General features: G+C 40.1%; 4 protein-coding genes and 2 long non-coding RNA genes across 7 annotated transcripts; 3 read left to right on the top strand and 3 right to left on the bottom strand.

Moving 5' to 3' along the window:
• Positions 1-22,279: 22,279 nt before the first annotated feature.
• Positions 22,280-23,886, top strand: LOC106089265 (peroxiredoxin-2). The gene is made up of 4 exons (XM_013255082.2): positions 22,280-22,447; positions 22,612-22,684; positions 22,769-22,910; positions 23,300-23,886. The coding sequence occupies exons 1-4, from the start codon at positions 22,415-22,417 to the stop codon at positions 23,760-23,762; spliced, it is 711 nt and encodes a 236-aa protein (XP_013110536.2). The 5' UTR covers positions 22,280-22,414; the 3' UTR covers positions 23,763-23,886.
• Positions 23,887-31,167: 7,281 nt separating this feature from the next.
• On the bottom strand, positions 31,168-45,329 carry LOC106089268 (splicing factor 1). The gene is made up of 6 exons (XM_013255086.2): positions 45,019-45,329; positions 41,693-42,252; positions 41,493-41,624; positions 40,583-40,658; positions 33,052-33,204; positions 31,168-32,988 (listed from the first exon to the last, which is right to left on the bottom strand). The coding sequence occupies exons 1-6, from the start codon at positions 45,228-45,230 to the stop codon at positions 31,812-31,814; spliced, it is 2,310 nt and encodes a 769-aa protein (XP_013110540.2). The 5' UTR covers positions 45,231-45,329; the 3' UTR covers positions 31,168-31,811.
• Positions 45,330-45,610: 281 nt separating this feature from the next.
• On the top strand, positions 45,611-50,440 carry LOC131994916 (uncharacterized). The gene is made up of 2 exons (XM_059362068.1): positions 45,611-46,524; positions 48,863-50,440. Exon 2 carries the CDS (start codon positions 48,866-48,868, stop codon positions 50,438-50,440), a length of 1,575 nt encoding a protein of 524 aa, XP_059218051.1. The 5' UTR covers positions 45,611-46,524; positions 48,863-48,865.
• LOC131994919 (uncharacterized) lies at positions 46,125-48,582 on the bottom strand. Its single transcript, XR_009396955.1, has 2 exons — positions 48,237-48,582; positions 46,125-46,815 (listed from the first exon to the last, which is right to left on the bottom strand). It is a non-coding gene; the product is annotated as an uncharacterized LOC131994919 (long non-coding RNA).
• A 3,821-nt stretch (positions 50,441-54,261) lies between the features above and the next one.
• On the bottom strand, positions 54,262-56,361 carry LOC131994918 (uncharacterized). The gene is made up of 4 exons (XR_009396954.1): positions 55,924-56,361; positions 55,829-55,871; positions 54,557-54,595; positions 54,262-54,490 (listed from the first exon to the last, which is right to left on the bottom strand). It is a non-coding gene; the product is annotated as an uncharacterized LOC131994918 (long non-coding RNA).
• Positions 56,362-62,372: 6,011 nt separating this feature from the next.
• On the top strand, positions 62,373-65,217 carry LOC106089269 (equilibrative nucleoside transporter 1). 2 transcript variants are annotated; one of them, XM_013255087.2, is made up of 2 exons: positions 62,373-62,562; positions 62,626-65,217. In XM_013255087.2, the coding sequence occupies exon 2, from the start codon at positions 62,887-62,889 to the stop codon at positions 64,261-64,263; it is 1,377 nt and encodes a 458-aa protein (XP_013110541.1). In that variant the 5' UTR covers positions 62,373-62,562; positions 62,626-62,886; the 3' UTR covers positions 64,264-65,217. The 2 variants fall into 2 exon arrangements, with proteins under 2 accessions (XP_013110541.1, XP_013110542.1); XM_013255088.2 differs by having other exon boundaries at positions 62,623-65,217.
• The last annotated feature ends 6,872 nt before the right edge of the window (positions 65,218-72,089 follow it).

Raw genomic sequence — 72,089 nt, 5'->3', positions numbered from 1 at the left:
CCAATATCGGTACCATTTGTTACTTTCTGTGCAAATGGAACTAGAGGTTTCAAATTTAGGATGTAGGTAAAGCTTAGAAATATATGATGCCCGACAAAATGAATTTTTTTCACAATTCTTAAATTTTGATACCAAAATTGGTAATATTTGGTAGATTCTTTGCAGATGGAGTTAGAGATCCGAAATTTGGGATGTAGGTACAACTAAGAAATAAATGATGGGTGACTAAATGATCTATTCAAAATTCGTACTTTTTGGTACCAAAATTGGTCCTATTTTGTACTTTTTGTTCAACTAATAAATAAATGATGGATGACTTAATGATCTCTATTCACCATTCGCACATTTTGTTGCCATTGTTGGTACCATTTGGTACTTTCTTCATATATGAAGCTAAAGGCCTCAAATTTAGTATGTAGATACAACTAAGATATATATGATAGGTGACTAAATGGTCTTTTAAAAATTCATATATTTCGGTACCAAAACTGATACCATTTGGTACTTTCTTTGCAGAGGACTAAAATTTGGCATGCAGGTACAAGAAGTAAATACATAATGGGTGACTAAATAATCCATTCCAAATTCATACATTTTGGTACCAAAAAGTGCAAAATAGGTACTAAAACATTACAAAATTATACTTTCTTTGCAAATTGAGCTCAAGTGCTCAAAATTGCGATTCATTTGTATCTTGACAATATATATTGGACGACTTAATAATTTTTCCGATGTATTGTTAATCTTGGTACTTTCTTTACAGAAGGGTACCAATTTCTGAAATTTTATACCTAATTATTGCTAAACTTCATAATCTTATGAACTGAGTGGATTTCTAGGCCTTTGAAAGTCCTACACTAAAAAGGGAGTAGCGTAGCGGACCACCGGGATGCTAGTTTTTTATAAAAATAAAATTTGCGTATGATTTTTCTTAAGAAGAATAATTCGTAATTTTGTGTTATAAAAGATTTTTTTTATTTATTTATCCATATATATTTCATATATGCTTCCACATATATATATTTATATACACAAGTATTGAACGTTCCATTTGTATTATGCCACAGTTTTTGCTTTTGCTACTGTTACCATAGCAACCGTTTGCAACATAAACTGATGCCGTAAAGTGCAATTTAAAAAGCGGTTTTGGCCATTTATAATAATTGCTTTTATTTAAATGTTAATGGCTCCACTCGGTAAGTATCCAATTGCACGGCATTGAAGCAGACAACAAAAGCAATGCACACACTCGTTCATTTACATATCAATGGTTATCGATATAAGGATATACAAAAATACATATATGCTGTGGAAAACATAAGAGTATTTATGCAAAGGCAGTGGGATAAACTAGCGAGCAGCCAGAATAGAAAGATACTCAAATTTAAAATAAATATAGTAAAAACTTCAAAATTATGTGCAAGACTAAAACTAGATAAAACTTTTAACTATTATTATACCCTTCACCACTGCTGTGGCACAGGGTATTATAACTTGGAGAATTAGTTTGTAACACCCAAAAGAAAGAGAGATAGACCCATTGATAAGTGTACCGATCAACTGAGAATCACTTTCTGATTCGATTAAGCTATGTCCGTCTGTCTGTCCGTCTGACTGTCCGTCTGTCTGTCCCTATGTCTGTCCGTCTGTCTGTCTGCCCGTCTGTCCGTATGTCTGCCTGTCTGTCTGTCTGTCTGTCCGTCTGTCTGTCCGTCTGTCTGTCCGTATGTCTGTCCGTCCGACTGTCTGTCCGTCTGTCTGTCCATCTGTCTGGCCGTCTGTCTGCCCGTCTGTCTGTCCGTATGTCTGTCCGTCCGTCTGTCTGTCCGTCCGTCCGTCTGTCCGTATGTCTGTCCGTCCGTCTGTCTGTCCGTCCGTCCGTCTGTCTGCCCGTCTGTCTTTCCATCCGTCTGTCTGTCCATCCGTCTGACTGTCCGTCTGTCTCTTCGTTTGTCTGTCTGTCCGTCTGTCTGTCCGTCTATCTGCCCGTCTGTCTGTCCGTCTGTCTGTCCGTCTGTCTGTCTGTCCATCTGTCTGTCCGTCTGTCTGTCTGTCCGTCTGTCTGTCCGTATGTCTGTCTGTCCGTCTTTCTGTCCGTCTTTCTTTCCGTCTGTCTGTCCGTCTGACAATATTAATTTGTGTACAAACTACAGGTCGCAATTTTCATCCGATCGTCTTCAAATTTGGCAAAGGCAAGTTTTCTGCCTAGAGACGAAGGCTATTTAAAGTGAAAAATATCGGTTCAGATTTGGATATAGCTACCATATACATGTTCGTCCGATTTGCAGTAATACAGCAATAAAACGGTCATTTGTTAACCGATTCTTGAAATTTATTACGAAGAATTGTCTCTTGACTCTCGACATTACTGGCGAATTTTATGGAAATCGGTTCACATTCAGATATAGCTCATATGTATATATATATATATATATATAAAAAAAAAAAAAATATATATATATATATATATATATATATACCATGCTAACTTGACTAACAGTTTAACAATATAAGTGCCTTTATCTGAATCCCATTTGATCTTTATTCATCTACGAATTTAAGTTTGGATGTTAGGTGTACTCCATTCTTAAAATACTTCATTTCAGCCCGATATTCCCATGATGTCTGATTTAGTGGTGTTTTCGGGGGAGAGGTGGTCCCCCAGATACTTGGCCCTTAAAAAATATCAGCATCGTGCTCTTCTCTCAAATAACATTTATTTAAACCCCATATTGCCATTGGCTTGGCCCCACATGGCCCCAAAATAGGTTATCAAAATCGTTTTCTAATCTCAAATACCTTTCATTTGAGCCACATATTGGCATGGTCGAAAAAATTTTTCCCTTTGGGGGTGTTTTGGGACAGGGGTGATGCCCTAAATACATGGTCCTACATTTGGATATCAAATTCGTATTCAACTCCAAAATACCTTTATTTGAGCCCCATATTGCGATGGTCACTAAAAAATTGCTGTTTGTGGGGTATTTTGGGAAAGGGTTAGACCCCCAAAAAATTGGTCCCGAAAATGGGTATCAATTCTTCCTCTACCCTCAATACCTTTCATTTCAGCTTCACATTGACATGATCGCTAAATATTCCCGATTTAAGGGTGGTTGGGGATTGGGGTGGTCCCCCAAACACTAAGCCCGGAAAATATATCAGCATCGTGCTCTTTTTTCATTTATCTATATGTCATTTATTTGAACCCCATATTGCCATTGCCCTCAAAATTGGTTATCAAATTCGTTTTTTAAACTCATTTAAACTCTTAATTGCAGAAGTCAGCAAATATGTCCGGTTTGGGGTATTAGCCCTAAAAACTATGAATATTTAGTTCCACTCTCTTTAAGACTCAAATTGTCTTGGTGAGCAAATACGTCTTATTTGGAGATTGTTATGGTGGTGGGACATCCGCTAGACAGTTGGCCTCTAACGATGATATCAGATACGTGGTCTACTCCCACATACTTTTAATTTGAGGCCCATATTTCCATAGTCGGCAAACATGACCGGCTTGGGGGTGTTTCGGGGGATGGGCGGCCACTCAGTGAGTTGACCTTGAAAATATATAACGGATTCGTGTTCCACTCTAAAAACCCTATTATTTGAGCCTCATATTGCAATAGTCAGCGAACTATTGCTGATATCCAATTGGTCCGACAATTGGATATCAGATACGTTTTCTTTTCCTAAATACCCTTCATTTGAGTCCCATATTGTCGTGATTGGTCTAAATATATGTTTGGTATGTTTTAGGGTGGGGCAGCCACCCTAGGTACCCCATGCGAAAATGTAGTACCCCCTTTGCCACCACTCTTTCATTTTTCCTTATGCATCAAACAATTACGTGTACTATCATCATAAAAAATTATCTATTGCACTTTAAAACATTAACAATCTTTTGTTTTTTGTTACATTTTGGTTAGAGATTGATGGCATGACAGAAAAAATTAAAATTCCATGACGTTGCACAAAATACTCCAAAGAAATCAAGCGAAAAGGAAACTCCATTGAAATGGATGCTTTTCCAAATGAATCGATGAATGTGTTTCTATATATGTGAAACTCTTTTTATACCCTTCACCATAGGATGGGGGTATACTCATTTCGTCATGCCGTTTTTAATACATCGAAATTTTGATCTGAGACCCAACAAAGTATATATATTCTTGATCGTCTTGACATTCTTATTTGATTTAGCCATGCGCTTCCGTCTGCCCGTCGGAAGCACGCTAAGAGTCGTAGGAGTAAAGCTAGTTACCTGAAATTTCGCTTTAATACTTCTTATTTGTGTAGGTCGATTGGGATTGTAAATGGGCCAAATCGGTCTATGTTTTGTTATAGCTGCCAAAAAAAACCGATATCGTATCTGAACTTCTTGAGCCGCTAGAGGGCTTATTATACTATTTGGCTGAAATTTTGCATGAAATGTTTTGGATTGACCATCAACGACTGTAACAAGTATGGCCCAAATCGGTTAATGAAGTTGTTGTAGCAGTTTATTGTGTTCTATCGTTCGTCTGCTTGATTCTGTTGATTAACCAGATCCAGGAACTCTGCGGCTAAGATGGGATGCTAAAAGGGAGGGTTCGGAGGGATCTGGGTCTGAGTCTTGTGGGTCTGGCTGGGCTGTTAAACAAGTGACGTGTGTCATGTGGTCCCTGGTCACAATCGGAAAACATACATCTTGGACGTCGGCATCCATCTGGCTGGGCTGTTAAATAAGTGACGTGTGTCATGTGGTCCCTGGTCACAATCGGAAAACAAACATCTTGCACGTCGGTATCCATAATTGCTCTGTGGGAATTAAGGCGGCTGCATCTGCCGGAACATAATTAAGCCAGAACTACTCTGGTATGACGTGGGAGCTCAATTTCTTCAGGTGCAATGCGAGGCGATTGTTCTCCAAGAACAACATTCACCCGGTAGCTATTTACCGCATCTGCTACGGTGTCTGCATGAATGTTATCCAGACGCGCTTGATATGCCGTTCTAGAGGTTCTCTCTTGTAACGCTAACCCCACGCCCTAGATCATGTAGACCTTAAGGCTTCTGGGCGGTCGATACCCATCCACAAGATTATGATTTGGTTGGTCTATGCGATAAGAGCCCAAAAGGTATTCCCTAGATAGCCAGTAGTTACTTTTTCGCACTGGTAGGATCTTTGTCTCCTGATGAAGGTGGTCGATATGAGAACTGAAGTGCGGCATTCTGACAGATCCAAATATTATTGCATTGCGTAGCTTACCGCAGACCGGCCAATTGTCTTGTACGTGGTCAACAAGGTATCTTTGTCAGCACCCCAAGTGCTGCCGGCTAGAGACTTGATGACTTAGTTCCTGCTTTTGACCTTATCGCAAATCGCTGTGGGGATAAAGTGTTAGAGCCGTCAAATGTGACGCCAAGTATTTTGGGACACTTAAAGGTCGGAATCATTTCTCCATCGACTATGACTTTCAGCTCAGTATTCACCTCACGCGTATTCGTAGTGAACAATGTGCCTGAAGATTTGGTGGCTGATATCTTCAGATCACTTGCAGCGAAATATGAGGCAAGTTCGTTGATGTCGACGTTCAACCTATAGCAGATGTCAACAATGAGTCGGGGGCCTGATGCCATGACCGTACAATTGTCCGCATATGATTCTATTGGTGAAATGGAGCATAGGTAGAGATTTTGACTTTTTGAGCCCTAGAGGGCGCAATTCTCATCCGATCTCGGATCTTGACTTCTTGAGCCGCTAGAGGGCGCACTAATTATTCCATTTGGCTAAAAGTGTTTTGGAGTAACGATCAACAATTGTGTCAAGTATGGCTCAAATCGGTTCATAACCTGATATAGCTCCCATATAAACCGATTTCGGATCTTGAATACTCTCTAGATTCAAGATCCGCCCTCTAGAGGGCGTAATTCTTATCCGATTTGGCTGAAATTTTGCACGAAGTGTTTTAATTTGACTTCCAACAACTGTGACAAGAATGGTTCAAATCGGTTCATAACCTGATATAGTTCCCATATAAACCGATCTTGGATCTTGGCTTCTTGAGCCGCTTGAGGGCGTACTAATTATTCCATTTGGTTGAAATTTTGCACGAAATGTTTTGGTTTCACCATCACCAACTGTCCCAAGTATGGTCTAAATCGGTTCATAACCTGATATAGCTCCCATATAAACCGATTTCGGTTCTTGACTTATTGAGCTTCTAGGGGGCGCAATAATTATCCGAGCTCGGATCTCGACTACTTGAGCCGCTTAAGGACACACTTATTATTCTATTTGGGTGAAATTGTTCATCAAGTGTTTCGGTTTGACTATCAACAACTCAGCCTAGAATGGCTTAAATCGGTTCACAATCTGATATAGCTCCAATATAAACCGATATCCCGATTATACTTCTTGAGTCTCTAGACGGAGCGATTCTCATCCGATTTGGCTCAAATTTTGCACAACGATATCTTGTAAGACCTTTGTCATAGGTGTTAAATACAGTCTGAATCGATCCATAATCCTATGTGTCTCGTTATGATACCAAAGCTATACTGACCTCCTTCTTACTTCTCACGATCTAGATCCCCCCATAGGATTTTCGTCGTCCTACCGACCGTTTCGCTGTTCCACAATGTTGCATGGGCATTCGTCGCCCACTCCCTTAACTCGGACTGCGTCGACCCGAAAGGCTTGGGGTTAAGCAAATCGTCTGCTCTTTCATTCCCCCTTACTCCGTTGTGTCCCGGCACCCAAACGATGCGAATTTTGCCATTCTCAGAGAAGGCGTTTATCCCCTTCTTACACTGCAAGACTGTTTGTGACCTTAGGTTATGTTAGGTTGAAAAGAGGGTGCAGCCAGTAATCGGCTTCGGTTTGTGACCTTACCGTCCTGGTTGTTATTGCCCTTATGGCAATTTTACTGTCCGTAAAGATGTTCACACTCGACGTCCTCGCGTTAGCACTACACCACCTCACACATTCCGTGATCGCCCGTATCTCCGCCTGAGGGACCTTATTATGGTCAGGCAGTCTAACTAAGGCCCACTCTGTCCTCTAGCTTTGATTCATGCGTGTAACATGATTTTCCAGATGGCAGGGTTCCCACTATACAAGAGTGTGCCGCTGGCAGCAGTGCCTCGTACTCGACCTCAAGGTTCATCTCAGATACCGATCTCCCAATTTCATATCTTGAGCCTCTAGAGGGCGCAATTCTTAACCGATTTGGCTGAAATTTCGCACAATGAATTCCATTTTAGTCTCCAACAGCCAAACCAGGTATGGCCCCAATCGAATCATAACTCGGTATAACTGAAATAGCAAAGCAATTCCTATCCATTATCCTTTGTTTGTCTTTAAAGAAATATCGACCAAAGACAAATGCGATCCATGGCGAAGGGTATCTAAGATTCGGTCCGACCGAATTTGGCACGCTTTTACTTGTTTTCCTTCAGGGTTTTGTCGCCATTGACTGACTGGTCCACGTTAGCACTTACGAAAAATGCTTAGACTAGAAATAAAAAGACATCGTCAAAAGGATTCACTTCCAACAACGTTATTTCTTCCTTGCCAACCCCACCGACTTGTATATTGAAGTAACAGAAAAAGATGAAAGAAGCTAGCAGCAGCAGCAGCAGCAGGTGTAGGAAAATCGACATTTAAAAAGGAAAGAAACCATTACAGAAATTACTTTTTTGTTGTTGCTTGAATGGTGGGAGAGTAAGTTAAGCAAATCGCACACACGTTTGCTTCACTACATATAGCCATCATCGTTTTGTCATGGATGAATTAAAATGGGAAATTGCATTCCCATAGTTGGGGGCCCAAGAGAAGTTAATGCAAGGAATAGTGATAAAATGACCAATGACCAATTTTTTTCCACCAACAAACAAAAAGAAAAAGAAGATGAGTAAAATGTTGCTCTTAAAAGTACGCCCTTTTTAAGAGCAGCATTTTATGTAGAAAAGTTTCCGCAGGCTTAAGGACCCACAAATGTCTCCTTATCATTAGGCTGCAGATAACCTTCGTTGAAGAACTGCAATATGTTATGATCTGGCAAGTATTAGAAACCAGGAGGTCTTGCTAAACTGTGCTCTATAATATCCCCTGTTTCCTTACTACTCTATACCCTTACTAGACCCCTCGCATTTTCCCGCTTAGTTTAAAGCTATGCATTACTCTTTAACATCTATCGAATCCCATATGCCATGTATGTGCACATGGAATTCTGTAGATGTTAAGATTTTCGCAAAGTTCATCTCATAAGAAGAATAGCGATTGGTCTTTGAGCATGAATGTCGGAAGGTGTAACAATTTACTTTGATTTTATTGAAATCCCAACCCCAAAAAAACATCCAAATGTTCTGGGAAATAATCAAACTTCAAAGAAAAAAGTCTCCTTGTTGCAAATCAAAAAAAAATGGTTTTAAGAAAATGTTTTCTCCAATGGTCATGTCTTTATAAGGGAAGAAAAGTTACCCCATAAGATAAGAATTTGTCGATTCATAAAACAAGTAACATGTGTTTCTATGGCCGGGTCACTCATAGAAAAAATTAAATTCGGAACATTAATTTATCATGGGGATAAACCTCACTATTAACAAATTTGGTTTTTACGTCCTCTTTTAAGGTAATTTAAAAGATTTGGCCATATTACGCAGTAATCAGCAATGATAAGTTCGACCTGGCCGAATCTTATATACCCTCCACCATGGATCGCATTTGTCGAGTTCTTTTCCCGACATCTCTTCTTAGGCAAAAAAAGGATATAAGAAAAGATTTGCTCTGCTATTAGAGCGATATCAAGACATGGTCCGGTTTGGACCACAATTAAATTATATGTTGGAGACCTGTGTAAAATGTCAGCCAATTCGAAGTAAAACAGAGAGATCGATTTATATGGGAGCTGTATCGGGCTATAGACCGATTCAGACTATAATAAACACGTATATTGATGGACATGAGAGAATCCGTCGTACAAAATTTCAGGCAAATCGGATAATTGCGACCTCTAGAGGCTCAAGAAGTCAAGATCCCAGATCGGTTTATATGACAGCTATATCAGGTTATGAACCGATTTTAACCTTATTTGACACTGTTGTTGAAAGTAAGAATAAAACACGTCTTGCAAAATTTCAGCCATATCGGATAGGAATTGCGCCCTCTAGATTTGAATCATACCGGGCACAGTTGTTGGATATCATAACAAAACACGTCGTGCAAAATTTCATTCCAATCGGATAAGAATTGCGCCCTCTAGAGGCTCAAGAAGTCAAGACCCAAGATCGGTTTATATGGCAGCTATATCAAAACATGGACCGATATGGCCCATTAACAATCCCAACCAACCTACACTACTAAGAAGGATTTTGTGCAAAATTTCAAGCGGCCACCACCTTTCGTCATAAACCGGTGAAAAATGCAAAATGTATGCCCCCATAGCAGCTATATCGAAATATGGTCCGATTTAAACCTAGTTAAATACGGACATTGCGTGGTCTAATAAGTACAAGTCATTGTTCAATTTTGTAGAACAGAATATTTTGGTAGCCGTATACAAATATAGACCGATCGGAACCATATACGACACGGATGTCGAAAAGCCTAACATAAGTCACTGTGTCAAATTTCAGCGAAATCAGATTATAAATGTGCCTTTTATGGGGCCAAGACTTTATGGCAGCTATATCCAAATCTGGACCGATCTGAGCCAACTTGTCAAAGAGCCTAACACAATTCACTGTCCCAAATTTCGAGAGATCGGTCTATATGGCAGTTATATCCAAACCGGAACCGATCTGGGCCAAATTGAAGAGGGATGTCAAAGAGCCTAACACAAATTACTCTCCCAAATTTCGGCGAAATCGGACAAAAAATGCGACTTTTATAGGCCCAAAACCTTAAATCAAGAGATTGGTCTATATGGCAGCTATATCCAAACCTGAACCGATCTGGGCCAAATTGTAGAAGGATGTCGAAGGGCCTAAAACAACTCACTGTTCCAAATTTCAGCGAAATCGGGCAATAAATGCGCCTTTTATAGGCCCAAAACCTTATATCGAGATATCGGTCTATATGACAGCTATATTCAAATCTGGATAGATCTTGGTCAAATTGAAAAGGGATGTCGAAGGGCCTAACACGTCACACTGTCCCAAATTTCGGCGAAATCGGACAATAAATGCGCCTCTTATAGGCTCAAAACCTTAAATCGAGAGATCGAGCCTATATGGTATATCTATATCCAAATCTGGACCGATCTCGACTAAATTGAAGAAGGATGTTGAAGGGCCTAACACAACTCACTGTCCCAAATTTTTGCAAAATAGGACAAAAAATGCGCAAAAAAAATGTTATGGATCCAAAACCTTAAATCAAAATGTCGGTCAATATGGCAGCTATATCCAAATCTGGACCGGTCGGGGCCAAATTGAAAGAGGATGTCGACTGGACTAACACAACTCACTGTCCCAAAATTTCGGCAAAATCGGATAAGAAATGCACCTTTTATGGGAACAAGACCTCAAATCGAGAGATCGGTTCATATAGGACCTATATCCAAATCTGGACGGATCGGTCCAGGGCCTAACACAAATTACTCTCCCAAATTTCGGCGAAATCGGACAATAAATGCACCTTTTATGGGAACAAGACCTAAAATCAAAAGTTCGGTCTATATGACAGCTATATCCAAATCTGGACCGATCTGGCCTGAATTGAAGAAGGATGTCGAAGGGCCTAAAACAACTCACAGTCCCAAATTTTGACAAAATCGGACAATAACTGCGCCTTTTATGGGCGCAAGACCTTAAACCGAGAGATTGGTCTATATGGCAACTATATCCAAATCTGAACCGATCTGAGCCAAATTCCTAAAAGATGTCAAGGGGCCTAACGCACTGTCCCAAATTTTGGCAAAATCGGATAATAAATGCTCCTTTTATAGGCCTAAGGCCCTAAATCGTCGGATCAGTCTATATGGGGGCTATATCAAGATATAGTCCGATAATGCCCATGTTCGATCTTAACCTGCTTTTGGACAAAAAAAGAATCTGTACAAAGTTTCAGCTCAATATATCTATTTTTAAAGACTGTAGGGTGATTTCAACAGACAGACGGACATTGCTAGATCGTCTTACATGCTGATCAAGAATATATATACTTTATAGGGTCGGAAATGGATATTTCGATGTGTTACAAACGGAATGACAAAATGAATATACAACCATCCTTCGTTGGTGGGTACAAAAAGTGCAAGCATATTCCAGTCCCCAAACTGCTAGACAATTTTTAATCAGATAGTCAAAAATTTTTAAATGTAATTCCCGAAATTTGCTATGATATACAAGTCTCAAAACTGTCTCCAAAATCTGCTACATTATATAGGCTCCCAAGCTGAATGACGATTTTTGATCAGGTAGACAATGAGTTTGCCCTAACAAGTCCCTAAAATCTGCCCCCAAGTTGCTTGACGATTTTCTATCAAAAAGTTTAAACAAACAAGTCCCAAATCTGCTATGAAATACAAGGCCCCAAACTGTATTATGATATTCGATGGGTTTAAAATTTCAAACCAACATGCCTACAAAATCTATCTGCGTCAAAAAGTTTGCACAAACAAGTTCTCAAAATCGACTATGATATACAAGTCCCCAAACTGTGTGATGATCAAAAACAAGTCCCCAAAATCTGTTACATTATACAGGTCCCCAAACTGCATGACAATTTTTGTTCAGGATGTCATAAATTTGAATGGAAGTTCCTAAAATAGGCTTCCATATACAAGTCTTCACACTGTATGATGTTATTCGATCAGAAACAAAAAAATCCCCAAAATCTGCTACAATATACAAATCCCTAAACTGCATGATGATTTTCGATAAAGAAGTGAAACTGCAAGACAATTTTCTATCAGAAAAACAAAAAGCTATAAAAATCAAGTTCCCAAAATTTGCTATCATATACAAGTCTCCAAACTGTATTATGATTTTCATTAAGGAGTACAAAAGTTTGCATTAACAAGTCTCTAAAACGGTTATTGGTCAGGTTGACAAAAAATCCCAAAATCTGCTACAATTTAGAGGCCCCTGGAGAAGCTGCTGGAAAATTTTCGATCAAACATTTGAATAAGCAAGTTCCCAAACTATATGATGAGCAATAATTCACGATTATACACAAAGAAGTCCACAAAATCTGCTACAATATAAAGGTTTGGGACCTGCATGCATGACAGTTTTTGTTGGGGATGTCATCAATTTGGAAGAAACAAGACACCAAAATATGCTGCTCCATATAAGTCTCCAAACTGTATGATCATATTCGATCAGAAACAAAAAGTCCCCAAAATGTGCTACAATCTACAAGTCCCCAAACTGCGTGGTGATATTCGATAAATAAGTCATACTGCAAGACAATTTTCTATCAGAAAGTCAAAAAGCTATGAAAATCTAGTTCCCAAACTTTGCTATGATATACAAGTCCCCAAACTGTTTTATGATTTTGGATTATAGAGGCCCCCAAGCTGAGTGTCGGTTTTGCACCAGCAAGTCCCCAAAATCTGCAACAATATAAAAGCCCCAAGCTTTTAGACGATTTTCGATCAAAAAGTTTGAACAAACAAGTTCCCAAATCTGCTACGATATACACGTCCCCAAACTGTATTATGATATTTGAGTTAGTCAAAAATTGAAACCAACATGCCTTGAAAATCTACTATAACAAGCGGTCAAACTTCATGTTCATTTACCATTTGTGTGTCAAAAAGTCTACACAAACAATTCCTCAAAATCTGCTATGATATATTGTACAAGTCCCCAAACTGTATAATGACCAAGAATTTAAAAATTTACACAAGCATGTCCCCAAAATGTGCTACATTATACAGGTCCCCAAACTGCATGACAATTTCTGTTCGGGGAGTCATACATTTGGAAAAAAGAAGTTCCCAAACTGCTTGATGATTTGCGATAAAAAAGTCAAACGGTTTGCGAAGGCCACGGTAGCACAAAGGTTTGCATGCGCACCTATGACGCTGAAAGCTTAGGCTCAAATCCTTGTGGGAACATTAGAAGAAATTTTCAGTGGTGGTTATCCCCACCTAGTGCTGGCGTCATTTGTGAGGTATTGTGAGCCGTCTAAAACTTCTATAATAAGTGGTAACTCTCTGCGGTACACCGTTCGGAATCGCCAATAAAGGGGAGATCCCTTATCGCTAAGATTTAGTTTGAGGCGGTGTTTTGTTGTTAAACATAATGGTAAGTTTAGTCTCCTCTCAATCCCAAAGCAGGTTTAAAGAACAGCATTACAGATTTGCATAAATATCCAACGAACAGTAGGCCAATCCTGTTAATGCTTTCAATCGGAGTTTAGGATACTTCTAACTACAACGACCATGCGCGTACACCAAACAAATCATGAAACCATGCCTACATCAAGTTATAGTCCGATTCGGACCATAAATGAATGCTGAACATTATAGAAGTCATTGTGTAATATTTAAGTTCATTCGGATAAGAATTGACCTTGTAGGGGCTCAAGAAGCAAAATCGGAAGATAGGTTAGACACGTATGTTGAAGGACATGAGAGAAGCTGTTCTACAAAATTTCAGCCAAATCGGATGAGAATTGCGCCCTCTAGACGCTAAAGAAGTCAAGACCCCAGATCGGTTAATATGGCAGCTATATCAGGTTCTATGCCGATTTACGCCATACTTTACACACAGTTTTTGGAAGTTATAACAAAACAAATCATGCAAAATTTCAGACAAATCGGATGAGAATTGCGTGCTTTATTGGCCCAAGAAGTCAAGATCCAAGATCGGTATATATGTCAGCTATACCAGATTATGAACCGATTTGAATCATACTTAGCACAGTTGTTGGAAGTTATACTAAAACACTTTCTGCAAAATTTCAGTTAAATCGGAAGAGAATTGCGCCCTCTAGAGGCTCAAGAAGTCAAGACCCAAGATCGGTTTATATGGCAGCTATATCAAAATATGGACCGATTTGAACCATAATTAGCGCAGTTGTTGGAAGTGATGCCAAAATAGCACGTGCAAAATTTAAGTCAAATCGGACGAGAATTGCGCCCTCTAGAGGCTCAAGAAGTCAAGACCCGAGATCGGTTTATATTGTAGCTATGCCAGATTATGAACCGATTTGAATCATACTTAGCAGAGTTTTTGGAAGCAATACCAAAACACTACGTGCAAAATTTCAGTTAAATCGGAAGAGAATTGCGGCCTCTAGAAACTCAAGAAGTCAAGACCCAAGATCGGTTTATATGGCAGCTATATCAAAACGTGGACCGATTTGGCCCATTTACAATACCAACCGACCTACACTAATACGAAGTATTTTTGCAAAATTTCAAGCGGCTAGCTTTACTCCTAAGAAAATTAGCGTGCTTTCGATGGTCAGAAGGACGGACGGACAGATGAACGGACGGACAGATGGACGGACGGACAGATGGACGGACAGACAGATGGACGGACGGACAGATGGACGGACAGACAGATGGACGGACGGATAGATGGACGGACGGACAGATGGACGGACGGACAGATGGACAGACGGACGGACGGACATGGCTTGATCGACTTAAAATAACATGACGATCAAGAATATATATACTTTATGGGGTCTTAGACGCATATTTTGAGGTGTTACAAACAGAATGACGAAATTAGTATACCCCCTCCTATGGTGGAGGGTATAATAAGACAGACGGACGGACGGGTGGACATGGCTAGATCGACATAAAATGTCATGACGATCAAGAATATATATACTTTTTGGGGTCTGAGACGAATATTTCGAGGAGTTACAAACAGAATGATGAAATTAGTATACCCCCATCCTATGGTGGAGGGTATAAAAAGATGGTGGTAACGATAATGCTGCCCATCACCACTTCATACGCCATTGTCTTCGTAAGAGGCATTACCTTTCGCTGCAACCATCCAACAAAATAGCGAAGTTAAAATAGATATTGCCATTCTTGAGCACACACAAAAGAGAAGACAAAACCACCATTGTTTCACAGTAGTGAGTGGAGAATGCTTAAATGTTAATACAGCCAACAAAGCAGGCATGTGGAACGAGGCTTCGATGAATGCATAAAGGTGCTTAGATTTTGCATATTTAGGCGTATTTGTAACAATGATTTTTGCAAAACTTTAAACAAACAAACAACGCCAAATTGCGTGTAAATATTTTGGGCCAACGAAAACAAAACAAACCAAAAAGGTGGAATTTGTTCGAAATCTCTCTATCTATTGGTCCTTCAACGTCCTGGAGGATGGCAAAATGCAACAAATGATTTGAAATCCCTGAGCTATTACAGTAATTCCGTTGTTATTTTTTGGCTCATGTCAAAGCCAATGGATAATGAGGAGATAACCACTGTTTGCTAGTTTTGTAAGTACTCTCTTGGAACGGTTGACGGTCACGACATTCTTAGGACAATGAGTAACGAATCTGCGCCTAAAACAGAGAATCTATAATATCATGGCGAAACAAAGTAAATTATAACACTAACTGAGTGACTCGTGTCACTCTCAAACATCTGTTTGTCCTTAATGAAATCAGCTGATTTTGACATAAGAGCGAACGAAAACCGCTCATTCTCAGTGAAAAAAACTTAGCGGGACAGGCAGTAAGTTTCGATATCTTCCTATTTCACATGATCTTTTCAGTGTAACCTGCGTGAACCAAAAAGCGTATTTCTCGTTAGAGCATCTACTGTCTTACAAAATTACCTAGCCTAAGGACCCATAGTGGAATAGAAAACAAGAAAAAAAATTGAAAAGTTCGTCAGTGCTAAACTTTGGATACCTACCACCATAGATAAATTAACCATCCTCTTTTATAACAACTCCCCTAACACATTCGTAGAAATATGCAATTGAGCGCTGGTTTTGATCATATTTGATTCAGGTCCCGAAAACTCTAAAACAAGTCACAACAAATTCGCTTTTTAGGGGATTAAGACCTAACATTGGAAGATCGGTCTACATGACAGATTTATCTAAATATAGTCTGATCTGGGCAATATGCTGGTCGGATGACGGCAGGCTTAATACAAGTCATTGTGTCAACTTCTAGCAAAAACGGGTAATAAATGCAGATTTTATGGTCTTAAGACTCTTAATCGGTAGATCGGTCTATATGACAACTTTATCTAAATATAGTCCCATCTGAACCATAATTGCGTCGGATTTCGGGAGGCTTAAAATAACTCACCATTTCATATTTTATCGAAATTGGATAATAATTGCGGCTTTTATGGATCTGCCCTCTATCGGCAGATCGGTCTATATGGCAGCTATATCTAAATATTGTCCGATCTGGAACATATTTAGGTGTGATGATGGAAGGCTTAAAAAAACTCACTGTTTCAAATTCCATCGAAATTAGATAATAATTGCGGATTTAATGGGCTTAAGACCCTAAATCAGCAGATCGGCTATATCTACAATAAATATGGTTCGATCTTAACCATATTTTAGTCGGATGTCGGGAGGCTTAAAACAACTCACTGTGTCTAATTTCATCGAAATTGGATAATAAATGCGTCTGTTACGGGCTTAAGAACCTAAACCGGTATATCGGTCTATATGGCAGCTATAAGTGTAGAAAGGCCTCTGGAGCTGAGCACCCTCCAGAAAAGTTGATCTAGCCATGTCCGTTCGTCTGTCGAAATCACGATAGGGGTCGAACGCGTAAAGCAAGTCGCTTGAAATTTTGCACAGATGCTTTCTATTGATGTAGGTTTTTGGGGATTGCAAATGGGCCATATAGATTCAGATTTGAATACAGCTCCCTTATGAACCGATCTCCCGATTTCATTTCTTCAGCCCCTGGTAGCGGCAATTTTTGTCCGATTTGGCTCAAATTTTCCAGATAGTGTTCTGTTATGACTTCCAACAACCGTTCCGTTCCGAGTACGGTTTAAATAGGTCCATAACCTGATATAGCTCCCATAGAAACCGATCTCCCGACTTGACTTCTTGAGCCCCTGGAAACCATAATTATTGTTCAATTTGGCTAAAATTCTGCAGATAGTATTCTTTTATGACTTCCAACAACAGTACTGAATACGGCTCAAATAGGTCTATAACCAGATATAGCTCCCGTATAAATCGATCTCCCGAGTTGACTTCTTGAGTCGCTGCAATCTTCAATTTTCATCCGATTTGGCTGAAATTTTGCACATAGTGTTCTGCTTTGACTTCCAACAACTGTGCTAAGTACGGTGCAAATCGGTCAATAACCTGATATAGCTCCCATATAAACCGATCTCTCGATTTGACGTCTTGAGCCCCTGGAAGCCACAATTTTTTTTCAAATTGGCTAAAATTTTGCTTATAGTATTCTTTTATGACTTCTTACAACGTGCTGAATATGGTTCAAATAGGTCTATAACCTGATATAGCTCCCATATAAACCGATCTCCCGATTTGACTTCTTGAGGCCCTGGAAGCCTCAATTTTCATCCGATTTAGCTGAAACTTTGCACATGGTGTTCCGTAATGAGTTTCAAAAACTGTGCTAAGTACAGTGCAAATCGGTCAATAACCTGATATAGCTCCCATATAAACCCATCTCCCGATTTGACTTCTTAAACCCCTGGAAGCCGCTATTTTTATCCGATTTCGTAAAATTTCGCAGATAGTATTCTGTTATGACTTCCAATATCTGTGCCAAGTGCGGTCCAAATCGGTCTATATGTCCGATCTGGCAACAGATTCTAGCTGACTGTGTGTGGTCTTCACAAAATGATTGAGAAGGTACAGGTTACCGCAGCAGTGCTTATCCCGAAAGCGAGCATGATCGCCTTGAAGAAGGTCTAAATTCCATACTCTACCTAATATCTTTAGTCTCTCCTGAGATTGAATGAGTTGTAAACCTGCCATTCCACGAAGATTGGATACGCTTCAATTTTGTGAAAAAAGTGATCAGGCTGAACCTACTCCATCTAGCCCAGAAACCCCTTCAAACATGAATTGGTCGAAGATGGTACAGCGGGGGAAAAGTCTTCTAGGATTTCCTATGAATAGGGCTAGCGTCTTGTAGACGCAGGTTCAGAGAACATGTCGTCTTGGCATAGGCGGAGCGATGAGGACCACGCCCACTAGGGCACTGATATCCGACCCATTGACATACAGATTAAGTGTGAGACTGCTACTGCGTCTATTAGACTTAAGGCGATGGTTGAATGGATTGAGGATGGGAGCAGCTCATACCATCTCGGTATAATCAAGGCGACGATAGGAAACCTGGATAGAAGGGAAGAGGTTTCCGATTGGATACCTAAGATGAACATTGAGGTCGAGTGCGAGGCACTGCTACCACACAGTGTGCTGCTGCGGCACAGTCTTGGATTGACGGAACCCTAGTATTGCCATCTGGAAGATCATGTCAATGGATGGATCAAAGCTAGAGGAAAGAGTGGGCCTGGGGGTCTACACTCAGAACCCAAGGACTAAGATCTGTTTTAGACTGCCTGACCATAATACGGTCCTGCAGGCGGAGATCCGGGCGATCACGGAATGCGTGAAGTGGTGCGGTGCTAACGCGATAACGTCGAGTGTGAATATTTTTACGGACAGTAAAATTGCCACAAGGGCAATAAGAACCAGGACGGTAAGGTCAGGAACAGAGAAGGAGATTAACGCCTTCTCTGAGGATGGCAAAATCTGCATCGTTTGAGTGCCGGGCCATAACGGAGTAAGACGGAATGAAAGGGCAGATGATTTGGCGGTTAAGGCCAGAGGACTGTCGTCAATAAACTTGGCTAACCCAAAGCCTTTCGGGTCGACGCAGTCCGAGTTAAGGGTGTGGGCTACAAATGCGCATGCAACACTGTGGAACAGCGAAACAGTTTGTAGGACGGCGAAAATCGCATAAGGGGATACAAATCGTGAGAAGAAGAGGCTATTACCGAAAAGAAGTAAGAAGGAGTCAGTATAGCCATTGGTATCATGATGGGACAATTAAGACTACGAGCGTTAGGTTAGGTTAGGTAAGAGTGACAGTTCTTTACAGACTCACTTAGACAATTTTAAGTCCATTGTGATACCACAGTAGCGACAGACCAAGTCTTGTGGCGGGAATCGAACCCACGACCCCTGCACTGGTAATCCAAGCACGCTACCAACTCGGCTACCGGGGCGCCCTACGAGTTCACTTATGTGAAAACGGTACAGCAAGTGATAGCATGTGTAGGGCATGCGGGGAAAATGATGAGTCGTTGGAACATTTCCTATATCATTGCCCGGCTTTCGCGTCTACCAGATACCGGGACTAAGGTGGGGACACTATACCAGACATGAATCTACTTAGGGTAGTGGCGTGGAAAACAATTAAGGATTTTGTAAGTAGAACGGAATTCCTAACTTAGATTTTCTTTTTCGAGGTTACTTTTTTTTGAATTTAGAGCTCATAATAAGCCGATTACTGGCTCAGGTGTATGACCCTAGTGGCATGGGGCGTATTAATATCTGCCCCCTCTTTTCAACCTAACCTAACCTAAGGGTCCTGGACGCGATTTCGGTTGGACTTTCACATTATACGTAGACAGTCAAACGGTGTTGAAGACTCTGGCGTCAGGTCATATGAAAACGAGACTTGTTAGAAAATGCAAACAGCATCTTTGGGCCATGAGAAATGCTATCAGGATTGGCTGAGAACTCGGCCCAATTAGGCAATTGCCGAGCTAGCCAGGAATAAATCGCTGATGCGTGTATCATGCTACAGGTTTAGTGATCCACCCATTGTTTGAACTCCTTGGCTGGTTAGACACCTTCTGCGATGACCGCGCATATGGAGCGTGGGTTAATGCTGTAATTTACAGGGTGAGCCAAAACCCAGTAGCCAAGTTTTTACGGAACTGTATGGTACTCATACTGATGCTGAGGAAGCTGCTGATAAAAGTCCCCACAGATCATTTTCATTTGCAACATCAGGTCACCCTGGCACTGCGAAAGGCGATCTTAAGTTTATTTGGCATGGTTTGTGATGATGAGAAGATATTGAAAACAGATAGGGGCCCTTTGTGTCAATGCATGAATAATACGCAGGTTATGGGTGGGCACCACTTTCCGTGTCTGGAACCTTTTCAGGCACATGCTAACCTCTGAGCTATGGCGGCCTTCTCATTCTACAGTACTTAGAACCCCGAATGTCTGACTGAAAGAAACTCTTACAGCTGAGGGTACTTTTCGGGTCCCTCTGGCTGCCATTTTTCACCAGTTTTTAGATAATAAAGCCATCTTTCAAAAGTCTTAAATAATGCCAAGATCGAAACTTTGGCTTTTCCTGGACTTTGATTTAAATATTCAAAGGTTGTTAAGGAACATGCTCGTTATTAGTCTGTCAAATTGCTTCATAGCAAAATTGGCAATGCCTTTTAAGCCATTCAACCTTTGCATTTCACATGACTCGACCTCCCAACCTATGGAACCAATACTCTACAATGGCGCCTAATTTATGTAAATTTCAGCCATTATGTTTCGGCATTTTCTCCTCCGTTTCCCCCCAAAAAAAGAAAATGCCAAAACATACAACAAACAAAACTTTTGGCATCATTAAGTGCGTTCATAAGCGAATGTTAATTTCGAACGAGCGTTTGGAGAAAAAGTACAAAAGTCTAGGCCACAAAATGGATGTAAGCCAACCAACCATCCACACCGACCACCCACCACTAACACCGTCGGCAAACAGGACCCAACCAAAGGGAAAAACTGGCAAAAGAACGTACCAATGAATAAATGTCTGCATGAAAAATGGCTCATAATCGCAAACAAGGGAATTGTCTAATTGCCTTTAAGTAAAGTGCTTTCTCTGCTCCAGCCCAAAATGTTGTATAATTAGAGGCCAAATGGAGACTCTTAACAATTTGAACAGCTTGGCCTAAATTTATGGGGAAAAATCAAACCCTATATCAAAGACACCCCAAATGAAAGTTGTTTGATGCATGTGAAGATAGGGAAAGGAGGAAAAATGAAAATTTAAATTTTCTATGAATATTTAAATTTTCTATGAAAATTTCAATTTTCTATGAAAATTTCAATTTTCTATGAAAATTTTAATTTTCTATGAAAATTTTAATTTTCTATGAAAATTTCAATTTTCTATGAAAATTTCAATTTTCTATGAAAATTTCAATTTTCTATGAAAATTTCAATTTTCTATGAAAATTTCAATTTTCTATGAAAATTTCAATTTTCTATGAAAATTTCAATTTTCTATGAAAATTTCAATTTTCTATGAAAATTTCAATTTTCTATGAAAATTTCAATTTTCTATGAAAATTTCAATTTTCTATGAAAATTTCAATTTTCTATGAAAATTTCAATTTTCTATGAAAATTTCAATTTTCTATGAAAATTTCAATTTTCTATGAAAATTTCAATTTTCTATGAAAATTTCAATTTTCTATGAAAATTTCAATTTTCTATGAAAATTTCAATTTTCTATGAAAATTTCAATTTTCTATGAAAATTTCAATTTTCTATGAAAATTTCAATTTTCTATGAAAATTTCAATTTTCTATGAAAATTTCAATTTTCTATGAAAATTTCAATTTTCTATGAAAATTTCAATTTTCTATGAAAATTTCAATTTTCTATGAAAATTTCAATTTTCTATGAAAATTTCAATTTTTCTATGAAAATTTCAATTTTCTATGAAAATTTCAATTTTCTATGAAAATTTCAATTTTCTATGAAAATTTCAATTTTCTATGATAATTTCAATTTTCTATGAAAATTTCAATTTTCTATGAAAATTTCAATTTTCTATGAAAATTTCAATTTTCTATGAAAATTCTATGAAAATTTCAATTTTCTATGAAAATTCTATGAAAATTTCAATTTTCTATGAAAATTTCAATTTTCTATGAAAATTTCAATTTTCTATGAAAATTTCAATTTTCTATGAAAATTTAAATTTTCTATGAAAATTTCAATATTCTATAAAAATTTCAATTTTCTATGAAAATTTCAATTTTCTATGAAAATTTCAATTTTCTATGAAAATTTCAATTTTCCATGAATCTTGCCAAAATTTAATGAAAATGCCAATTTCCAATGCAAATTTCATGAAGTTTTCATAATTTTCTTTTAAATTTTGAGTTTAACGGTATAAGTTAACGTCTATCCTCTTCCCAATTAGTATTGACAGGACTGCTCTCATATTTCCCATATATCGATAACTTGTTATCGGTTTCAAACGATAAACTTCAATGTGTGGACCCCCCTTAATCAAAGCAATGGTAGTTTCATGTTGTTGTTATTGCAAAACTATTGTAGAGAGCCGGCCCATCAACCTATTGATATTTATTCGACTCGGGGTTATTGGTTTGTTCATCAAAGGTAGTTCCGTGTATTGAGAGACAACCATCCGTCGAAGCACCAAAGCATCATGTCATTTTTAGCTAAGACCTTATTAAAATCTGTAAGTATATGCTAAGTGAAAAATATGTTGCACACTCAATGTGGCGTGTTGGTGTCAATTGCCTTTTGGGGTCCCTTCAATGAAACCCATCCGATATTTTGCTTGCAATTACGTAATTGTTAATAGTTTAATAAATAATTACTGAATTATATGAATTTCGTTAGCTTCCTCAGGTGGGCAGACAATTGACCAAACATAACAATTCGAGTGCTGTCTTCAGACGCCTGCTACATCAAAGTAAGTTTTATTTGTTATGAGTGAAAAGATAAGAACATAGAGCGCATGGAGATTAAATTTGTTTTCCTTTGTGTCTTATTTTAGGTTCCCCTTTGCTGGCAGTCAAAGTTCAACAACCGGCTCCAGATTTCAAAGGCATTGCCGTTCATGGCAATGACTTTAAAGATGTGCAATTGTCCGATTTCGCGGGCAAATATTTAGTTTTATTCTTCTATCCCTTGGATTTGTAAGTTATCAACATTATGAACAAAGTGTATTTTATGGGGATCAGCCACGGAACGACTATGAGCAAATGTAACAACCAAAAATTCATACAGAAATGTAACTATACTTTGGCTAGTTCTTCCAGAGAGAGGGTCCTCGCACCTAAGAAGCTTTGTGGCTACAACAATAACAACTATACTTAGGTTCAGAACCAAAATCTTAAAGCTGTATTTGATTTGCCCTAAAAAGTGCTCTTGAGAGCTCGCCCAAACCATTGACTTGACTATGCTAATGATTCGTTTCCATATTAACATCTTTGTTTCCAAAAATTTCCGTTGGCTCCCCATAAAATGCAGTTTGATTATCCTTTTCTCATCAATTTAACCTTTTCATTTTTCCCTTTATTTTCAGCACTTTTGTTTGTCCCACAGAAATCATTGCATTTAGTGATCGCATAAAAGAATTCAAAGATTTAAATGCTGAAGTTTTAGGTGTCTCCGTGGATTCGCATTTCTCTCATTTGGTTTGGTCCAATATGGATCGTAAAAATGGCGGCTTGGGTGGTTTAAAATATCCCCTACTTGCTGATATTACCAAAAAGATCAGTTCCGATTACGGTGTGTTATTGGAGAACGAAGGCATATCCTTGCGTGGCACATTCATCATTGATCCCAATGGTGTTGTACGTCAATATTCCATTAACGATTTACCCGTCGGCCGTTCTGTTGATGAAGTTTTGCGACTAATCAAAGCATTCCAATTTGTGGAAAAGCATGGTGAAGTATGTCCTGCCAATTGGAATCCTGAATCGAATCCAGATACTATTAAGCCTGATGTCGAACAATCCAAAGATTACTTCAACAAGCATGGTTAAGGAACAGACCAAGCAAGTAAGGAAGCTGCTTCCAAGAAGTCAATGCGACCAACTACCCTAAAGGTATATTTTTCCTTACCTATTTTGTTTTTGAATAAAATTCGATTCTAATTTTTCTACTGTATTGATGTTGAATTGATGATAAACCCTTCGAAAACTAATAAAGAAGACATGATGAGTATTTACTGTTAAAAAAGATGAGCATTTTGATTGAATGGGGAAGGAGATAGAGGAATACTAACTGTTGTCACATAAAAAAAAAACTCAATTGGAAAACTAAGCTATTTGTGGCTTCACATGAAGTGGCATGCATTGAGAATTGTTTTGCCGAAGTCAGAAATCGTTGCCAGTTAGCCGTAATTTAGCCCACCTGTGTTCCAACCAGCGATAACGAAATCGACGGCCTCAGAACTCGTCAAACCTTAGCTTAGGGTGATAACAAAGAGATTCACAATCCCATGGCAGCCGGTTGTACATACCGGATTGACCCGACGAAGTTCTTCATCGGCAAAAACTGCCGCCTCAGTATACACACACTGCTACAACAACAACAAAAAAATGCAAATTTTCCCATGAAAATTCAATTAAGCAACAGGGGCAAACTTCTCACATATCAATGAGTGTTGTCTGATTCAATAAGGGGCCTCCTCGGCCTCGGCCTAGCGAGTCCGAACGGCGTCACGTAGTGCGACATCTCTTTGGGCAGAAGTTTTTAAACGGCAAAGAACCTGACAAATGTCGCCTCGGCACGGGATAGCTGTGAGCACCACAGAGGCTGGAACATTGAGGTCCAACCTCTTTGTGTTGTTTATTGCTGTCATGAGAAACTTAGCTGCAAACTACCGGGCACAGGTTGCGGATAGTGGAATGCTCCATACGGAGTAGCTGCAACGGCAGTCGCGGACAATCAGCGGTATCGTGCGGAGAGTCTCAGTGAGAGGCCGAGTGGCACCGGCTTTTGCACAAATACTTATCCGTAACCTCTCCTTCTTAATAACCGGGCACATTTTCTCGTATCAGTCACTGTTAGGTTAGGTTAGGTAAGAGTGGCAGTCCTTTACAGACTCACTTACATAGACACAATAGACTTAAAACTATTGTGACAATAGACTTAAAACTATTGTGACACCACAGTAGCGACAGACCAAGGCTTTTGGAGGGAATCGAACCCACGACCCCTGCACTGGTAATCTAAACACGCTACCAACTCGGCTACCGGGGCGCCCATCAGTCACTGTTACGTCGACAAAAGTGACTGAGGTCCTGTCATCCGCTTTTAGAGGTTTGAAAATGATTTAACAGTAGAACATAGCTTACCGATACTGGCGCCTATAATGCTTCAAGTGCTCTATCTACAAATTCAAATTAGAGCAGCGAATATCACCTCGTTCGTTTGCAAGTACCACTTCCTTGGTCGGGGAGATGTTCCACACTTGGAGTAAAAGCGAGTGGATGCTTAATTAATTAATGCATTAATGATGTCCCAGACCGGTCGGCCAATCGCCCATGTATAGTCGGCCAAAGATTTGAGGACGTTTTTATTGTTACTTGCCTTAAAGCATAGTGTAGTAGTGGGTAATCACCAGAATTTTTATGTGTTTAACTTTCCAGACACCCAGGCATTCCTGTTTTGGCACGATCTTGTACTGAGTCATTTTGGGTTATCCCGCTTGTTTTCTGCTGCTTCTGTTTGTGGTGTTGCTACGGCATGGTGCTTGCATCATCCCACTAGTTGATCAGTCCGGAACAGTTTGGAGTTCAACTGGAGCCACTGGAACTTCGGTTCCAGCCAGAATATGGTGAGGCCACAGTTGGGGGCAACGTGGTGGCAGTGGTTTAGGCCTAAAATTGCAGGAAGGGCATTTCGATGCATGTAATCAACCGGATGTCATGACCCATAGATAGGAAGGAGTTTTAAATGGTGCTCCGCTCCTAACCAAGGGAGAGATAACGTCCAACCAACGTGGGATCAAATTGGTACTCATGGTGGCTTCAATCATATATGAGGGCGTTGGTAAACTCATTATATTCACCTGGGGTTAAGAGCCCTGCAGGAGTGAACCAACACCATTATCCAGTTACAATTGCATCGAACACGTCTATGACCTCATTCGTCTAGTTGTTGTTGTATTAGTGTGTTGTGTTCTATCTTTCGTCTACTTGATTCTGTTGATTATCCAGATCCAGGAACTCTACGACTAAGATGGAGTGCGTCCAGGGGGATCTGGGTCTGAGACGAGTAGTTCTTGCTGGACATTTAAACAGGTGACTTGTGTCGTGTAGTCCCTGGTCACAATCGGAACATACATTCTGCAGGTTGGCATCAATCCTTTCTCTGTATAAATGAGGCGGCTTATCTGCCAGATCGTAATTGAGCCAGAACTACACTGGTTTGCCGGTGAAAGTCAATTTCTTCAGGTGCAATGGGATGCAGTCGTTCTCCTAGGACCACATTTACCCGGCATCTATTCACCCCATCGGCTACCGTGTTGTTGTTGTAGCAATGTGTTATACACTGAGGCGGATGAGGATGGAGTTCTTCATCGGCGCCCTTGCTGATGAAGAACTCCATCGGGTCAATCCGGTAAGTACAACCGGCTGCAATCGGATTGATGTTGTTGCGGCAGTCCTTACCGATGGAGCACTTCATCGGGCCAATCTGTTGCGCACAACCGGCTGCCATGGGATTTACTCGTTTCGATCGAAATTTGCTACCATTTTATACAGCGTTGCCAGCATCAAAAAGCGAATTAGAATCAAAACAAATAGAAAAATTTAGTCGGCGGCAGTGAATAAAAATAAATACTTCTTAGTTATGTAAATCTAAATGCAAAAATTACTTTAAATTGTGCTGTATTTAGTGGATCTTTCTCTTAGGAAGACAATCAACGCGTTCATGGCCGAATGGAGTAAATTTCTTGCAACACTTCGACATAGGGTAAGTGCTCATAAGTTCGGCATGTACCAGTAGTCGGCACTTTTGTTTGTTAAACTCAAATTACTATAAATATGTAAAACTTTACATTTAAAAAAATGGTCAATCAACGTCAATAATATTCTTGGCTTTCCTTGTAAGCAAAAATATTTGAGCTGAGTTTACAGACTACAGGGTTTAAGTTCGGTTGCAATAGCTATATCTGCTTATAGACCGATTTGGACCGTACTTGGCACAATTGTTGAGAGTCATATCAGAACACTATGTGTAAAATTCGATCCAAATCAAACAAAAATTGCGGCTTCAAGGGGCTCAAGAAGACAAATCGGGAGATCGGTATATATAGAAGCTATATCAGGTTATAAACCGATTTGAGAAGTACTTGGCACAGTTAATTGAAGTCATAACATTACAAAATTTCAGCCAAATCGGAAAAAATTGCGGCTTCCAGGGGCTCAAGAAATCAAATCGGGAGATCGGCTTATATGGAAGCTATATCAGGTTATAAACCGATTTGAACCGTACATGGCACAGCTATTAGAAGTCATAACATTACAAAATTTCAGCCAAATAGGAAAAAAATTTCGGCTTCCAGGTGCTCTAGAAGTCAAATCGGGACATCAGTATTAAGTATCTTTGCAAAGTTTTAAGCGGCTGGCTTTACGCGTTCGACAGAGGGGCCCATGTCCGTCCATCTAGATTGCCTCAGGATGTCGAGATGATCAAGACTTGATCTTCGTTGGCATTGAGTGCCAGTTGGAAAAGGCTTCTTCCGCGCTCTAGATAAATCGAATTGGCAGATCGCTTTACAGTGAAGATATATATATCAAAATATTCTCTGGTATATCCTGTGTTCAAAATTAACCTGCCTATGGACAAAAAAACGTCTGTATTACGTTGGTGGTATCCTTGGGGCCGAAGTTATTTTGTCCTATGATTCTCAACGCCAGGATTCTAAAAATTTAAAATTAAGAAATTCAGCCTTTTAAAATTAAGAAATTTAGCTGAATCTGAGTATAGATACCTTTCCCACCCATAGTCAGGTTAAGTTCGATAAGAGTCCCATTTTCGAACATGTTGTTGTTGTTGTCGCAGCAGTTTGTTGTGTTCTATCTTTCGTCTGCTTGATTCTGTGGAGTGTCAAGACCCAGAAACTCTGCGACTAAGATGGGGTGCGTCCATAGGGATCTGGGTCGAACATGTTGTAGTTGTAGTTTCGTCAAGCTCCTGTAGCAAGCTCGTTCCGGTCCAAAGGACCCATCGCCGCGGAACAAGTTGACCATTGGCTATTTAAAAGCGCCAATAACTCGCCTCATCATATCGAGTATCATAGTATTTGTGCAAGGGCCAGTGCCGCCCGACCACTCACTGAGACTCTCCGCTCTATAGCGCTGATTGTCCGCGACTGCCTATGCAGCTACTCCGTATGGAGCATTCCACTATTCGCAACCTGTGGAGGCGCCCAGTAGCTCGCAGCTAAACTTCTCGTGACAGCAATGAACACCACACAGGTCGGTCCACAATGTTCCAGCTTGTGTGGTGCCCACAGCGTGGCGGCTCACGGCTATCATTGCCTCTCGCCATGACAGAGCAATCATCCGCAAATGAGATCATTTCCACGCCAGCAGGGGGTGGAGAAAGCTTATACAGGTAGAGGTTAAACAGGATCGGGGGAGAGCTGGGAAACTCTCCGTTTACCTCTACCGAGTTTCGACATCGAGTTTCTGAGCTCTACAACGTGTGATTATCGACAGCACAGTTAATTCACTTCTTGACGTCATTAAAATTGTGGTGTGATTGATTGTTCAAGGACCATGAGGATAGTTCATGGGGTGTTTTACCATAGAGACCGCGGCTTATATGTGTAGTGATTGTGGTGCTAGCGATAAACTCCAGCCAGGCAAAAGGAGCGCCTCAAGAGTCTTTGGAGAAGGCGAGAATTCACCCTATAACACTCTCCATGGTCCGCGGTTTAAACCGGCTTAAAAATAGAAAGCAACCGACCTATTTTCGATGGGTGGGTAATTCAGGTATTTCACTTTCATTTCCCTTTTAGGCGCATTCGCATGCAACACTCTCTTAACTCGGACTGCGTCGACCGGAAAGACTTTAGGTTAACCAAGTTTATTGACGGCAGTCCTCTGGCCTCCACCACCAAATCGTCTGCCCTTTTATTTCCCCTTACTCCGTTATGGCCCGGCACCCAAACAAGACGGATTTTGCCATCCTCAGAGAAGGCGTTAATCTCCTTCTTACACTGCAAGACTGTTGTTATTGCCCATAGGCAATTTTACTGTCGGTAAAGATGTTCACACTCAACGTCCTCGCGATAGCACCACACCACCTCACGCTTTCCCTGATCGCCCGAATCTCCGCCTGCAGGACCGTATGATGGTCAGGCAGTCTAAAACATATCTCAGTCCCTGGGTTCTCAATGTAGACTCCCAGTCCCACTTTGTCCTCTAGCTTTGATCCATCCGTGTAACATAATCTTCCAGATGGCAATATTAGGATTCCGTCAATCCAAGACTATGCCGATGGCAGCAGTGCCTCGCACTCGACTTCTAAAGTTCGTCTCAGGTATCCGATCGGAAACCTCTTCCCTTTCTTCCAGGTTTCCTATCGTCACCTCGATTATACCGCGATGGCATGAGCTGCTCCCATTCTTTATCCATTCATCGTCTTAAGTCTCATAGCCGCAGTGGCTGCCTCACACTTAATCTGCATGTCAATGGGTCATATATCTAGAATAGTCTCCAGTGCCCTAGTGGGCGTGGTTCTCATCGCTCCGCCTATGCCAAGACAACATGATCTCTGAACCTGTTGTATGGTCCTTATGTTGCACTTTTTCTCCATAGCAGCCCACCAAACTACTGAGGAGTAAGTAAATATTGGTCTAATCACGCTACTGTAGAGCCAGTGGACTATCCTCGGATTCAGGCCCCATTTGGAGCCTACGGCCCGTCTACATAGTGCCGAAAATCTATGAGCCCTCTCAGTCAGCTCCTGAATGTGACACTTCTAATTCAGTTTCCTGTCCAAGATCGCACTTAAGTATGTGACCTTGTCAGATATCGAGGCCACCGTAGCACAGAGGTTAGCATGTCCGCCTATGACGCTTAGCGCCTGGGTTCGAATCCTGGCGAGACCATCAGAAAAATTTTCAGCGGTGGTTTTCCCCTCCTAATGCTGCCAACATTTGTGAGGTACTATGCCATGTAAAACTTCTCTCCAAAGAGGTGTCGCACTGCGGCACCCCGTTCAGACTCGGCTATAAAAGGGAGGCCCCTTATCATTGAGCTTAAACTTGAATCGGACTGCACTCATTGAAATGTGAGAAGTTTGCCCCTGTTCCTTAGTGGAATGTTCATGGGCAAAATTTGCAATTTGCAGATATCGAAATCGTCTTATTGAGGAAATGTGATGCTTTAATTTGGCCCACCTTCGTCTTTCTCGTGAACAGGCATATTTCAGTCTTCTCTGGGTTAACATTGAGACCTCTGGGTCTAGCCCAGTCATATTCCATAGACAAGACCCTTTCGGCCCTTCTGCATAGCTCGTTCGGATCTTTACTCTTAGAAGTATTCTAACATCGTCAGCATAGACGGGTTGACATCCCTCCTCAGTCACCATCCGTAATAGCTTATTTATGGTGGTCACCCAAAGTAGTGGCAATGTAATGCCCACCCTGTGGAGTGCCTTGTGCCACTTTCTCCCTTATATATATGTAAGGGATCCACAATTTATCCACCATTTCCTTTGCATATGGTTTATCCAGTTTCTAAGGACCCGGTCCACCCGGTACTGGTCTAATGATCGGATCAGAGTGTCGGTCCGCACATTGTTACAAACCCCCTCGATATCAATGCATACCACCAGGGTATTTTGTCATCGAAGGATTCATCTATTTTATGCACAACCTCGTGCAGGGCAGTCTCCATCGACCTTCCCTTGACATACACATGCTGTTTGTACTTGAGCAGTTCCCTGGATGTCCTACTCTTTATCATGGTGTCCACAATACGTGCCATGGTTTTCAGTAGAAAAGACGTAGGCTTTTGGGTCTGTAGGCCTTTGGTGTCGCATAACTTGCCTTGCCGTGCTTGGGTATAAACACCACCCTTGCCTCCTGCCAGGCTTTTGCAGTATATATTGGCCAGATGAGGCGCCGGTAGGTCCGGGTGACTTAAATGGTTTGAAGCTCCTCAAGGATTCATTCACAATAAATTCCGTAATTATAAACCTTCGATCAACGTCATTATTCCAATATGCCGTTGTCCCGCCGTATCCTGAGGAAAATGGGTTTTCATCAATTGACTCAACATGACCTCAACTTCCTTGCCCCTTTTCACCTTGTCTCTCGTGCGTTCGTCTACATTAAAGCCTAATGGCAGCGGAATTTCGATACCTCAAGATACTAAAATGCATTAAAAATTCAATTTTCTTTCTTGTTTAACATCACTATAGAGTTACTTTATTGAAAAGTTGGATGATATACTATTATTTAATTAAAAATATGTATGTATATAATTGAAATATGTCAAAGTCATATAAAGGGAACAGCATCCATTTTTCTACAAAAAAAAATGAAAGATTCAAAGTATATATCAAACTCTAAATCATCCACTAGCAGGAAGTTAATTTCAATTTCTACAAATGTATAGGTGAAGAAAGTATATATCCGTCTGTCTGTGTGTTTGTCTAGGATGCTGTTTACATATAATTGTGTATGTGTATGTATTTATAAGTATTTACGTATATGCTTAAAACTATAAAGTAGTAGTTTCAGTGCGTTCAAATGATAAGATACAATTTTTTTTTTTTGTTTATATAGAAATTTTAATTTTCTACCATTAAAAGTTATTATAGCTTCCAGCAAGGGAGCTTTTAAAATCGCATTCATATATAACAAAAAAAAACACCAGGAAAGATACAACAATGTTTTTGTTTTTTATAGAATGACTCATAGGTTTGCGGTTAGTAAATTATATATGTATGTGTGTTGGTATAATTCATATACTAGGTGATTGACTGCAGCAGCACACTTTTAAAGTTACCACCCATCAATTGACAAAGAATTGAGATTAGCAAGTCGTTTTACAGTTTCCACTTTCTTATGATGGGGGTGGGGGTGGTGGAGGCTGTGCCAAACTGCCTATGCCTGGTGGTGGTGGGGCACATGGCGGCGGGGGAGGAGGTGCATAACCTCCTGCGGCACTACCCCAAGCTGGAAATCCTGGTGGCAGTATGCCAGGTGGAGCTTGCCATGGCGGCAAACCAGTTCCAGGTGGTGGCAAAAGAGGAGGCATAGGTCCAGTGCCTGGTGGCTGCAAGGGTCCAGTACCTGGTGGTGGTGGTGGATCACCGCCTGGTGGCGGTGGTTGAGGCGCGCTTACACTCATCCAAGGCATGAGCGGTGGCGCAGCGGGTGTTGGTGGCTGCGTAGTAGGAGGTGGTGGTATCAATGGAGGCATTGTTACCGGTGTTGGATTGGTGTTGCCCCATGCGGGAGGAATGGGTGGAGGTGGAGCCACAGCATTTAGAGCCGCATGTGGCGGTGGTGCTGTTTGTATGGCTTGCATGCTCACTGGTTTCTTGTCAAAGATGCTATAGCCACGGTTGATATGAACCTGGGCCAAAGGATCCGGCTGGGGCTTGGCAGCCGAGGGTGGAGGACCTTCGCCCAGCTCAGCCATTAAACTCAAATATTCCTCATCTATTTTGGCCTGAGAATTGTCACCTTCCTCGCCTGGTAAACCGGCGCCGGGTCGTTTACTGCGGCAATCTTTGGATATATGGCCAGCTCCACCACAAGCAGTACACACTATGCTATTGGTGACATTGGGCTTGTCGGGGCAAAGCCAGGATTTGTGTTCTGTAGAACCACAATTGGTGCAACGTGGACAATCGGTTTCTCTTAAAGTACCATTCAGCTGAGCCAATTCTCTCAACTGCATGCGACGTAAATCGTTGTGACCCTCGGGCACCTCAATGCCCTGGCGTATGATGTCTTTGATTTTGTCAACAGCCTTTTTAACAGCCTCTGGATTTGAGGCGGTAATGAAAGCATGCAAGGGCTCATCTTCTCCAGCCAAAGGTTGGCCATCTTTGCGGCCCACTTTGCCCTCCTTAACCGAGCCCTTGCCACGTATGATAATCTTGGCTCCGGTTTCTTTTTCCATGGCCTTTAAAGTATTGCCGCGAGGACCAATCAAAAGACCCACAAAATTAATGTCTGGATGTTGTTCCTGGGGTATTAGGACCTTATCAATGACCCGGGTAACAGGAGGTCTGAAAAGGGCAACCATTTAAACATAACAACTACGATTTTTAATGTTTTACTCCTTCACTTACTTGTAATCAGCTGGCGGCTTAAAGTCCGGATTGACCGTCTGCATTTTCTGTATCAATTGATGCCTTTGATCCTCCAATTTCTTGCGATAACGAAATTCTCGGGTATTCAACCTTTTGCCATCAGAGCTATAAATGGGTTCCGGTGATGGAGACCTGGCAAAGAGACAAATAGACAAACAGAAAATTAGCTGCTTTAGCAAACTTTACCACCCATCAAGGCTCTTAATATAAAATTTCTATAAATGAACCAAGCTGAAATGTGCTCTGAAATAAATCCTATGATTATCATTATCATTATTAATCTCCTGTAAATCCTGTAAATCATTAGTTAATTAAGCATTAATTATTAGATTAATCATCATTATTATCATCATAAAAGAGAGAATTCATTAATGATTGCAACTGCGCTGTTTTTGCCATTCAATCAATTCAGGTCTTTTTTGTTGGTATTTGTTTTGTTTAATGGGGGGAAAAAAAGAAAAATTTTGATTAATAATCTCTTAACAAAAGTGAATTATTTTGGCATTTGCCTTAGCTTTCTTTACTGACTCAGACTCAGACCGTCCACACTTTGGTTATTCTTTTTCTATACACTGTGATTGTACTGTGATTGAGTGTGTGTGGTTTTTGTTTGTTTTTCTCTCTATTCCTTTAGGGGGAAAAAGAAGATGGTTTTTATTATTGTTATTATTTTTAAAAAAAGATACATAGATATGAGCTTATAACATCTAATTTGGCAATGTCTTGGCTTACATGTACCCCATGGGAAGAGTGTGGTACTAGAGAGCTAGATAGATAGCACCCCTATAGAACACTGAATTTGTTTGTTTCTGTGTATTTGAGAACCTAAAGGTTTTTCAAGGGGGAAAACAACAATTGATTAGTATTCATGTTTACAAATACTTGCTGCAATGAATTGAATCTGTTATATTTACCTAAGGAAACAACAACTACAGGGACTTGCCTCTAATGCTTAAATGATGAAGATTCAATTGAACCCATCCAAAGTATCTTGGAATTTTTTTAATACATGGACATATGAAACAAATCCCAAAAGACTATCAATCCCATTGCGACCTGTAGTTTATACACAAATTAACATGAACAGACGGACAGACATAGCTAAATCGAATCAGAAAATAATTCCAAGACGATCGATACACTTATCAATGGGTTAATCTCTCTTCCTTCTGGGCGTTACAAAAAATGCACATGTTATAATACCCTGTAACACAGTAGTGGTGTATGGTATATAAATACATTGGCATTCATTTTAGCCCAATAATTTTCTTTGAATCTGGCAACAATAACAAGAGCATGTCAAATGCAGCTGATTACAATATACCGTTATATTAGGCGTATTGTTAATTCAACAGAAGAGAGCAAAGTGGCACATGTTGATTAGTTTATGGTCGTATTTTAAAAAAATGCGTATCGTGAAAAAAAGGGAAAAGATACAACATTAAAGTGAAAACCAAATCATTGGAAAGACAAAAAAAAATAAGAATGATTTAGAACCACAGCGTGTGTGTGTAGAAAAAATATCACATTAAACTGAAAATCAAATCATGCAAATGACAAAAAAGGATGATTCGGATCGCAGTTTAATAAGTGCGAGAGAGGCGAAACGTGAACGCAACAAAAAGTCTCGACGGCAAGAAGAGTTCTTCGATCATATTCACCGAAATAAGCTTGAGAGGATCAATTTTTCCAGAAACAAATGTGACTGCAACAAGAACAAGTTAGAAAGTATATAAGTTGTATGGCGGAAACTAATCGTTTTCCATAGGATGGTTGTTGTGTTGTAGCAGTGTGCTGTACACTGAGGCGGCAGCCCTTGCTGATAAAGGACTCTATCGGTCAAGGAAACGATATAGTATGCAGGTGGTAGCTTTATGGTTCTTGGGTATAAATGGGTAAATACCCAGGTATTTACCCAATTTACCGGATAAATACCTTTTGGATATTTAACCATCGCCCATCTCTACCCATAGCAGCTTTATCGAAATATGGTCCGAATTGGACCAAATTCGACATGAATATTGAGAGGTCTAATAAGTACAAGTCATTGTTCAATTTTGTAGAACAAAATATTAGTCTTTTTGGCAGCCATATCCAAATATAGACCGATCAGAACCATATACGACAGGGATGTCGAAAAGCCTAACATAAGTCACTGTGTCAAATTTGAGCGAAATCGGATTATAAATGTGCCTTTTATGGGGCCAAGACTTTAAGTTGAGAGTTCGGTGTATATGGCAGCTATATCCAAATTTGAACCGATCTGGGCCAAATTGAAGAAGGATGTCGAAGGCCCCAACACAATTTACTATACCAAATTTCGGTAAATCGGACAATAAATGTCCCTTTTATGGGGCCAAAATCTTAAATCGAGAGATCGATCTATATGGCAGCTATATCCAAATTTGGACCGATCTGGTTCAAATTGCTCACATTTGTCTAAAAACCTAACGCAACTCACTGCCCCAAATTTCGGCGACATCGGAAAATAAATGCGCCTTTTATGGACCCAAAACCTTACATCGAGAGATCGGTCTATATGGCAGCTATATCCAAATTTGGGCCGATATGTGCTATATTGCATAAATATGTCGAGGAGCCTAACTTAACTCACTGCCCCAAATTTCGGCGACATCGGAAAATAAATGCGCCTTTTAGGACCCAAAACCTTAAATCGAGAGATCGGTTTTGTGGCAGCTATATCCAAATCTAGACCGATCTGGGCCAAATTGAAGAATGTGTCGAAGAGTCCGACACAACTCACTGTCCCAAATGTTGGCTAAATCAGACAATTAATGCGCTTTTTATGGGTCCAAGACCTGAAATCGGGAGATCAGTCTATATGGCAGCTATATCCAAATCTGGACCGATCTCGGCCAAATTGCAGAAATTTGTCGAAAAGCCTTACGCAACTTACTGTCCGAAAGTTCGGCGAAATCGGAAAATAAATGCGCTTTTTATGGGCCCAAGACCTTAAATCGAGAGATCGGTCTATATGGCAGCTATATCCAAATCTGGACCGATCTGAGCCAAATTGAAAAATTATGTCGAATTGTCTAACACAACCCATTGTCCCAAATTTCAGCAAAATCGGATAATAAATGTGGCTTTTATAGGCCTAAGACCCTAAATCGGCGGGTCAGTCTATATGGGGGCTGTATCAAGAACTCAGCCTGTTTATGGCCAAAAAAATAATCTGTGCAAAGTTTCAGCTCAATATCTCTATTTCTAAAGACTGTCGCGTGATTTCAACAGACAGACGGACAAACATGACTAAATCGTCTTAGATTTTTACACTGATCAAGAACATATATACTTTATAGGGTTGGATATTGATATTTCGATGTGTTGCAAACGGAATGACAAAATGAATATGCCTTCGGTGATGGGTATAAAAACTGAACAAATTCATTCGAGAGTGTGACTTCGAAAGTACGCCTACACTTTTCTAGATATCCGACACATTGACATATAGATTAAGTGTGAGGCAGCCACTGCGGCTATGAGACTTAAGGCGATGGGAGAATGAATTGGGGATGGGAACAGCTCATACCATCGCGGTATTATCGAGGACACGATAGGAAACCTGGAAGGAAGGGAAGAGATTTCCGATCGGATACCTGAGATGACCCTTGAAGTCATCTCTGCCGTCGGCACAGTCTTGGATTGACGGAACCCTAGTATTGCCATCTGGAAGATCATGTTACACGGATGGATCAAAGCTAAAGGACATAGTGGGCCTATGGATCTACATTGAGAACACAGGGACTGAGATATGTTTTAGACTGCCTGACCATAATACGATCCTGCAGGCGGAGATCTGGTGCTAACGCGAGAACGTCGAGTGTGAGCATCTTTGCCGACAGTAAAATTGCCATAAGGGTAATAACAACCAGGACGGTAAGGTCACGAACAGTCTTGCAGTGTAAGAAGTAGATTAACGCCTTCTCTAAGGATGGTAAAATCCGCATCGTTTGGGTGCCGGGCTATAACGGAGTAAGGGGAAAAGAAAGGGCAGACGATTTGGCGGTGAAGGTAAGAGGACTGCCGTCAATAAACTTGGTTAACCCGAAGCCTTTCGGTTCGACGCAATCCGAGTCAAGGGAGTGGGCGACGAATGCGCATGCAACATTGTGAAACAGCGAAACGGTCGGCAGGACGGCGAAAATCCTATGGGGGGATCCAGATCGTGAGAAGACGAGGCTTTTACTGAAAGGAAGTAAGAAGGTCAGTATAGCTATTGATATCGTAACGGGACACATAGGACTACGAGCTCACTTATGTAAAATCGGTGTTTCAAGAGATAGCATGTATTGGGCATGAGGGGAAAATGATGAGACATTGGAGCATTTTCTTTATCATTGCCCGGCTTTCGCGTCTAACAGATACCGGCACTTAGTGATATTGAAAACATTTAAGAATTTTGTAAGTAGCACGGAATTCCTAACTTAAAATTTTCTTTTTATAGGTTACTTTATAGTTTTGAGAGCTCACAACAAGCCGATTACTGGCTTAAGTGTATGTCCATAGTAGCATGGGGCGGATTAATATCTGCATCCTCCTTTCAACCTAACCTATCTCAGTTTGAAGTTTCAGTTTAGATTTTTGATAAAAATAATCAATTCTTTTTATAAAACGGCTAGACAGCTTAGACTATTTGTCATGATATCAGCCATTTTTTAATTGGCAATAACTTACTGGCTATGTTTTCACCCACAAAAATAAACGGTAAAAACAACACAAGAGAGTTGCTTTCATCAAATTCTTACTCAAGGACATAGAAAAAAACATGTGTATGGGGCGAAGTGAAAACAAGGGCAAACCGCTTTAGACATTGAAGCAAGGACCTCCAAATCTGCCAGCGTTTTGCCCAGTGTCGCTCAGAAATCGAACAATCCCCCACGCATCCCACTCATACGCTTACTTGCACATCCAAGCCACGAAGCCCCTTTGGCACGTCACCAGCCACCGTACTACGCATTGTCCGATACATCCCAGAGCTGTTCAGTCACGAATTTTCCCATTATAACCCGTTTTCATGTATCACATATATTTAAATCAAATTATATAAATATTGTTTGTATATATACAAACGAAATAAAAATATAAATAACTCTCAAGGTCATTAATCTTGAACCCCACTTTGGAGAAAAAACCAACTAAAGGAATCATATACATGACCGGCCAGTAAAAGGCTTACATAAATGATAGTAAAACTATTCCACTGAGCACGCGTGGCCTGCGAAACAGAGCAACATAGGCAGCAATGCTGTTGTTGATATATTTGAAGGGATAAATAAACAAAGCAAACGTTTTCAATGGCAACAACAAAACGTCCACCTGAAGTTGTTGTTGTTGATATCAATGAAGAGAGTTGCAATCGCAACTAATGCAATCATATACATGACAGGCATGTAAAAAGCTTTATTCGATGCGAAACTAAAATTCTAATCCTAGTTTCAAATGAATTAAAAACCAAAAGATTACTATTTTGATCAATCATTTAAAGTTACGAAATTGAACTACACCGGTATTCACAAAACTTAATGTAGCTTTGAATTAGGTTTATTTGACAGATTTCCTTTACAGAACTGTCAAATAATCCTATTTTAAGGCTTCATTAAGTTTTATGACCATAAGAAGAATAACAAGTAAAATGGCATTAAGTTCGGCCGGGCCAAACTTTGGATACCCACCACCTCGGGTATATATGTAAACCCCCTTTCGTCACAATCCGATGAAAATTGGATAACTTATGCACCCAAATTCGGCACGGACATTGGGTGGTCTTATAAATGTAAGTCCCTGTTGAATTTTGTATTTGAAATTTCAACAAAACGGGTAATAAATAAAGGTTTTATGAGCTTCAGACTCTTAACCGGCATATCGGTCTATATGACAGCTATATCTAAATATAATCCTATTATTACTATATTTGGGTCGGATGGCGGGTGGCCTAAAACTACTCACTGTTTCAAATTTCAGTGAAATTGGATAAAAAAAATAAACCTTTTATAGGCTTCACACCCTTTATCGGCACATCGGTCTTTATGTCAGCTATATCTAAATGTAGGCCGATCTGAACTATATTTGGGTCATATGTCGGGAGGCTTAGAATAACCCACTGTTTCAAATTTTAGCAAAATTGGCAATAAATAAAGCTTTTATGGGCTTCAGACCCTTTATCGGGATATCGGTCTATATGGCAACTATATCTAAATGTAGGCCGATCTGAACTATATTTGGGTCAGATGTTCAAAGGCCTAAAACCACGCACTGTTTTACATTTCAGCAAAATCGGACAAAAAATAAAGCTTTTATGGGCTTCAGACCCTTTATCGGCAGATCGGTCTATATGGCAGCTATATATAAATGTAGGCCGATCTGTACAACATTTAGGTTCGAAGTTGAGAGGACTGACTCTACTCACTGTTTCAAATTTCAGCGAAATCTGTCAAAAAATAAAGCTTTTATAGGCTTTAGACCCTTTATCGGGTGATCGGTCTTTATGGCAGCTATATAGCAGAAATAGCATACTGTTTAAAATTTCAGCGAAATTGGGTAATAAATAAAGCTTTTATGGGCTTCAGACTCCTTATCGGCAGATCGGTCTATTTGGCAGCTTTATCTAAATATAGTCCGATTGGAACCATATTTGGGTCAGACGTCGGGAGGCCTAAAACTACTTACTGTTTCAGCAAAATCGGATGAAAAATAAAGTTTTTATGGGCATTAGACCCTTATCGGAAAATCGGTGTATATAGCAGCTATATCCAAATATGGTCCGATTTGGCCCGTTCAAGCGTAAAAGACGTATCTGTGCCAAATTTCAGCTCAATATCTCAATTTTGAAGCCTGTAAAGTGATTACAACAGACGGAGGGACAGACGGACATCGTTAAATCGTCTTAGAATTTTGCGACGATCCGAAATATATATACTTTGTAGGGTCGGAAATTGATATTTCGATGTGTTGCAATCGGAATGACTAAATGAATATACCCCCTATCCTGCGGTGGTGGGTATAAAAAAACTTCTTTCGCTTCAGAAGTGAGTGTTTGAAAGCATTTGTAAAACCCATCAGTCAAAATATATGGAAATTTGGACGAACTAATCAATCCGTGTGCTCAAATAGTCAAACGGGAGTGAGATGAAATAGTCAAACGGGAGGGAGATGAAAAATACCCAAAATTTTTTTACTATCGAACTTCTTACCCTACCACCCATTCTAAAAATTTCCCTATATATACACATTTCCCTATACATATCATTCCCATAATCAGCTATTTCATCAACATAACTCTTTCCTGTAACATTAATCTTTAAATTATTGCATTAACCGAAAAATATTTACTGTGACTGCTACACATCACATTAAATCGTCCACATGCAACTCCATTGACGAATGATAGTAGTTTGGTGGTTGATAGGTAGGTAGGTAGGTAGGTAGAGAACATTACAAAAATATCAGTTCATATATCAGTGTAAATAACTTAAATAAGAGTGCAAACCTTTCTTCTGGATTCTGTGGTATTCCCAAATCACCGGTACGCAGCTTACGACTGATTTCCTCAATTTGAAGTTGAACTGTAATTAAAAGGTTGGTTGGTTAAGAAAAAAAAGAAGAAAGAAAAAGAGGCAGTAAGCCTCTATATTAGTATGGTTTATCTTGATGAACATTTCAATAAAAACAACTTTAATAAACATAAACATAAGATTTAACGATGTTTTTGGTTTGTATGTCTATAGACAAACGACGATGTAGATGTGGTTGTTCTTTGGGGGTCACGCACGCTCAAGTATCGTACGAGTTTCATAGTAAACTGAAGAAAACAAATCAAAATATTATTAAAAAACAATAATTGGGTCTGATATTGTGATGAACACATTATAAACATTTTAGTTTTGAGATTCTAAAAAGAAGACTTGAGATAAATTAGTAGGTGATTGCAAATACAATAGTCGATACAAAAAAGTATGCTCAAGCTTAGTTAAGTGTGTATGATTCCTCATTTATATCTTCTTCACATCCTTTGTAGTGGTACTCGTTGGGAATTTCTTAAATTTTATTTGAGCGACAGAGAGTATGCCTTCAAAAAGAAAACGAAGAAGTTTTGATTAGTTTTCATTTGATAATGCAAAACAAAGCATTGACACTGATTCCCGATACTGCTGCTTTCCATGTTTGTCTTTGTTTTTTGTTAACACAGGGAGGAAACCGCTGGAGACCTCGTTTTCGTCACTGCGATTTGCTATAAAGAGCCCGCTGATATTGATTTGTAGTTGTTTGCCTGCTACCTATTCTTATCATAATTCAGTTTTGTTTTGCTTTTTTGTGAAACTTACTTGATGACCTGTCTTAACTTAAGTCTTATCTAAGGATTTTATATAAAATAAAAATATTTTTGCAAAAACAATTACCTAGATATGCTTCCTGCTGTTTTGGATCCAGTGTTGGCGGCAAAATTGTCGGCATGCCTGGTATGAATGTTTTATCGTTCTCGGTTCCACCCCAACGAGATTTCCTGCGGCGCTTTCTCTCAGTTTCCTCTTCTGCAAAGAAAAAAGTTTCCCAGTCTCTCAAAAATTTTGCTAATTAACGATCTAATGCTAAAACTCACGTGAATTTTCTGTTGGTCCATTGGACATGGAATCATTGCTGTTGTTGCAGGTAAACAAAGCCGCAAAGTTTTTAGCATTTGTGGTGCTGCTCATCAATTCCTGTATGGTTTGGGTTAAATCCAAACGGTTATCTCGAGTAACTTCTTCTTTGATCGATTCCAAGTGCATGCGTTCGGATCTTTCTCTTGACATACTCCTATCACGAGTACGACTGTTGCGTTTGCGACGATCTCTATCATAGCTACGGCTACGAGAACGACGACGATCTCTGCTACGTTCGCGCCTTCGTCTTGAATCATAATCATCATATGGTCGTGAATTGCTACGACGTGCACGGGAATCTCTTTCCCGGTCTCTGCGATTGGAGCGTTCACGATCCCGATCACGACTTGCACGATCTCTATCACGACTTGAGCGATCTCTGTCTCGACTTGTACGATCACGACTTGAACGATGATTTGAACGTCTGTAATCACGATCACGATCTCGGTCACGATCCCGATCCCGAACACGATCTCTATCCTTATCCTTTTCACGATCTCGGTCCCTCGATCGATCCCTGAAATTCATAACAAAAAGAAATTATAAAAAAATTTAACGCAACGTATTTTTGGTTTGAATAACAGCATGGACTAAGTCTTATCATAAATGGACAAATATAAAATAGCCAAAGTGGTTCTTATGCCATGGTCAGTTTTATGCTTAAGATAGTCGTTTTAATACCAAATCTCATGACAGACGATCCTTAGAACCAGATTCAATGTCATGGCTGCCGTTTGTACATGCCGGATTGAACCGAAGGAGTCCTTCTTGGACAGTTTACAACACACTGCTACAGCAACAAAAATCGGATGCTTGTTTTGTGATTGTTTTTTGTCCTGTTTGGGTCATACTGGTGCGCCCGTTCCGTATACCTCAGGTCCGTGTCAAATTGAAAAGAAACTCGAATTTGGTTCTGTGGCCAGGGGCTGGTGGCCACCGTAGAGCAGAGGTTATCATATCCGCCTATGCGGTTGAACGCCTGGGTTCAAATCAAGGCAAGATTCGAAGGAATTTTTTTATTGTGGTGTTTATCCCTTCCTAATACGGCAACATTTGTGAGGCACTTTGCCACGTAAAAACTTCTCCCCAAAGAGGTATCGCATTTCGGCACTCCGTACGGAATTGGCTATACAAAGGAGGCCCCTTATCATTAAGCTAAAACTTGAATCGGACACCACTCATTGATATGTGTGAATATTGCCACTGTTCCTTAATAAACTGTTAATGACAATCCCATGGCAGCCGGTTGTACGTACCGGATTGACCCGATGGATTCCTTCATCGGCAAGGGCTGCCTCCTCGGTGTACAACACACTGCTAAAACAACAACAACTTTTGGACGCGCACGGTAGCTCACAGCTAAGCTTCTCGTAATAGCAATGAACACCACAAAGATCGGACCTGAATGTTATAGCCTGTATGGTGCTCACAGCTATCCCGTGCCGGGAGTCTCGACATTGAGTGATCATCATGATTTCATAATCTCGAAAGGCTGCCACCTCTTTCAGATATACCTTTTGCTGAGAAGAAAATCCGAGACATCATTAATAGAATAAGTTGGTCAACGCGCATAAACGGAATTTACGGATAGAGCACTTGAAGCAAAGTAACTTTGGTGGCGGGATTGACAAACTCCGCTCTACGGTTAAGTCAGTTTTGAACCCCAGCAAGACGGATGACAGAATTTCAGTCACATTTGGCGATGTAATAGTGACTGATCCCTTCGTCGATTTAATTAGAATAACTCAGGAAGTAAATGAGCCATTTGTCGTGTTCGTGGAACCCAAACCAATGAACAAACATCACAATTTGCCGTGACCGAAGTTACATATGTCAGCGCCAAGTCGTGCAAGGTGTGTTCAGACAGAATCTCTACACTGATGCTGAAAAACTTGAATGTACCGGAATTCGAGTGCATGACATAGATCTTCAATGTCTCTGAGCACTCTGGAAAATGGGCACTGAAGCCTGAAAAGAACCCGAGTAAAAGAGTCGTTCAGACCGAACTCTCTTTTCTAGCCAGCAGACAAAATGCAGGCGATACTTCTACTCCGGAGACTAGTTGTCGAATTTCTAATTTACTGCTAGCAAGGCAATTGACCGGCCTGTGATAAACTATATGAGTTCGCCAGCTGAACGATAAAATTGCAAATTTTGCCCATGAACATTTCACTAAGGAACAGGGGCAAACTTCTCACATATCAATGAGGCTAGTCCGATTCAATGATAAGGGGTGTCCTTTTTATAGCCGAGTCCGAACGGCGTGCCGCAGCGCGACACCTCTTTTGAGAGAAGTTTTACATGGCATAGTACCTCACAAATGTTGCCAGCATTAGGAGGGGAAAACCACTGCTGAAAATTTTTTCTGATGGTCTCGCCAGGATTCGAACCCAGGCGTGCAGCGTCATAGGCGGACATGCTAACCTCTGCGCTACGGAGGTCTCCAGCTAAACGACACGCAGTGGAAAAATACTCAAATTTTCAGAATGCTGCCCTAGATAATAAGACGAGATGTTAGCAGACAAAGATCCCACCCATGTACAAGCAGTATATACTGGGCTGTTAACGCAGTTGCCATCCAAACCATTGTCCGTTTAGGTCTTAACGAAAGAAACTCTGGATATAGCAAAGTAAAAGATGGATTTAAATAGCATTCAGGACATTAAGGTAACAAAAGCTGTGAATATCATCCGAAAAAAAATATACCACTGGTAGTTTGGTCTAATATGAACCGGGTCAAAATGATTGAAAATCTGTCCTGCTTGTGCCCGGACTTATTTTGTTCATATTTCTATTTAAACTCTAGTGGTGGAAGCAAATACCAACAATAGAAAACTACAACAAAAGTGAGATGGTACAACAACCCCTTACGAAAGTAAATGGAAATTTTGAGACATTCAACTACAGACTATTCGGTATTAAAATCCTGTAGCTGGTATGAATTTCGTCTTTTCACAATACGTTCTTTTTAATAGCATATACACGCACACGAGGATTCAAACCATAAAGGAGCCACTTCTTGTTGTACTTTCATTTCCCAATGTTGGATTGGCTGATATTATTTACCCACACCCTGGGCTTGGAACCAAAAATTAGGAGTAATACCCAAGCGCTTTAATCATACATACCTATTGATTTTTCTTACTTATTTAACAATGGGACTTTTTTGGGACCTTCCACTTCTTCAGGGCTTTAGTATATGTACATATATAAAAACATACTCAAATATATATTTTTTTCAAAAACTTCCTTTAATCCTATGTATGCATTGAATACAACTCACCTTTTTCTTTTACTGCGTTCCTTGTCCTTATCTCTTGATTTAGAACGCGAACGTTTATGCTTTTCTACCTCCGCTTTGTCGTAATCACTACGGCTGCCATAGCGTTCATCATTGCCAGTGGAATTGTTACCCATATTGGCACTACCATCTGTATAAGCATCAACTGGCAAATTTTCCATTGTGCCTATCGATGGCATTTGGAATTCACTCATTTTCAATATGTTTCACTTGTACCCAATGCAGCAAATAAAATTTTTCTCTAGACGAAATATCTACCACGTTAATAAGTGAAAAATTACTTGGCAAAGTAATTGGTAGACGACAAGCGATGTATATCGATAACTGCAAAAAAAGGTACTGTGCAGGGATGGAAAATACAAAATTGTAAATAGTACTTATGACCCTTTTAGACGGCACATCATGATCTCACTCATCGTGTGTACGTGCAGCTTTTGCCAAAATCCGTAAAACGATTTTTTCTTTTCTTTGATTTTATTTAATTTTTCATACTTTACTTCTCCTTTTATAACTTTATATGGCACAGAACGTGTTTTTCAATAACTGTCAATTAATGATAACACCTTTCTTTGTCGCGTGCACCTTATTGTCCCCAAAAGCGACACCTAGCGGGCAATTGCCGAACAAAATCAGTTGCTTAGGCATGAACCCCGACCCCTGCCTGATTGACAGTAGGACAGTTGGTGTTGTGTTGTCATTTGGCCCATCAGAGGAAGTTCGGTCTGGGAAGAGCGCCATGATGAACAAAATGACAACATAGGCCACTGTCCTAGGAAAGGAAATCTTTCTTTTTGATTTGGACTGTGCAGCAAGCCGGAGGTGAGCCGAGAAGACAACTGGAAGTGAGCTTAACGAGCAAGAAAAAAAAAAGAATTAAAAAAAAGTGCAGCCGCGGTCGTGTAGTGTTGGTGTTGTTGTGTTGCATTGCTACAAAGACTGCATAGCAAGTGGATGATGACACAAAACCGAACAATCCAAAGAGGGATGAAACCTCTAAAAGCCTAACATTGAAAAAGGCACTTTTATTTTAAATGATGAACAAGAAAATGATCTGAATTCTAAAAGAAAAAAAAACAGACCAAAGCAAAATCATTCGATTCCTTTATTGCAAAAAAAAAAGAAAAGAGAAAAAAAAAACAAAAGCTTCTGATAGCTAAACAGAAAAAAAAGAAACATCTTACAAACTGAATTAACAAACAACCTTAAAAATTACCTTAAAAACTATCCTTGAAACTACCTTAATACCTAGCTCTAAAGAGTGAAAAAAAAAAAAGAAACTGAATTAAAACCACTTATTGAAAAATAAATTCCAACTAAAAAAAAAAGAAACTTAATTATAAACTTAATCAAAAAGAAAACAACTTAATCATTACGCTAAAGCTTAAACTAATTAAAAGTAAAACAAAAAAAAACGCTGCTCACCAACGGCTCATCTCTGCACCAGCGTGGGACTTCCTTCAAAAGCACTCGCAGACCGCAGTGCTCCAGGTGACGGCTTACAAAGACCCTTAACATAATACTTAAAACTAAACCTTCGGACGGACGGACGTACATATTACCTAAAAATAAAAGAAAAAAAAGGAAATTAGTTTTTTTTTTGAAAAGGCAGGCATTTTTTTTCTAGGGTACTCATCTTTGATTATACCGTCAACCGTACTACATGGTATTTACCCTTCCCCAATAGATAGAGCTCTTTCTAGGCAGGTAGGAAGTCTCCATAGGGATCCTTGTTCCAAATTAGTACCTAGAAGAGGCCGTCCTTTCGGGCGTGGTAAAGGCCTAAAAAGAAGAAGAAAAGAAATCAGATATGAGATAAAAAAAATCTAATTCCAAATACCCCTTTTATTTTTATATAATACCCCTTTTACTTACCTTTAACCTTACACTATTCGGACGGACATAGACGGACAGACGGAGTAAGCTGCCATTGTGGGCACAGCCTAACTTGCTCAGCGGCAGAAGCCCCGAAGGAAGCGAAGAGATGCCATTAGATCTGTTCGAAGCTAGCATACCCACCTACATATGATTCTTTTATACTGTCTTTAAATTTATTTATTTTTTTTTTGCTAAGCTAATGTAGAAAAGTTGAGATAAGAAGTTAAAGCCATAATGTTTCGAGTTTTTCCTTTTTTATTATGAATTTTGGATGATGCCTCTTGTTTTTGTTCTGAATTTTTCATGTGGTCATCATAAATTAACCATCTTTTATAAATAAAGAGACTACCTGGAATGTTTGTAACGTTTACGAAGAGACAATGAATTTTATTGAGATCATGTAGATCTTAGGGAGGAGGAGATAGGAAGGGGGTGATAAGATGAAGAGGTAGGTACGGGGCAACTGACTTGAAAGTTGCTATGGTGGAGCTCCGACTCCAGAGGGAGGGCATTATCCTCGCCAGAACACCAGGCGAGAAGGCTTCCAACAGGTAGGTGTGGTGCTTGCCCTTTTTATTTAGCCATATTAGATTAGTACGTTTCTTTTTCGGGTCAAACATACCTTTTTCTTTTACCTTATCAGTCTGGCATGTAAATTTTCTTTTGTTCCTGATACGTTTGATTCGCTTGCGCAAAGAACCACCCCATCCGGCGAGCACTAGCCGCGCATACGCCATCATGCCAGCAGGCGACAAGCGGTCATCGAAAACATTAAAACGATTATTGAACCAGGACAGGACAAAATGGCGCCCAACGTGGGGCCCGAAAAAGAAACATAGGTTTAGTTTAGCAATACGATTTGGATTTTAGGTCACGTAGAGTTAATCTCGAGAGTCCTCTGCGTTTGCCAATACGCTAAATTGTGCCATTAGGGAGGCAAACGAATTCGCATTTAGTCTAGGACCCAATCGGAAGTCGTTAGACAGATTAAGATTGGTAGCCATAGGTTAGATTAGAGTTAGTGTTTGTTACAATTGCAATAGTTTGAATTAATTAGAAATAGTAAGTGTTTGCTAGGAGAATTCCAGGCGAAACATCAGGAATTTTCGGTCCCGGCAAAGGTTCCAAGGAATTGGTCCGCGTAGCCGTCAACTCTCTTGGTATTTGAGCGGGAGGCTCCTAGCTAACATGCCTTTTGTTAGTCTGCCCTAATTTATAGTCTTAGTTTAGTTGGTAGCACACTAGGTAACTAATAGCTTAAATTTAGGGTTAGTTAGCAAAACCATCCATATAGATTTGTTAGCAATAGACCAAGAATAGCTTACCTAGGTCCGACCGAGGGGGTTGTTTGTGATCCTAGTCACCTGTCCCAGACTCCGGCTAGTGTCCACCAGTCATCGCTTCGGTCATGGTCTGCGTGAGATATTCCTTTCCATTAGTGTAGATTTCATCCGAAGCACCCACAAACCTGTAAGGAATCAAGAAAGTTTTAGTAAGGCTGGCATTTGTCAGTTTTATTGGAATATATACCCTACTTTTCATCTTATCGTCCCCTGAAAACCCTATCTCTAAATAGTTACACATTTCAAGGACGTTTTTGTATCACGCTTTATACGATACGATTGAGTTCGATTTTAGCGCAATTACTTCTAGGATTAGGTTGATAGTTTGGGACCTGAATTTTGAATTTAGTTTACCGTCTGAATCTCAGGGAGAGAGTTAGGCGACGGGTTTATTATAAATTGGGTTTGAATTTAGTCATTTACATACGCTTGAATTTATTTACCATTTTATTTAGATTTGTTTTTGGAATTTTTATTTTTATTATTTTTTTTTATATGGAATTCTATACGCTTTGAATATACCTTGTTTTCACATTGTGTGCGACATATTTTATGGTGAGGGGGGTGTGTGTTAATTTACGCTTTCGTTTAATTTGCTACTTATATAGGCAATGGTATTGACCAGGCAAGGAAGTAGGCAACAGTCGGAGATGGAGAACGACGTTCCAGTTTCCACATCGGGAGCAGACACTCGTCCGATGGCAGAAAACACCGCTGTGACCGCTTCGACCGCAATCCATAGCAGCGCCGCTCTAACCACCACGACAACATCGTCTATAGCACCACATGTATCAAGTGACGTGTCATTTAATTCTGATGTCCTAAACAATACAGTGATTTCACCCGCCTTCGCTAGCCAGACAGCGCAAGGCATACGCAGAGACTTCCGAAGAGAGAACATGGAGTTCCAGATGGAACCAGGATATGGTGATGGCATACACGAAATGATCGCATCCGTTGGCGTAGCTCAAGCGCAGTTGATGAGGAGCGTGGAGGAAATAATGCAATTGGGGAGTGCATTAAACCAGCGAATGGATAGTGTAAGGCACAGTATTCCGCCCATAGCGGCACTTCAGCCTCCTCCGAGTATGCCTAGACCAGATGTTCACGTCAGAGCAGAGCACCAAGGTATGCCGCCACCACCAAGATTTGACCAAGCTAGGGAGTCCGGCCAGTGGCCAGGTTTCCGCAATCCACCACCTTTGACGGGGCCAGGAACAGCAAATAGGCCAGCACCCAACAACAATGCTTATATACATGAGCGCTTCAATCGCGATGTAACGCAACCACCGGAAGCTTTTTACTGGCAGTCTTCACAAAATACGCCTTATTCATATATACCATCCCCAGGTCCAAGAATGGATTTGCAGAAATGGGGAATAAAGTTTGACGGCAGCGGCAAAACGATGGATGCCGAAGACTTCGTGTTCCGAGTAGAATCAATGAGGCAGGATTATGTATATCCTTTCGAAGCGTTGGTTAAGAATTTTCCACAACTGCTAGATGGAACCGCTTTAGATTGGTACTGGCAGCAGCGAGGAATTGCGCCTTTCCAAAGCTGGGATGATCTGAAAAATGCCTTTTTGTGCCAATTTAGACGATTCGAGAGCGAATTTCAGATTCAAAAAAGAATTATGGACCGCCGTCAACAACCACAAGAATCTTTTGAAGATTTCTTCAATGCTGTTGTGAAACTTAGGAATCAGCAGAGATTTCCGTATTCTGAACGTGACCTAGTGGAGATAATGAAAGGCAATTTGAAATCTGCCTTGGCAGCTCTGATTTTTCCCATAAAACTCCGTGGCTTGAACCACTTCAGACAGGAAGTAAAGCGTGCAGAAAGCATGTTAGCTAACCAGCGGCAAGCCTACCAACAAAGGTCTTTTCAAGCTCCAAGAGTGCATGAGCTCTACTACGAAGAAGCAAATATGGAGACGGTGCATGAAGCGGTGAACCTAGAGGTGGACGCCTTGAAAGACACTACCAAATACACCTGCTGGAATTGTCGGAAGTCGGGTCACAGCTACATAGAGTGTCCTGTACCCATGGGTCGAGTTTTCTGCTTTCGATGTGGTAAAGAGGGAGTTGTTACACCAAAGTGTCCTAAGTGTCAGGGAAACTTGACACGGAGCGCGCCTCGTACTGCGGAAGCGCGTTCCACACAGACAGAGATCCCGCAGCAGTAAGAGAGGATTCTGAAGAAACACCTGACATTTCCAATACAACTCCAATTACAATTCTGGTTAATCCAGAAGCGAAAACCTTGAAGATAGAGAGCCAGGTTAGAGAGTTGAAACCCTTGCATGTGCGTGTGAAGGAATATGAAGAGGCTAGAGCAAGAATTTTTGGTCAGGTTTCTACAAAAGTTAAAAGAGCGCGAGAACGTTATAAGCGCAGGAAACAGATCCGTCACGCTATTGCTTCTGCGTCTTTGTATGAAGGTGACGATGCGAGGCTTTACACGAAAATTCGAATCCAGGGCGCTGATATAGAGGGTTTGCTTGATAGTGGTGCCACCGTTTGTTGCCTAGGTAAGGACTGCATTGAATTTACAAAGAGAGTTGGCATTGAAGTCCAGAATTTCTATTCTTTCATTAGCACTGCTGATGAGACCCCACACAGGATGGTTGGCAAATTTAGCGTTCCAATTACCTTCAATAACCGAACCCGGGAGATCACTTTCTACCTTGTACCCACTTTGAAGAAAGAACTATTCCTCGGAGTAGATTTCATGAAGGCCTTCGGCTTGTTCGCATCGGTGGAAAGCCTTACTACCAACAGTGTTAGCTTATGTGATGAAGCGGATGGTGGGGCTGATGATGACAAAAAGATGCATAGCCTATCTGATCTACAACGGCAACGTTTGGAGATGATAATGGCCAAATTCCCCTGCTATACCAAGAAGGGCTTGGGTAAAACAAAGTCTGAAGTCCACACCATCGATACCGGCGACGCAGTACCTGTGAAGAGTAAGCATTACCCAGTTTCACCGGCAGTGCAAAAGTTGATGTACGCGGAGCTGGATAGGATGTTGGCCATGGGAGTCATTGAGCCTAGTGAAAGCGCATGGAGTCACCCGGTAACTCTTGTCCGCAAGGGGGAGAAGAACCGGCTATGCTTGGACGCACGGAAGCTCAATGCCCTGACGACCAAAGACGCTTATCCGCTCCCGCACATTGAAGGGTTGCTGAGCCGGCTGGGTGATACATACTACATCTCGAGTGTCGACTTGAAGGACGCATTCTGGCAGATACCATTGGATCATTCAAGTAGAGAAAAGACAGCGTTCACCGTGCCGGGGAGACCACTTTACCATTTCACGGTAATGCCTTTTGGGTTGTGCAACGCAGCTCAAAGGTTGTGCCGTTTAATGGATAAAGTGATCCCTTCAGCAATACGTGATCGTGTATTTGTCTACTTGGATGATCTGCTGATTGTTTCGCCAGACTTCGACACCCACATGGTACTGCTCGAGCGCGTAGCAAAGTTATTAGACGAAGCCGGGTTGACAATTAACGTGGCTAAGTCTAAATTTTGCTTTAAGGAGCTTCGTTACCTAGGCTACATTGTTGGTGGAGGAGAGCTCAAACCGGATCCAAGCAAGGTGGATACCATAACTCGGTTCAGTTATCCGAAGACGGCCAAACAGGTCCGTAGCTTTATGGGCGCAACGGGTTGGTATAGACGATTTATACCCAATTATGCCACCATTGCGGCACCAATTTTCGACACTTTAAAGAAGTGCAAACATTTCGTTTTTACCGATGAGGCTAAGTCAGCGTTTGATAATTTGAAAAATGCCCTTGTCACAAGTCCTATTTTGACACATCCCAATTTTGAGAAACATTTCTTTGTACAGTGTGATGCCTCCGACCTTGGAATTGGAGCTGTCCTTTTTCAGAAGGACGAAGAAGGCGCAGAGCATCCAATAGCGTACTTCTCCCAGAAGTTGACGTCTGCTCAGCGGAATTATTCCGTAACGGAAAGAGAATGCTTGGCCGTGGTAATGGCGGTGAAGAAGTTTCGCCCCTATCTCGAATTAATGCCTTTCACCATTATCACGGACCATAGTAGTTTGAAGTGGCTAATGTCGCATAAGGACCTTAGCGGACGCTTAGCTAGGTGGAGTCTGCATCTCCAGTCGTTTTCTTTTAAGGTGGAGCACCGGCAGGGTTCCCAAAATGTAGTGCCAGATACCCTGTCCAGATATGGCATGGAGGAGTTGTCGACTGATCTCGAATCTCTGATAGATTTGTCCGCGGAGGTTTTTAAGTCGGATGATTATAGTGAACTCATTTCCACTGTGTTGAAGAATGCTGACAGTTTGCCAGATATTAAAGTTGTAGACGGGTATGTCTACAAAAGGACCCAGCACTACGATGGCGTGCCTATTCACGAAGATTTTTCGTGGAAGCTATGGGTTCCCCAGGAATTGACCGCCGGTATCATTGAGAAATCTCACTGTCCGCCGCAAGCTTCACATGGCGGCTTTCACAAAACTTTGAGAAGGATAAGGGGGTATTTCTATTGGCCCAACATGACCACACAGGTTAGGGAGTTTGTGCAAGGTTGCGAAATGTGTAAGTCTACAAAACCGGCAAATACTACTCTTCGTCCTCCTATGGGAAAAGAGGCCATAGTTGAGAGACCCTTTCAACGAATATATATAGATTTCTTAGGCCCATACCCTCGCTCGAAGAATGGGAACTCTTTTATTTTTATCGTGTTGGACCATCTAAGCAAATACGTTTTGTTGAAGGCAATGACAAAGGCGAGCTCTAAGAATGTGATAAAGTTCCTGGTTTCTGAGGTCTTCCATAAATTTGGTACGCCCGAGACAATTGTGTCCGATAACGGGCAGCAGTTCGTTAGTAAGGAATTTCAGGAGTTGATGAGGAATTTCGGAATTAACCACCTTAGAACGGCTACGCACTCTCCCCAAGCGAATGCTTCGGAGAGAGTTAATCAGTCCATCTTGGCGGCTATACGGTCGTATTTGAAAGAGAGCCATCAGGATTGGGATAAATATCTGTCCGAAATAGAATGCTCATTGCGTTCCTCTATACATTCGTCCATCGGGGTTACACCTTATTTCGCACTATTTGGAATGAATATGATCAGTCATGGTAGCGTCTACGCCCTAGCCAGGAAGTTGCAGCTCCTGAATGACCCTGAGAGTGAGATAATTCCAAAATCGACTAAACTGGAGATTATACGTAAAGGTATCAAGGAGAGCCTTCATAAAGCCTATTTGGGCAATGAAAAGAAATACAATATGCGCAGTAGAATTGTCAAGTTCATACCAGGACAGGAAGTATACCGTAGAAGCTTCCAACAAAGTGGTTTCAAGAATCAGTTTAACGCGAAATTCGGTTTGAAGTTTCACAAATGCCGGATAGTAAGACCGGTTGGTAACTGTCTCTATGAGGTCGAAGATTTAAAAGGCAAGCCTCTGGGTGTTTATCACATGAAGGACTTGAAGCAATGAGATATCTGTGATAACTCCATTCAGTGTATGATATTTTCTTTATTTTTGTCTCTGGGATTGAACCAGACGACTTCTAATGAGGAGTCAATTTTTTCGGCGGCGATTGAGGAGGAGATATAGTTTCGACTATTGTATCATTGATACGGTGTCGTTTTGGCAGCTAGAATATGGCTGGAAATTTTTATTCTTTCACAGTACGTGGAGTTTCTTTTGCAACAGTGGTTTGAATCGAAAGGCTTCAAACTCTGTTTTTTTTTTTGGTGGCGTTTAGAGGGAAGTGGAAAGTACCAGCTCTTTGGTGAGGTCCATAGGATCTTTGCAGTGCGAGTGCAATTGGTTTTTTACTTTATGGGTCAGACGATTCCAGACCCAGATTTTTCGGTGGTGATAGAGAGGAGATACTATATACTCAGATAGTACAGGCAAGACGATCGGTTTATTTTCTTTACAAAGGCCTGAAGACCGTACCAGTTTTGGCTATAGGCCTCAGGGCACGACAAACTACTACGGCAACAACCACAACCTGAGCTGTGGTATTTCACTTAATAGTTGTTTCTTATTGGTTTTTGTTCGAACTCCCCCCAGGGTGGAAAGAAATATTGTCCTAGTTCCTACGCTATACCTACTGTATACAGGGATGAGACACTTACCGTTTTTGCTGTCTGGGTAGGCTATTCCCTTTTTGATGAGTAACAGAGGATGATGGCATTTGTTGGTGAATGGACTGTCCAAATGCTTTGGAGTTAGCCTGTAATTAGGAAGAGGAAATGCATTAATGGTTGCAAATAGAAGTAGGTGTGGATATATTTAATACCTTACTTTAGGTGAACTTACAGTCGTCTAAGGTCTGATGCTGAAAATATAAGAGACAATGCAAATAGGATATGGTTTGTTTGGTTAGTGGTGAGATATAGAGCTTTACACAGGCGTTTGAATTGCTTATACACAAATGCAAGAGATGTCGGTATGGCGGTTTTTAATGGTGTTATACTTCTATTGCATTACCACCAGATACAAAGGGCCCAGGCCAGCTGGGACGTCTTCCCTCCACATGTAGCTTACAGACCAAAAGGTCGGCGATGAACCATCTACACCAGGCATCGGAGATGAGCGCTAGAGTTCTCGTAACCAGAGTACCGCTAAAGCTTTCCTCAAGTGGGGATTCCAACGTGAGCTAACGTTTCCGGGCGGCCAACTTGTGACATGTCATAGCCCTCCGGAGCCTACCCCCTGTGCCCCACTGAAACTATGACATTAGGCTGCACATCGTAGTAAGGGAGAAAGACGGTGAGGACTATGAGCTGCCAGAGAACAATTACAGCGGTTGGAGTCCCAGTGTGAGGAAAAGCACGAGGCAAATTCACTCAGGTGAATGGACCGAAACCACAGTATCCGGTGACGGTGACTCTAGTACTCAGCCCCAGGCTAGTGGTCAGGAGCACCACGAATGTCTTTGGACGTGTGAACGGTCTGGAGAGGAAGATGGCCTACCTGGATCGATTGGCACGTGCATGCACATTGATGAGCCAGTGTCCCGTGGCTTTCTTGGTCGACATCCTTAGACACGATGGGACAATATGGTGTCATCAACACATTAGGGTTAGCACTCTATTCTGCTAGCGAACTAGCCGCTAACTTTCTAATTTTTCCGCGAGCGGAATTTGACTGTAATCAAATAGTTTTGTTTCCATACCAAAACACCTTTTTTTTTATTATCTGCACTTATTATTTTTCTATTTAATTTATTTTGCACAACTGAATAATGCAAAACGAGTCATTAAGACCGATGAGGCATAGAAGAATGATGCCGGCAAAGTTTTCAAGTGTTGCTGCTTTAGCTTTTTTTTTCGCCACTTTCCGCACCATAAACCGAGTACTACTTTTCGGCCAGTTTTCAGTTTACACTTGGTCGATGTTTTTTTATATGGAGCTTGACAGCTTTCCGCTCGAAAAGCTGAGCAGAATACTCAGCGGTACACGGTGCTGCTCGTGTGAGCTTTGCCCTTTATTACAGCTCTTTTTCTATTTCGCTTACATTTCTCAAGTACGCCACACAAACCAGAATCGGAAGAGGAAATGCACTTACCTTGTTGGTCATAAATGGCTGGCGGGAGATTTGTTGTTGGTACCTGGAAAGACAGGAGGTTATTTCTTTGGAGGACAATACCTTTTTTTACCTACCTCACACACTCTCCATCCATGGAAGTTCCCCTCTTTTGGTGGCACCAGTTAGGTGTATCAATCCACTTGGATTTCGTCTCCCATGGAATCTGAAAAGATAGAAAACGAGATTGGGAAATTACATTGTTTGAAATGAAAGGTACGAAGATCAATAAATGTTATATCAGGGTGGATTTTCGAGCCGGTTGGGTTTTTTTATACGATTGTAGTTGATTATATACGCGAGAAGGAAAGAGGAAAAGAAAAGATTTTGTGAGATTTCCCACTTCATTTTAATTTTATTCTACAGTGGGATTCTACACGTAAATTTTTTCACTTGAACTTTGCAATTTTGAATTTTTGTTTTTCTCTTTGATGTTATTCAATTTAGCGTTTTTCTATAGTTTGCGTTTCATAATTTTTCAGATTTTTGTTTTTATTTTTCTTGGAATTTTGCAATTTTTTTTAATCGACTTGCGTTCATTTAATTTTTAAAGTGTGAATTATTTTGATTTATTTTTGGGTTTTTATGTAGAGAGAGTGTTTTGGATTTTTATTTTTTCCGTTTTTAGTGTTTTGGTTATACTTTATTTTTGGGGTTTTTATTAGTTTTTCTTGCCAATTTTCTTTTTAGAACTTCATAATTCTTTTATTTTTTTTTCTTTTGCACAATTCTCCAATAACTTTAATTTTTTACATTATTTTCACTTTAACTTTCTAACAACACTTTCACTTTTCAGTTCACTGAACTTTAAATTAATTCACAATAGCACACCTTTTCACATTTCGTTTTGTTTGGTTTGGTCTTTTGGATCACCAGGAAGAAGACGATTTTTTTTTTTTTTTTTTTTATTTTGTCAACTTCTTTTATATGCACTTGGTTCTTCATTTACCTTCAAACTCATGAACACGCAGATAATTGGGCAAATCAATTTTTTTTGCTTCTGTCTTCACATCACTTTTCATAAAGTACTGTTTTTCTTTGGACACAGAGTTTGGTTTGAGTACCCCCACCTCCATTCATAGCGTGAGTGGGTAGGAGTACCGCAATAACATACTATTACACTACGCACACTTGTTGACACATAGCTACAGCCGCCTACTCACGTGATAGTAACCGGTCTCCATCAAATGGTTTCTACATTTTGGAACTTTGATTTTTTTCACACACCATTACAGAACATATAAGTATGTATGTATATATATGGTGATACATATGTGACACGTTTTTTTGAACCATCATATCGTTGGTTAAATTTTAAGCTGTCTGCATGTACAGTGTTCGCAAGTCATGTTGCGGAATATATATATATTTTTTTTTTATGGCTATCATTATCCCAAATGGGGTTCACACATACACACAATATGTTTTTTTAATTTTAATCACGCATGTGTTACATTTTTAGGCATTTATTCATATGCCAGAATAATTGAGTGGTCGAAGGCTGTGTTTTTGTGACCGGTTATATGGTACCGGCATTTATTTCAATCGCACGGGAAGACCTTTAATATATTTTTGTATTAATTCAACATGCGTGCTAACCAACAGATTCAATTTTTATCACATAAATATATTTTTTGTTTTTTTTGCACGCTTTAGAATGGCGATGTTTTTTTTCATTCATTTAATGAATCTTCATTTATGCACACACACACACACACACACGCACGTAATTCTTTTGCGAATGGTTTTTTGTCACGGAATTTTCGCGAGATCACTTTAAAAATCACACGGATCGCGGGAACGACACATACACATAATTTTTAATAGATTTGTTTTTTTTATACTTACCAATTAATAAATTTTCAGCATCATGGCCGGTCCGCAATGCTGCTTCTTTTCTTTAATTAACTATGAATGACAGTGTCGGTTCGTTGATTTGAACGGCGTTAAAGCGCACATATGAGGTGCCGAACCTATTTCAGTGATGAAACATGTACGGCTGTCATTTATAATTACCATCCAATTTATCGTTCTTAAGGGACGTACACATTATGAGATGCGTTATTTTGGCAGGAAGGAAAAAAAAGGAGTATGATTAAATCCATTATTAATTTGGGTTTTACATCCCGTGGAAGTTAAGATAATAAATCGCAAGTCAGTTTGTACACCCTTCGCCAGATAGCGAGGGTCTTATATATAATTCAGATGAACGATATGTCGTGCAGATATGCTATTCTCAATGGTATAATAATGTTAGGTAGTGCTCGAATAATGTAGGGATTGCAGTGCAGATAAATTTTAGAAATTGCCGCTCGGATTTTTTCCGATTATGGAACTAAAGATGTCCGAGGAATTTGCACCTTTTTCCCTCCCATCCTTTGACAGTGATGTTCGAAGGATGGTTGGGTTTGTCGCGTGCACCTTATTGTCCCCAAAAGCGACACCTAGCGGGCAATTGCCGAACAAAATCAGTTGCTTAGGCATGAACCCCGACCCCTGCCTGATTGACAGTAGGACAGTTGGTGTTGTGTTGTCATTTGGCCCATCAGAGGAAGTTCGGTCTGGGAAGAGCGCCATGATGAACAAAATGACAACATAGGCCACTGTCCTAGGAAAGGAAATCTTTCTTTTTGATTTGGACTGTGCAGCAAGCCGGAGGTGAGCCGAGAAGACAACTGGAAGTGAGCTTAACGAGCAAGAAAAAAAAAAGAATTAAAAAAAAGTGCAGCCGCGGTCGTGTAGTGTTGGTGTTGTTGTGTTGCATTGCTACAAAGACTGCATAGCAAGTGGATGATGACACAAAACCGAACAATCCAAAGAGGGATGAAACCTCTAAAAGCCTAACATTGAAAAAGGCACTTTTATTTTAAATGATGAACAAGAAAATGATCTGAATTCTAAAAGAAAAAAAAACAGACCAAAGCAAAATCATTCGATTCCTTTATTGCAAAAAAAAAAGAAAAGAGAAAAAAAAAACAAAAGCTTCTGATAGCTAAACAGAAAAAAAAGAAACATCTTACAAACTGAATTAACAAACAACCTTAAAAATTACCTTAAAAACTATCCTTGAAACTACCTTAATACCTAGCTCTAAAGAGTGAAAAAAAAAAAAGAAACTGAATTAAAACCACTTATTGAAAAATAAATTCCAACTAAAAAAAAAAGAAACTTAATTATAAACTTAATCAAAAAGAAAACAACTTAATCATTACGCTAAAGCTTAAACTAATTAAAAGTAAAACAAAAAAAAACGCTGCTCACCAACGGCTCATCTCTGCACCAGCGTGGGACTTCCTTCAAAAGCACTCGCAGACCGCAGTGCTCCAGGTGACGGCTTACAAAGACCCTTAACATAATACTTAAAACTAAACCTTCGGACGGACGGACGTACATATTACCTAAAAATAAAAGAAAAAAAAGGAAATTAGTTTTTTTTTTGAAAAGGCAGGCATTTTTTTTCTAGGGTACTCATCTTTGATTATACCGTCAACCGTACTACATGGTATTTACCCTTCCCCAATAGATAGAGCTCTTTCTAGGCAGGTAGGAAGTCTCCATAGGGATCCTTGTTCCAAATTAGTACCTAGAAGAGGCCGTCCTTTCGGGCGTGGTAAAGGCCTAAAAAGAAGAAGAAAAGAAATCAGATATGAGATAAAAAAAATCTAATTCCAAATACCCCTTTTATTTTTATATAATACCCCTTTTACTTACCTTTAACCTTACACTATTCGGACGGACATAGACGGACAGACGGAGTAAGCTGCCATTGTGGGCACAGCCTAACTTGCTCAGCGGCAGAAGCCCCGAAGGAAGCGAAGAGATGCCATTAGATCTGTTCGAAGCTAGCATACCCACCTACATATGATTCTTTTATACTGTCTTTAAATTTATTTATTTTTTTTTTGCTAAGCTAATGTAGAAAAGTTGAGATAAGAAGTTAAAGCCATAATGTTTCGAGTTTTTCCTTTTTTATTATGAATTTTGGATGATGCCTCTTGTTTTTGTTCTGAATTTTTCATGTGGTCATCATAAATTAACCATCTTTTATAAATAAAGAGACTACCTGGAATGTTTGTAACGTTTACGAAGAGACAATGAATTTTATTGAGATCATGTAGATCTTAGGGAGGAGGAGATAGGAAGGGGGTGATAAGATGAAGAGGTAGGTACGGGGCAACTGACTTGAAAGTTGCTATGGTGGAGCTCCGACTCCAGAGGGAGGGCATTATCCTCGCCAGAACACCAGGCGAGAAGGCTTCCAACAGGTAGGTGTGGTGCTTGCCCTTTTTATTTAGCCATATTAGATTAGTACGTTTCTTTTTCGGGTCAAACATACCTTTTTCTTTTACCTTATCAGTCTGGCATGTAAATTTTCTTTTGTTCCTGATACGTTTGATTCGCTTGCGCAAAGAACCACCCCATCCGGCGAGCACTAGCCGCGCATACGCCATCATGCCAGCAGGCGACAAGCGGTCATCGAAAACATTAAAACGATTATTGAACCAGGACAGGACATCTTTGTAAACGGTAATCGATAGACGACATTCATGGAAAAAAAAATCAAATGATTTTGATTTTTCAGCCATGACTGATGGTTGTGGTTGTTGTGTTGTACGAGGCGGCAGCCCTTGCCAATGAAGGACTTCATCGGGTCAATACGGAACGTACAACCAGCTGCCATGGGATGACTGATGGTTATGTGTACATGTGGTGCATATACCTTTGTTTTCACCAATACTACTACAATGACCAGACACCAGAAGTGCCATGTAATCTCTGCATTATGGTTGGTACTATGCAAGACATTTTCATTTACAGGTAGTGGCAGTTGCCCAACAACAAAATATTGGGTATACTATCTGTCAAAATCAGTGATTGGTGCAACCCTGATTTTGTGTATGCTACTAGTTCGCTCCATTTTTCGTTGTTTGTGTGTGTTATGGTTCTTAACTATAATACTCGCACACAACCAAAACTTGTTGACAGATAGTGCACTCGCGAGAAAAAATTTTATTCAGCTGTTTACGGTACCCTACCTGTTAATTATGTCATGGTACTATGCAAGATATATTTATTTACAGGTAGAGGCAGTTGCTCAACGACAAAATATTGAGTACACTATCTGTCAAAATCAGTGATTAGGGCTGCTCTGATTTTGTGTATGTACTATTGGGTTTCCCAAAAAGTAATGGTCGGTAATATAGTAGTAATATAGTCGGCGTTGAAAATTTTTTCAACGGCTTGTGACTCTGTAATTGCATTTTTTCTTCTGTCAGTTATGAGCTGTTACTTTTAGCTTGCTTTAGAAAAAAAGTGCGCGAAATTTTGTTTACATTTGTTGGTTTGGCGTCAATTTTAATATGGGTACCACATGTATTGAAAGAAATTCATTTAACAAACCGAATCAACGCTTGTGGTATGCACCTTAAACGCAATGAATTCGATCCGTTTTTAAAACGAATAATAACTGGAGATAAAAAATGGATTGTTTACAACAACGTTAGTCGAAAACAATCATGGTCCAAGCATGTTGAACCAGCTCAAAACACTTCAAAGGCTGATATCCACCAAAAGAAGGTTATGCTGTGTGTTTGGTGGGATTGGAAGGGTGTGGTATATTTTGAGCTGCTTCCAAGGAACCAAACGATTAATTCGGATGTTTACTGTCAACAATTGAACAAATTGAATACAGCCATCAAGGAAAAGCGACCAGAATTGGTCAATCGTAAAGGTGTCATATTCCACCAGAACAACGCTAGACCGCACACATCTTTGGTCACTCGCCAAAAACTGAGTGATCTTGGCTGGGAACTTTTGATGCATCCACCATATAGCCCAGACCTTGCACCATCAGACTACCATTTATTTCGATCTTTGCAAAACTACTTAAATGGTAAAATTTTCGGCAATGATGAGGCTATAAAATCGCACTTGGTTCAGTTTTTTGCAGATAAAGGCCAGAAGTTCTATGAGCGTGGAATACTAAATTTGCCAGGAAGATGGCAAAAGGTTATCGAACAAAATGGCAATTATATATTTGATTAAAGTTCATTCTAAGTTTTATTAAAAATGCATTTACTTTCTTTTAAAAAATCCGCAATTACTTTTTAGGCAACCCAATAGTTTGCGTTATTTTTCGTTGTTTGTGTGTGTGTTATGGTTCTTAACTATAATGCACACATACGACCAAAACTCATTGAGTTCACTTCGCGAGAAAATTTTGTACTCAGCTGTTTACGGTACACTACCTGGTAATTATGTCATGGCTGGTACTATATTTGCTTTTACAATTAGAAGTTTGATGATAGCGTTTATTTTGCGTAAGAAAATGACTTGTTGCACAGCGACTGTGATTGTGCTCTCAATGGGCGTCCCGAAATGTAAATTTGCCCTAGATGAAAAAACAAGTTGTGCCACTCATGCTAATGAGTCCACCTCTTAGTTGTACCATGTATGGAGTTTGACAGCAGACTTTTGTCAAACAGAATACTCAGGAAACGTCAGATTTCTAATTGTTATTCCATTGTCTAGGCGGCTAGGCAGCTGCGATAATAATCGTATCCTATTGAATCTTAACATAACCACACACGTTGTCGTGGTGCGGTTTGCCATCGCTTGTTGTTTGGTATTCGTTGTGAAAAACTTTGTTAAAGTCGTGGCTTTCTGTCGTTTTAATTTGTGTCCTGTTGGCGGGAGGATGGCAAAATAGGAATAAGGTTGTTCATTTACACTTTATCATAAATTATACAAAATATTCTAAATTCGTTTTTTCCCAGTAGAAAACTTGGTGTGTGTGTGTCGTCGGGACGGTGCGATTTTAAATTTTATTACTTCGTGTTTGTCGTATCGTGTTATTCGATCGAAAAGTTCTACATTCTACAGTCTTTGACGCTGCATTCATCGGTGAAGAGAGAAACAGTAGCGCGGTGGTAGGCCTAGCGTGCATGAAGCAAGTAGCGCAAACTGAAACCAGATTAGCTGCCACTTGAGAGGTTATTGTCACAAAAAAAAAAAGTTGAAGTGAAACAAGAAGCTGAAGCATGGATAGAAATAATGAAAAAACACATTTCCTTGACTCTTCGAAGCCAGTGACACTCTCTCCCTCCTGGGAGGCCCAAAAACTGCCAGACGATGATTTGAACTTCAAGGGTATGGGCAAGGTGCAGCACTTGCCTTTGAAACCCCCGGTAGACAAGTGGAAGTTGGTTTTCTTGATTTTTCTGATTCACGGTCTGGGCACCTTGATGCCTTGGAATATGTTCATCACGGCCAAGAGCTATTTCGAAGACTTTAAATTGGCCTCGCCCAATGCCAATGAGACAACCGTATATGCCAGTAATTTTATGCAGTACATAGGCTTTGCCTCACAGATACCAAATCTTATTTTCAATTGGCTCAACATTTTCGTACATCTTGGAGGTGATCTAACCAAGCGCATTGTCTACAGCATACTCTTTGAGCTGCTTATATTCATAGTCACAGTGTTAATGGCCATACTGGATTCCAGCAGTTGGCAGGATGTATTCTTCTGGATCACCATGATCAGTGTGGTGTTGCTGAATATGGCCAATGGTATATATCAAAACACCATATATGGCATGGCGGCCACGCTGCCGATCAAATACACTGGTGCTGTGGTATTGGGCTCCAACATAAGTGGCCTCTTCGCCTCCATAGTGAGCATATGCAGCAAATATATCTTTTCTTCGGATAGAACATCGGCCATTTATTATTTCATAACGGCCATGTTGATATTGCTGATATGCTTTGACACCTATTTTGCTTTGCCACTAACGCAATTCTATCGTTACCACACCATGTTGAGACGCAAGGAGGAGAAACCCTTAACCAATCAGCCGCATCAATCAACCAAAGTGCCTTATGGGACTGTACTCAAACAGGCCGCTCCGCAATTGTTCAATATATTCTTTACCTTTTTCATTACACTGTCTGTCTTTCCGGCCATACACTCGGACATCAAGGCAGTGGCAACGGATTTCGTTATTCCACCCGAACTATTTGCTTCTATCACTTGCTTCCTAACCTTTAACCTCTTCGCCATGTTGGGCAGTCTGACAACATCATGGATTCAATGGCCAAAGCCCAGATTTTTGGTAGTACCCGTGGTGTTGCGTGTAGTCTTCATACCCCTGTTTCTGCTGTGCAACTACTTACCCAAAGGCATTGACAGAACTCTGCCGGTGGTGATTACCAACGAATGGGTGTACTGGATAATAGGCATTGTTATGTCATACAGTTCGGGCTATTTGAGTTCATTGGGTATGATGTACGCCCCACAGACGGTGCAGCCCAAGCATCAGCTTACCGCCGGTATGTTTGCTGCAGCCATGCTTATCACAGGCATTTTTTCGGGCATTCTCTTTTCATTTGTAATGCCTTCTTTGGTGGCTTTATAAAAATACACAAATCAAATCAGTTAGCTGAAAACGCATGCATATGTAGCATCTACAGACACGAATGCAGGGACAACCCCAAGCGGCCATCAATATTTTTGGTAATCATTGAAATCACAATCACCATGATCTACTTGCGCGACAGCAGACAATAAGTTCTCTCTTCCTTTTATTTATTTTTTTTATTCATTTTATATTCACAAAAATTAACTTCATGGTATACGATCACAAATTTATTTTAATTTCATCATTTACAAAAAAAGAAAATTGTCTTGTTTATATTGTTATATTATTTTTAACATGTTTAGACTTTCATTAAGGGGAAACCAATTAAGAAATTAAATTTGAATAAGAACCGTCGAGGCCACCGTGGTTTTCCCCTCCTAATGCTGGCAACATTTGTGAGGTACTGTAAAACTTCTCTCCAAAGAGGTGTCGCACTGCGGCACGCCGTTCGGACTCGACCATACAAAGGAGGCCCCTTATCATTGAGCAAAAAACTTGAATCGAACTGCACTCATTGATATGTGAGCAGTTTGCCCCTGTTCCTTAGTAGAATGTTCATGGGCAAAATTTGCATACGAACAATCGGACGAGTTTAGTTCACCCTTCAATTGTCAATCGTAAATCGTTTACAAGGAGACTAAGGACAAATAAGCCAAACTGGCTTATTACAAGATTCTTACTATTATTATAACACATTGCTTATTTAATTTTCAAGTTGCATAGTTCTCAATTTTGCATTCATAGCTTGTTCTTCATTGTAGAAGATTTTGTATACAAGATAAATATTAATTATTTTTTCATTGTTGTTTTTGGTGTGGTGCATACATTTTTTTTACTGCCAGTTTAATTTACAGTTCATTTGCATTATTATCATCATCGACTCGTTATTAACATAAAGTTCTCTGTCCAGCAATTAATATAGACGTAATATGACATAAAATAATATTTAAAGTTGAATTTTTTTTATTAGCAACGTAAATGGTTCTGTTCAATTGTTACGTCGTTTTTACATATAAAAATTTTTAATAAAAGTTGAAAACAAAAAAAAAAATTATAAAAATATTTGACTTTTATGGATATTAAAGGCATACACGGAAAATTTAAATCTATGCCGTAATCACAACGAGTATATGCCTCAAGGGGGAACCCAGGCACGAAATAAGGTAAAGGTTGAACCGTTAGCCGTGAGTTCACTCAGGTTTGAAAGTTGTTCACTTCGAGCCTGTCAAGTTTTGAATTGCTTGCCAAACATTTATTTATGGGCCGATCTCACAGTGAGCCACTGGGCCCTCAAAATGGAGATCAATTTAGGGAAGCGTCTAATCCTTATAAAAAAACTAGCCGAACCGGGCCCGCTCCGCTGCGTCTTTTTTTACTCTCTAATATCTTTATAGGGTGGGGACACTTTGCCCTGAATGTGGATATCAAATTCATGCCATTGTAGCCTATGACGCTGAACGCGTTCGAATCCTGGCGAGAACATCGGACAAAGCGGTGTCTATGCCCTCTTAATGTTGGCGACATTTGCGAGTTACAATGCCAGTCATGGTCATTTTTCAAATTTTCCCCAAAGAGGTGTCGAACTGCGCGACGCTGTTCGGAATCGGCTATAAAAAATGGTCCCTTATCATTGAATCGGAAAGCACTCATTGATGTGTGAGAATTTGCCCCTTCTCGGTTCCTGCTGGTAATGTTCTCATTAGGGGAGGGATGGCACCTCAGACATTTTGACCCAAAATATGGATATCAAATTCGTGCTGCACTTCCAAATCCCTTTAATTTGAGCCATGGCCGGTAAATATGAACCGTTTGGAGGGTGTTTTGGGCCACCGGCACTTTGCACTGAAAATATATATCAAATTCGTTCTTTATTCCCAACGGAAATGAAGTTCAGTTTAGGGGGTGCTTTAGGGCGTACCCAAAAACACTTGGCTCCAAAATTTGATATCAAATTCGTTTTCTACTCTCAAATACTTTTCATTTAAGTCCCATATTGTCATAATGGGTCAAATAACCCATTTGACGTGCCCTTAGGAGGAAAAGCGCCAACTAGACATGTGCGCAAATTTTAATGTCATATTCGTAATCTACTAATACCTTATACCTTTCATTTGAGTCCCATATAGCCATGGTCGGAAAATATGCCCATGTGGGGGTATTTGGGGGTGGGCAACCTGCCGTTACTTGGACCTAATGTTTTATGCCATATTTGTAATCTACTGCCTAATAGTTTTCATTTGAGTCCCATATTGACATGAACTTCAAATATTGGGTTGCCCAAAAAGTAATTGCGGATTTTTCATATAGTCGGCGTTGACAAATTTTTTCATAGCTTGTGACTCTGTAATTGCATTCTATCTTCTGTCAGTTATCAGCTGTTACTTTTAGCTTGCTTTAGAAAAAAAAGTATATTTGATTAAAGTTCATTCTAAGTTTTATTAAAAATGCATTTACTTTCCTTTAAAAAATCCGCAATTACTTTTTGGGCAACCCAGTATATCTGTTTAGAGGAGTTTTGGGGTTTTGGGGGGCCCGCTGGGTACTTGGACCCCAATTTTAATACCATATTCGTTTTCTGGTCTCCAATACCTTTCATTTGATGCCCTTATTGTGCCCATCGGACCACTATGGGTTAAGGGTGGCATTTTTGGGGTAAGGGGGAGAGTCCGCCCCCCTCTAATATCTAAAAATTATATAGCCTTTGTTTCCTTCCAAACAAACCTACACAAACTATGAAAATTTTAAGAAATTCGGTTCAGTCGAGTCCCATATAGTCATAATGGGTCTTATACCCATTTGGGGCGTTTTTGGAGAGTGGGATGACCCCCTATACTTCGATCGGATTTTGTACGCCAGATTATGCCATTATGTCTGTTTGGGGGAGTTTTGGGGTTGGGGCGGCCCGATGGGTATTTAGACTCAAATTTTAATACCATATTCGTATTCTACTCTCCAATACCTTTCATTTGATACCTATATTGTTCCGATCGGTCCACTTTTGATTTTGGGTTGTGTTTTTGACATAAGGGGGAGGGTCCGTCCACCTTCCGACACCGAAATATTATAAATATGCCAACATTTCGAAAAAATCGGTTCTGCCGTTTTTCAGTCTATACGGAACAAATAAACCGTGTCCCATATATCCGTGATTGGCTAATGTGCCCCTTTTGGGCGTTTTTGTAGGGGTGGGGTGACCCCCTATACTTCGACATGAATTTGTATGCCAGATTCGTTATCTACTCCCGCATACTTTTTATTTGATACCCACATTGTGCTGCTTGACCCGATATTAACAGAATTTTGCAATCGTAGTGGATCGTTAAATAAAACATCTCTTGCAAAATTTTGTAAAGATCGGACCAAAATTGTAGTTTCAGGTCAAATCGGATGAAAGACATATATGGGAGCTTTATCTAAATCTAACCAGATTTTGATGAAAGATGTCATACAAGACACTTCATGCTAAATTTGGTTAAGATCGGGTCAAAATTGTGGCTTCTATAGCCTTTAAAGGCCATAACGGATGAAAGATATATATGGGAGCTATATCTTAATCTGGACCGATTTTTTTCAAAATCAAAAGCGTTTGTCCTTGTATCAAAAAAGTGACTTGTGTGCAAAATTATGTAAAAATCGGACAACAAATGCGACCTGTAACTTGATCACAAGAATACATGGACTGACAGACGGACAGATGAACATAGCTAAATCGAATCAGGAAGTGATTCTAAGCCGCTCGGTGTACCTATCGATGGGTCTAGCTCTTGTCCTTCTTAGCGTTGCAAACAAATGCACAAAGTTATAATACCTTGTACCACAGCAATCCCATGGCAGCCTGTTGTACGTACCGGATTGATCCTTCATCGGTAAGGGCTGCCGCCTCAGTGTACAACACTGCTACAAAAACAACAACAACCCTGTACCACAGGGTGAAGGGTGGTATAAAAATTAAAAACGGAAATACCCTTTTACATTATCACTAAAAATTTTGCGGCTGCTGCGCTATTTTCAAAAACTAAATAAATTCTAAACAAGTAAAAGCGTTCCAAGTTCGGCCGGGCCTAATCTTATATACCCTCCATCATGGATCGCATTTGTCGAATTTTTTTTTCTGGTATCTCTATTTAGGCAAACAAAGGAGCTATGCTATTGGAGCTAAAAAAGCTATGGATTCGGATCAAAATTGAATTGAATGTTGGAGACCATAGTAAAAGTCATTGTGTAAAATCTCATCCAATTCAAATAAGAATTGCGCCCTTTAGGGGCTCAAGAAATAAAATCGGAGGAGATCGATTTGTATGGGAGCTGTATCAGGCTATAGATCGATTCAGACCAAATTTGACTCGTATGTTGAAAGTCATGGAAGAAGTCGTACAAAATTTCAGCAAAATCTGATAATAATTGCGCCCTCTAGAGGCTCAAGAAGTCACGATCCCATATCAATTTATATGGCAGCTATATCAGGTTATGGACCAATTTAACCCATATTAAGGACACTGTTGGAAATAATAACTAAACACGTCATGCAAAATCGGATAAGAATTGCGCTCTCTAGTGGCTCAAGAAATCAAGATCCAAGATCGGCTTATATGGCAGCTATATTATGGACTGATTTCAACCATACTTGGCAAAGTTATTGGATGTCATAACAAAACACCAAATGGAAATTTCACCCAAATCGAAAAGAATTGTGCCTTCTTTTAGTGGCTCAAAATCGGTTTATACGGCAGCTATCAACCATACTTGGCACAGTTATTGGAAGTCATAACTAAACACATCATGCAAAATTTCACACATATTGGAAAATAATTGCGCCCCCTAGTGGCTCAAGAATTCAAGATCCCAGTTCGGATCCCAGTTTATAGACCGATCCTAACCATATTTGGCACAGTTGTTGGAAGTCATAACTAAAAACGTCATGTAAAATTTGAGCCAAACCGAAAATTAATTGCGCCCTCTAGTGGCTCATGAAGTCAAGATCCAAGATCGGTTTACATGGCAGCTATATCAGGTTATAAATCGATTTCAACCATACTTGGCACAGTTATTGAAAGGCATAACTAAACACGTCATGTAAAATTTAAGCCAAATCGGAAATGAGTTTCGCCCTCTACTGGCTCATGAAGTCAAGATTTAACATCGGCTTATATGGCAGCTATATCAGGTTATGGACTGATTTCAACCATACTTGGCACAGTTATTGGAAGGCATAACTAAACATATCATGCAAAATTTCACCAAAATTGGAAAATAATTGCGCTCTCTAGTGGCTCAAGAAGTTTAGATCCCAGTTCGGTTTAAATGACAGCTATATCAGTTAATAGACCGATCCTAACCATATTTGGCACAGTTGTTGGAAGTCATAACTAAAAAACGTCATGTAAAATTTGAGCCAAACCGGAAATGAATTGCGCCCTCTAGTGGCTCATGAAGACAAGATCCAAGATCGGTTTATATGGCAGCTATATCAGATGATGAATCGATTTTAACCATACTTGGCACAGTTATTGGAAGTCATAACAAAACACATCATGCAGAATTTCAGCCATATCGGATAAGAATTGCGCCCTCTAGTGGCTTATGAAGTCAGGATCCAAGATGCATTTCCCCGTAAACTGCGACGTTAAGCAGGTTATTCTATTGAGCTTTTCACGCGGAATGCTGTCAAACTCCATATAAAAAAGCGTAGGCGAAATGTTGGAGAAAAATAGGCAAAAATGTAGTGCTATGCTTTTAGTGAGGAAAATGGCAAAAAAAAAAATGAGTGGCAACGCTTGAAATCATTGCCGGAATAATTTTTGTTTGTTTTTATGGTTTCAATGGTTCGTTTTTTTTATTTGCGAAAAAATAAAAAACCATAAATAAGTGCAGATAAAAAACGGTTAAAAACAAATGGTTACTGTCAGAATAGAATACAAGGGTTGGCCACATATTTTTTAATTATAAGAATTTTATATTCTTGTTGTGCGGATGCAAATAAATAAATTACAAATTATTGGGTTGCCCAAAAATTAATTGCGGATTTTTTAAAAGAAAGTAAATGCATTTTTAATAAAACTTAAAATGAACTTTAATCAAATATACTTTTTTTACACTTTTTTTCTAAAGCAAGCTAAAAGTAACAGCTGATAACTGACAGAAGAAAGAATGCAATTACAGAGTCACAAGCTGTGAAAAAATTTGTCAACGCCGACTATATGAAAAATCCGCAATTACTTTTTGGGCAACCCAATACATATTTTTTAGTCCTCCTGCTGTGTTTAATTTTAGTTCTACCCAGGGCAAGTCAGATGTTGTAGATAGACTATCAGTACAACTTTGCACTGTTAAGACATAGATAAAATGCAATAACAGATAATACACACAGCAACTGCACCCACCACCGAAGGTTGGGGGCATATTAACTTTGTCATTCTGTTTGTAACACATCGAAACACATCCATTTCCGACTCTATAAAGTATATATATTCTTGATCAGCGTAAAAATATAAGACGATCTATCCATGTCCGTCCGTCTGTCTGTTGAAATCACGCTATAGTCCTTCAAAACAGAGGTGCTGAGCTTGAACTTTGCACATATCCTTTTTTTGTCCATAGGCAGGTTAAATTGGAAATGGGCTATATCGGACTATAACTTGATATAGCCCCCATATAGACCGATCTCTCGATTTAAGGTCTTAGGCCCATAAAAGCCACTCTTATTGTGCAATTTTGCTAAAATTTGGGACAGTGAGCTGTGTTGGGCCACTCGATATCCTTCTTCAATTTGGCTCAAATCGGTCCAGATTTGGATATAGCTGCCATGTAGACCGATCCTTTGATTTAAGGCCTTCGACCTATAAATGGTGCATTTATTATTCGATTTCGACGAAATTTGGGACATTGAGCTGTGTTAGACTCTTCGACATCCTTCTTCAATTTGGCCCAGATCGGTCCAGATTTGGATATAGCTGCCATATAGACCGAACTCTCGATTTAAGGTCTTCGACCCATAAATGGCGCATTTATTATCCGACGATTTATTATCGACGAAATTTGGGACAGTGAGCTGTGTTAGACTCTTCGACATGCCTTTTCAATTTGGCCCATATCGATTCAGATTTGGATATAGCTGCCATACCGACCGATGACCATACCGACATACATGATCGATCTCTCGATTTAAGGTCTTCGACCCATAAAAACCACAGTTATTGTCCGATGTCGCTTAAATTTGGGACAGCGAGTTGTGTTAGGCCACTCGACATCCATCTTCAATTTGGCCCAGATCGATTCAGATTTGGATATAGCTGCCATATAGACCGATCTCTCGATTTAAGGTCCTCGACCCATAAATGGTGCTTTTATTATCCGATTTCGACGAAATTTGGGACAGTGTGTTGTGTTAGGCTATTCGACATCCTTCTTCAATTTGGCCCAGATCGGTTCAGATTTGGATATAGCTACGATATATACCGATCTTAGGTCTCGGACCCATAAATGGCGCTGTGAAGACTACTGCTGCACATCGACGCGTGTGTCATGGAACAAATTGAAGACCAACCGCTTTGGTTGATTGTTTGGGAAGAACTAATTTTTATACCCGCCACCATAGAATAGGGGTATACTAATCTAGTCATTCCGTTTGTAACACTTCGAAATATTCGTCTACGACCCCATAATGTATTTGGTTGCCCAAAAAGTAATTGCGGATTTTTTAAAAGAAAGTAAAAGCATTTTTAATAAGGGTTAGAATGAACTTTAATCAAATATATTTTTTTTACACTTTTTTTCTAAAGCAAGCTAAAAGTAACAGCTGATAACTGACAGAAGAAATAATGCAA

The sequence above is a fragment of the Stomoxys calcitrans genome, chromosome 2 (assembly GCF_963082655.1).
Source record: "Stomoxys calcitrans chromosome 2, idStoCalc2.1, whole genome shotgun sequence".
Classification (NCBI taxonomy): domain Eukaryota; kingdom Metazoa; phylum Arthropoda; class Insecta; order Diptera; family Muscidae; genus Stomoxys; species Stomoxys calcitrans.
The sequence above is the reverse complement of the archived record's forward strand: the minus strand, read 5'-3'. Positions and strand labels throughout refer to the sequence as shown.

Excerpts from the sequence above, each read along its gene's own strand:
- LOC106089265 (XM_013255082.2), top strand. The coding sequence starts at position 22,415 with ATGTCATTTTTAGCTAAGACCTTATTAAAATCT. Across the intron at positions 22,685-22,768 it reads CAGACGCCTGCTACATCAAA|GTTCCCCTTTGCTGGCAGTC; the intron begins GTAAGTTTTATT and ends GTCTTATTTTAG. Across the intron at positions 22,911-23,299 it reads TTCTTCTATCCCTTGGATTT|CACTTTTGTTTGTCCCACAG; the intron begins GTAAGTTATCAA and ends CTTTATTTTCAG.
- LOC106089268 (XM_013255086.2), bottom strand. The coding sequence starts at position 45,230 with ATGAGTGAATTCCAAATGCCATCGATAGGCACAATGGAAAATTTGCCA. Across the intron at positions 40,659-41,492 it reads ACAGCAGGAAGCATATCTAG|TTCAACTTCAAATTGAGGAA; the intron begins GTAATTGTTTTT and ends TTTTAATTACAG. Across the intron at positions 32,989-33,051 it reads AAGCCGCCAGCTGATTACAA|ACCTCCTGTTACCCGGGTCA; the intron begins GTAAGTGAAGGA and ends TGCCCTTTTCAG.
- LOC106089269 (XM_013255087.2), top strand. The coding sequence starts at position 62,887 with ATGGATAGAAATAATGAAAAAACACATTTCCTTGACTCTTCGAAGCCA.
- LOC131994916 (XM_059362068.1), top strand. The coding sequence starts at position 48,866 with ATGGTATTGACCAGGCAAGGAAGTAGGCAACAGTCGGAGATGGAGAAC.